This window comes from Schistosoma haematobium, chromosome 2 (genome assembly GCF_000699445.3).
Source record: "Schistosoma haematobium chromosome 2, whole genome shotgun sequence".
Lineage (NCBI taxonomy): Eukaryota > Metazoa > Platyhelminthes > Trematoda > Strigeidida > Schistosomatidae > Schistosoma > Schistosoma haematobium.
The window spans coordinates 11,467,979-11,528,926 of record NC_067197.1 but is presented as its reverse complement, the minus strand read 5'-3'; the positions used below and the strand labels follow the sequence as shown (position 1 = coordinate 11,528,926).

General features: G+C 33.4%; 1 protein-coding gene across 1 annotated transcript; it reads right to left on the bottom strand.

The window, feature by feature from the left end:
* Positions 1–1,878: 1,878 nt before the first annotated feature.
* Positions 1,879–54,383, bottom strand: MS3_00010746 (uncharacterized protein). Its single transcript, XM_051219142.1, has 25 exons — positions 54,224–54,383; positions 53,884–54,179; positions 53,733–53,847; positions 53,567–53,699; positions 53,348–53,531; positions 50,534–50,783; positions 47,742–47,850; positions 45,237–45,307; positions 43,418–43,550; positions 42,626–42,703; positions 41,337–41,543; positions 37,791–38,053; positions 34,511–34,615; positions 33,076–33,162; positions 29,817–30,073; positions 27,359–27,840; positions 23,865–24,050; positions 23,161–23,209; positions 18,390–18,559; positions 15,871–16,071; positions 10,215–10,319; positions 8,511–8,614; positions 5,809–5,899; positions 4,362–4,424; positions 1,879–2,161 (listed from the first exon to the last, which is right to left on the bottom strand). Exons 1-25 carry the CDS (start codon positions 54,346–54,348, stop codon positions 2,024–2,026), a joined length of 4,002 nt encoding a protein of 1,333 aa, XP_051067486.1. The 5' UTR covers positions 54,349–54,383; the 3' UTR covers positions 1,879–2,023.
* Positions 54,384–60,948: the final 6,565 nt, after the last annotated feature.

Here is a 60,948-nt window from a genome sequence, read left to right as displayed (position 1 = left end):
TTGTTATTACGTAACACTTGCCAGAAATTTTCATTTTTATATATCAGATACTTGTTTCATTATTTTACGAAATTTCCACATTTAGTGACATAAACATTTATCCGATTTAACATTCTATAATTCTTCCTTATACATGTGCCCATAAACTCCTTGTGACACCTATGTGGTATATTCTGATCTTTTCGAGTTATTATGCACACCCATATTTGCCCCAGTCCATCATTCACTAGTAACTTTAATTGTTTCACGCGAGTATATGTGTACGCATGTTTGTTTATCACTTACTCTAACCGTTACCTGTTTTTAGTTTGCTGTCTGAATGTAAATATTGATTTAAAGACACGTTTTATAAAACTGAGTAGATAGAGAAATCCTTCTCCAAGCTGTACGTCTTATAGCCTGCCTGAATAAATGAGTGTCTGAAATAAATCCTTTGAACTCAGCTCGCATTCAGCTTTCTAATGACCAACATTGTCCACCGATGTTAGCCTGAGTATAAAATAAGAAATTAGCAGAGTATTTAAATCTCATGGCTCATTCATCCCTCGTTCATAACGAAGTCAATTGGTTGTCAAAAATTAATCTTCAATAATATGATATAAGGTATGTACATTGATTGTAAATGGTCATTACGATTGTTTGTAGGTCGTAAAGAGCTGAAGAGAGATCATGATTTAAAAGAATTTAGAACTAAAGTCTTCACTGTAACACTTTCCGGGATAATTATTTAATATTCCCTTAAGTTGTTACATTCACACTTGTATAGTTTATTACTATCATCAAATCATTTATTCTCAGAAACTATAAACTTAATTGAATCAAATACCAAATTGGAACTCGTTTACAATGCTCTATCTCATAAACCTTTTCATTTACTTTAGTTTTCGTTTTAAATATATCTTAGCCATAAACTTTGTACACTAATTGATTGCTCAGTAACCATTGGTGGTAGCTGAACTATATTTATCCATTTTCAATGTGATCACTGATTTAATTGACTCAACTTCACATTTCACAGTTGTGTATCCAAGGTAGTTAAGATTAACCAACATAAAGCCGTGAAACAATTGTGTATAAATTGTAGCTCAAGAGAAGGATTTTAGAGGTGATGAGGTCTCTGGGTTCAGAGGACACAACAACAAAGAAAATCTAAATTTAGAGTTTCTTGTTTAATACAAATAAAAATGGAGACAGTTCAAACAAATGAAATCTAGCAACTAATTGATGCGATCATAACATAAGATTTTACTTTCCTTCAGGGATAGACGTTAATAATTCTGGATCTTGTGCAACTGTGTATTAATTCAAGTTGTCATAGTTTATTCATATCAAAATAACAAGTGAGAACCTTATGGTGCAAAGGGAAGTTCATAAAAATAATAAAAATTGTAGCGTATGGCTGGATTGTTTAAAATATATTATGATATACACTGCTTCCAACTTCATATCCTTGTTTGATTATATTTGTACTCGATTTTGTAAAAAGATTACTTATTTAATATTAACGCCTGGAGTTCCTCCGGCGGCTACTGCCGGTCCTGAGCCCAGATAAAGGAGGAAGGTTGGGCATGAGGTTAGCGACACCATCCCGTAGAAAACTAACTCGCTAAAAAAACGCTGACCAGAAAAAATTATTCAAACCGTTTAAACTCTGACCTGGGAGTCAGAAGGTCTTCATTGAGAAGAGTTATGACGCTTCATGGTGAAAGCCGAGTTCCTTCGGATGTCACAAGGCCGATGCCCTTTCTGACAACCAGAGAAACTATTTATTTAGGTACATGGAATACTCATACAATGTGGGAGACCGGGAGAGTCTTCCGAATCGCTGCAGATTGCCTCATATCCTATTGGTTGATTTATTAATGAAAAAGGGAAATATTTATTGTTTTATTCATTTAATTTTTATAGAAAATATACTCGGTAAAGAATGAATTGTTATTGATTTTATTGATTCCATATAACATAACTTTCATCTTTTGTTCTCTTCTTCTATTTCTTCTTTGAAATTAGATCATATTTTGTTTTAAACAAGATCAGGTTTGGCATACATTGATAATAAATTATAATTAAACATAATAAATTTAATGAAACGTTGTTCTACTTCTTTCTTATATTCACTATTATATAATCGGTTTAATTCTTGAAAATCATTCAGTGAAACCTATTGAAATATGTATGTAAATTATAAATTTTTTTTCAGTAAATATGAATATGAAAGATTATACAAACAAAATTGAGCAGAAAATTCAAACAATAAGTAATGAAAGGAAATGTTTAATGGGAATCTGGTGTAAACTAGTAAGCACTGAATATTCTGTTTTAGCTTACTTTGTAATTATTTATTATTTAGTACCGATTTAAGGTTTCCTGTAGACTAACTCAAAGCATTTAGTATTTCAAAATGGTACACTCGATGTCAATTCAGTTAAGCTAGTGTTAACATTGTGATTTGATCGACAAAATTCAATTAACATCCAAAAAGAATAAATAAACATGAAGTTGGGTATTACTCTATAACCAATCAATTGTAAATATATCACAGTTTTACAAGAGATCAGTTATGTGTTAGGATATTCGGAAAAACATACCAATAATTATCATGTTAAGTCTAATGGTGTCCTTGGACTTTAAATGGACATTCCCTATTGGCCAATATTTATTCCACTTGTTGAATATTGTACAAATGTTGTTTTCTATTTTATGGTACGATGTGGTCTCTTTGGTTGATATATAAACAGAGTATGTCTGAAATATAATGATTCATATCTCAGAGGCTAAGACTTGCGTTCTGGACTCAACTGGCTGGGCTAGACAGGGAAGCAGGGCCAATCAGAACTCTAGGCCATTCTTACGTGTTATACGCGTCATTGATCCGATCGGTAAATACGCTTCGCTCCATATTCTGCAGTCACAAGCCACAACATTATGGCAAAAATAGCTCAATGTTAACAACTTAGATTATGTCAATAGATGACTCTTGTTAAGATCTCACGGGTAGCATCAACTGCTTTACGATTGTACATGTGCCTTATTGATGAGTGCTAATTAGCACGATGCCTAGGTCTAAGGTTTCCTCTCACCCACCTCCTAATATTGATTACTTTGGAGTAGTACGAACTCAAGACCTTCATGTATTGTAATGCACACAACATCTTTGAATCATTTGGTCGGAATAAACTCATTTTTATTCTCAACCTCAATTAATTTGTACGAAGTCGTAGGTGAGCACTAATCGAGAGTCCGAAAACTAAAATAGAATTGTTTACACGGTGATATGAAGTGTTTAGTGGTTGTCTAAGTAATATTTTATAGTAATGAAAGCTTAAATTAAGTCACGAAACGTCAAAAATACAATATCTGTACTCCTCATTGGAATATAACATAAATACATTGATTATTAATTCTTTGCCCCAATGCTCAGTTTATTTGAAACTATCGAGTCAAACCTTGGTATTGATACGTATCGGTAAGAAATTTGATACAGTAAAATTTGAACTGTTTTAGTCGATTTCAGGTTTGTTTTGTGATGACTATCAATCATGACTAATTGTCGTATTAAAAAACCCACAATGCATTCGTTGAATTTTCCCATATATATCCAGATTATGACTTGCCCTCAAATACCTTGGTATGGCCGAGAGTGGTCCATGGCCACACATATACAGCCATTTACAGAGAAGTCCTACTCACTTTCTTCTCTTGAACGGGGTGTTGTTCTCGAAATTGGGGGGACGAAAACTAAATGTCCAGTGCTTTAATCGGGTTAGTGGATATGAAGGATCCGTCTAGAGGAGTTGGGAAACCTTGATTCCAAACAAATGGTGCACATGGACTCCAGGATGCAGTGAGAACAAAAGGCGTATGAACCTATTGTTGGTCACCGGCTACTATGAGACTGTGTCTTTTAACGTTGCTCCATTGCCTTGTGAATTAGACCTCTAGGTCAAAGACTCGGAAAGTGACCTCGTAAGAAAACTACCTGCTTCATTTTGGGCGCTTGAGCAGTATCCCAGCTCTCACACAATTCGAATGACGAAGTGTAGCGCATCAATATTTGGTACCTCTTTGTACCGATGTTTATGTGTTTAAATAAATAGATAAATATAAAAAAAGGACTCAGAAGCTGGAAGGCCCTATTCAAAGGGAAATCGATTAATAAAAATGGTACTATTAATGTTAGAATGGTAAGTTGGAATTTTCTGACTTAAAACTTAGAAGTTACCATTAGATGGTTAAAGACTGAATTTGTTTTTCCAGCTAATAAAAATAAATGTGTGAAATATTTATATTCTCTCTATCGAAGTTAAGAATTAACTTAAAAACTGGATTCCCCAGGCAGTAATTTAAAAATTATTTCATACCTGATCTTTTTCTTTAATTATTGTTCGTAATTTTGCCTCTAGTGATTCGTCTGTCGTTGTAGGCTGTAAAATGTTGAATTAACATAAAACCGTACGAACATTTATGCATATATATATATATATAATTAGAAGATCAAAGGAGGTAGATTTTATCGATCGAGGTAGTATGGTAATTGCTGTTACAGTTAGCTTTTCATTATTTTGATTCGATATTTAGTTTAAGCAACAGTTACACTGAATTGTAAGAACAGATGAATGGTGATTAGCAGTGGAGTCCGGGAGGCACGCTTCAGCTTATTCGAAACTCATAAACTGAATCTACCTGAATCCCATAGTTGATATTCACTTCGGCATTCGAACATAGTACTGTTCACCCCATCGAGCTATTCATTCAGCTACTAAGTCCAGATGGCCATTGGCTTATATTTCAGCAGTAAATTATCTCCCTTTTCTATTCGTCATAAATGTCGACACAGAACTTTGTCAGTCAGTCACTCAGCCACAACGTAGGACCAGGTACATGTATGCATCGGTCCAAGTTCCCATACCACATTAGCACAACAAGATGAACACCGGATTCATAGGAGTAGTTCCTTCAAACTGTTTCTCATAGATATTTTCATTCAATTTCTAAAAATGAATCAAAATCTATCTCATTAGAAAAAGGAGTTTAATGATTGAAAATTGTAAGTACCGTTTTTTTTCAATGCTATAAGTCAATTACTAAGTTACATAGTTATATAAAAGGGTTTGACTCAATAATCTAAAGTATTTGGTAGTTATATTATCAGTAGTCTGAATCTTATTAATTGTGTCATAAATTTTAATGATATGTGTAACTATGCAGAAGCATTAATATCTGTTATAAAATACATTGTGATAATGAGATATTATTATGGCAAATATCATTAAATGAAATCGAATTTTGAAGTGAAGCTATAAATTTAAAACGCAAATTTCATGACTTTAGTATGACGTGTTATAGAGATTATTGAATTTTGTAGTTTTACATCATTGATCACATTAAAAAAGTCACTGAAAAACAGAAAGTACTGGAAATCAGCTATTCCTAAGTATAAGACTTCACCACATCAAATAACTAAAATCACTAGTGAAACTAATAGGTGCCAGCTTAATAGTTTAAAAGTTAAGCTCTCACCGTCAGTCCTGTAATTATTGATTTCACCTTTTAATAGGATCATGAATCCTCACAACTGATAAGTCACGTACTCGGAGGAAACAATGATCCAGTGCTTCCTGGTTTTAACTCAAACTCTATCTAAACTCATTCTGTCATTCAAGACTCCAAAATCCATAACTTTATTCCTATAGTTTTATTAAATAAGCAAAGACATACTAGACTCAGTCAAATTTGTAATCGAATGACAATAACAAAATGCTGTTTATCAGAAACTGGAGTACTCATTTAGTCTTTACTGTTTCTTACCGAACATGTATTGATCAGGTTACGTATTTCGGACTTGAAATCGGCAAAACGATCGTGATAAATCGCTAAAGACCATGTGTCATTAAAGTAACTGAAAATTAAAAGAAAATATATACATTTTTGATTATCGTGTAAAAACGCAATTATATGAACGAAGTACATTCTTTTCAATGAATTTCTCATCAGGTTCTACAATTATCTCATATCCAAATTAATAATCCATAAATTTGGCCAGATTTAAGACAGAGTACATCATTTGGAAATTGTAATATGTGAATCAAGAATTGTTGTTTGTCATATAAAATCAAATGAAATCGTTCATGTTTGGGCTGACTAATATGAAGTATTAACTTGAATCAGTTTATAAGTGAAATGAAATTATGATATGGTGTGCCGATGATGTCGTTCAGAAGAACGATGAAAGCTCCACGACCAAACCATCCAGCTCAGAGAATAAAACTCCATCAAAATGAAATTGTGAGATAAATGATCAGAATAAATATGGTCAACATGGGTTGAGAAAGAGAGAGAATAATGGAATAAAAATCAGAAATGACGTAATATGTAGAATAATCTGAATTAGGTCAGATATAATAGATTTAGGGGTGGATGTTGAAAAAAGCTTTCAAACAGGTTATCAAGTGTAATAATAATAATAATGATAAAGACAACAATATCAACGGTAAAGATAATAATAATAAGTTTGGGACATAAAAATGAACATTAATCAAATTACGTCACCATAATATGAAATTGGTCATTAACTAGTTGGCCACGAAGTTGCCCAGTGTATAAGGGGCGGCTGAACATATTTCTTTTGGATGCAAAGCTCGTGCATTCTGATCCGAATAGTAATTGCTTCAGACGTCTGCAAGATTCTCAGTTTGGCGGAATTAGGGAGACTGCTGTTAACATGATATATTATTGTGAAAGATTGCTCCATGATGACTGGATTAAATGGGCTAAAATGAAGCTGTTAACCGTTTTGACTACACCTTTGCTTAACCACACTAGGAGGTGCTCACGAGCCCGAATATACAACTTCCTATAACGTCTCCCAACATAACTTGCTCCATAGGAGAAGTTGAATTGATAGATACAGAAAGAGGTAGCTAGTCTAGGCAATTTGTCTTTCAACCTCGGAGTGATCATTGGACGTGTGGAAAACATTAAATGTAGTTTAACTGCATTAAAAGGTCTTTAGATTAATCTGCATAACTTTAGTCTTAGCATTTCACTCGGCGCATCGCCTCTCAATTGTAGGCATATATACAGAGGCTTTTTATTCATAGTTAGGCATTCTTATTGTTGTCTTTTATTGACTATATTTTTATTCATAAATTTCTCAGGATATCCATTTTCCTTCAGGGTTGTGTATAATGCCATCTTCGACCGTATCTAGAGAGCATATTGTCTTGATTCAATGTCTTAATATGGTTCCTTTTGAATTGCAGAGGAACAAAACTAAGTTTGTATATTAACCCGTTCAAGTAGTATATATTTGATACTAATATTTAGTAAACCTTTAATAGTATATATAAAACACCAAATTCTTAATTCTTTTTGCTTTCATGAAAGCTGCTAATTAATTAGTGTTCAACTATGATAGACAGAACTGTCTAGTTGAAATATTTCTCAAAACGGATCAAGTGTGAACTTAATATTTAAGTCATTTAATTTATCAATTCTATATATTTTCTTAAACTTCTATGATTATATAAAGGATAGTGTTCATTGTACTGAAATAATGAAATGGGTTTCTGTTTTTCAATAGTATGTTTACATAATATTACATCTTATTAACAAACTTAAGTGTATTATTCATTAACCTACAAATGTGACTAGAAGCATTTAATTAAGAATAATTTAAATAAAAGCAATACAATACAAAAATACCTTCATCAACATTTTAAGCATTATAACCCTGTTTTACATTATAACTGTTAAAAGACTGTTATCTGTTTATCTAAAACTGTAATGTAGGTTATATTTGGCATTGATTTTTTATATACCTTTCTAAAGTTAACATTTTAATACCATATCTTTACATATTTAAGCGTGACTGAATACCAAATCATTGGCCCAAAGATTCAGAGTTATTTGTGAGAATTAAATGTATTGTGTCCGATGCAGTTGTGATCGTAAATATAAAAATACTGAGAAACTGCATATCAGGATGAAATAGGTTTACAGTACTGTGTTGTTTTTAGTGGTTGTTTAGCTATATTAAGACTGTGATGGCAACCATAATTCGATCTTATTCTGTTTCATTAAACTTCTCCTTTACCATTGGTTTTTCTTGTAATTGATAATAGCGCTGTTCTGATTTCTATATCTATGTTGACACGAAGTGTGGGACCTTGGGTCAATGTATGTCTGTATAGTGTGCTTATTTGTTTATGGATATCTGACTTTGCAATAATAGGATTTGGAAGGCAAACGTTTCGTTCGGATCTATTTAATCCAACTACATTTCCAGGATTATACCGAACTACATAGTAGCAATTGAGCTGAGTGGTTACGGTTTCGAAATTTAAATTGATTATTCTTTCTAATGCGGAACTAATATGATGAAGAATAGTTACTTCTGTCTATCTTGTTATGAAGTAGGCTGGGCACAGAGTTGGGTGATTGAAGTAAACTAACCAAAAACGTAATTTAACCAACAGTTGGGAAAAAACAAGAAACTGTGAAGCACTTACTCATAAAAATCACGAATTAAACCTTCATCAAATCTTGACACTAGGTGGTTTAAAAGGAACTCATGTAAATTGAATAGTTGAATGTAGTTCTTAGCAGGGAATTCCTATGGGGAGATCAAAAGAGAATATTGCTTTGGAACAAATAGTCACTACGGCAAATTTTCACATTATATTTTTTATCAATCTAATAATTGTTATGTTAGGATGTCGTTTTATTCTTATATTAATAAACATATTTCCTATATATACACCCAGCATGTTAGGTAAGCGAGAAGACTAATAAAGAACACAGAATTGTATTAGGAAAACGCAAAAATATATATATCAACTAATTGATATATACATATACAGCCCTAGGACTGTTGAGTCAAATAAGTGATAAACAGTACAAGATATTATTTCACTGAAAAAAATGGTTGGGAAGAAAATGCTTATAACTAATTTAGAATCTTTGTTGGTCATATTAAAATAACACAAAAATTGGGTATAGGATTTCATTTGTGTGAACTTCAGGTTTTTATATATGTACCTAAAAAATTTCGGCCTGTAAAACCGGATTGTTCATACATGTCAAATTAATTTGATTCAGATCCACAGTCAGTCTCTTTCAATTATATAATTGTCTGGTAATCTAAACTTTAGAAACAAATATTGATACAAAATCAATGTCTACAAAAGTTTGGAAATCTTCCTACCTGCATCAGATGATCGAATTCAGTCATATGTTTATGTTACAATAACTATATGGCATTAATTATCACCAAAAACTCAAACCTGATCTATGTATTCAAAAAGAGACAGTAATAAACCTATTACTACCCTGGTGATTTCATTTTTTGTTAATGTTTCTTTCGTCATATTTCTTTTCCGTTACCGAATTCTTAAACCACTCCTTCGCTCATACATTTCCATACCCTCGATTCTCTTAAATTATGTAGACTCTTCAAATCCAATTATTTTATTACGTAATTCATCTTACGAGTTTTTGAATTCCATGAATTTTATGTAAATCCTTCATTACCTCTGAAATTATCATATAATTTATCTTATCTGTCTCTGAACTTTACTCAGCTACTGCATCACCCATTCCTAATGTTACCCTGATTGTAACACTGAGTAAACTCTTACCTGTTCTTGTACACATATATATGGTTATTATTGTTAACCTTTGTCATCTCAATCCTTTACATTCACCAATATTTGTTCTTGCTTTATTTACATTCGCTTATGTCAGTTATTCCACAATATAAAATTTTAATATATATTTGATTGTAAGCAGCTGATGAGAAACCACGAAATATAATGAATTCATATTATTCTGCATCAACATTCATTTTGGCTTTATTTAAATTCATATAGGGAACTAATTGCATAAAATTATCACAAAGTCTTAATGTCTATAATAAGAACTGTTAATATAATAGTTTCATTATTTCAGTGGTTAAGATCATGAGTCAGTTGAAGCTAGACCACCATGGAAAACCTGGAAGCACTGGATGCGCACTGCTGAGAAGTCCCACAATAAGACGAAACAGCCGTCCAGTGCTTCCAGGTTTTCCATGATGGTCTAGCTTCAACTGACTCATGATCTTAACCATTGAAATTACTATAATATCCACAAAACCCATCTGATATTAAGTTTCATTATTATTTTACACATATAAAAAGATAGTATTATAAGTAGTAAATAAAACCCTTTTTCACCTTCGTAGATAAGCAGGCTATGTCCTGAATTAAATTATACTTATTGATATAGATCGAAAAGTATCGTATTTCTTTATCATCTTCGCCAGTAACCAGTAGACGACCCTATGATGAAAATCAAAATACACAAAAAATATATATCGTTTACAAAGTTATTTTACTCATTAACATGTATGAATTTTCACTTCAGAAGTTATTTAGTTTTCCACTAAACATCCATGCAACATAAAATACCCAATAAAAATGATAGAGTAAGTGATAATTCTTTCATTTTAGCATAATAAAGCTTAAGAGTTTATATTTAACACATGAAGAATAAAGCCTGAGTCTTTTTAATGTTGTAGTGTATAAACTGTGATTGACCTTTTCAATCATGATTAAGTATCAGATACTACTGTAGGACAATGTAGTCAATAACAATACTCTTCAAAAGGATGGAAGATATACATGATAGATAATACTAATAATAGAATGAAACGTTTAATGATTGATAGAAAACATTTTAACTATTTAATACCAGTTTAAACAGTCGGCTGATGAGGTAAACTGTTCTGTATTTATAATTTTGTTTCATGATGCTGTGTAGTTTTTATAATCCAACCAAATAGTTAATTATTCTTGTGGGCTGATTAGTATAAATTATTCAACAACTTTTTTCTGCATAAAGCTTTTGATATTTGTCTAAACGTTAGATTCAGTGCTACCAAACACGAGTCCATAATGATACTAGGGTTTAAAGATCATGAGTATAGAAAATGCTATAATAATTCATTTATGTTATTTTCCGTGATGGTGATTTTTATCAATAGACGCCTAATTAGTTTCTATAATGGCATCCTCATCTTCCAACTAGAATCCTTGTAATATTTCATTGATTTTCTTGGCTATTTCTTCATGAACTATAAATTTTTATAAGAGCGGATTGTGAACAGGGAAACTAAGCACATTTTATTTAGTTGCATACTTTCACACTTACTAGGATATAATCAAGTAAACTTTATGATTTGTTAGAAACAATTCAAAGGTTTGAAAATGATGTACTTAATGCATGATTTTCACATTTTACTAAACCACTTTGTGATTTTGAATAATTAAATGGTTTCCTGATAAAGTGTTCGTCTACTAAATTTGATGTCACGGACTCTACTCAGGAAGAGGATTCCACGGCCTCTGAAGTTTAGGGAAGGAGATATGTTAGTCTTCCTGAAGGAGTTTGAGACTGTTGCAAAGCCGATGAGTGTGAAGAAGCTTAAGGCGAAGACGGTAATACCGCGGACGCTTACTAGAGGCAGTGCGAGGGTTGTTTATGACAGCTGTGAGGATGCTGGAGAGAGGCGGTAACAGAGCAACTGTTCGCAGAAATCGAAAGCCCCGTGAACAGGTGGGAGGTACTCCGGAAGTTCAAGCCAACGAAGCTGCCGGTGAGTGGTGACCCACTAGTGTTGACAATGGAGCTAACCAGCTTGTTAGGCTGTGGACTGCCGAATTAGGATGAAAAGTCAGAAGCCTAGTTGCTGGCATCGCAGTTCTTCGAAAGTGTACCTGTGACTGATCGGTACAGGTGTAGCAGTATCATTAACAGACAAAGAGCAATGTAAGAAAATTGAGCCCTGCTCATTGGTTATCCATACGATATGGGGCCATACGTTAGCAAATGTAGTAAACAAAGATTTTGTGGGGAAACCATTGAATCATTAAAAATCACACAGTGGTTTAGTAAAATGTGAAAATCATACATTAAGTACATCAGTTTCACATCTTTAAATTGTTTCTAACAAATTTCACTGTTCCTTTATTTCTGTTTTTATCTTGATTGCTTTCAGTTTTCTTCCCTCTTCTCTTCATTCCGATCATCTCACTCTCTTGCTCGCAGGTATTCCACTTTCGAATAACACTACATACTACTTATATCTGTTAAAATAAGTAGTATACACCACAATATTACTGATGGTAATAGGGATCAAAGATTACATCACAAAATTTACGTATTTTTCCTTTGCAAACAGTATATTATACCATTGTTTTGTGAATTTTTCTTAAAATGTTTTGTATACCTGGTTAGCAAATTCTATTCATTCGTTTCATTTACTTAACAATATCTTCATTTCGAATATGTTTCATGTGATTTCCGTGTTTGACAATAGGAGATGATCAAATGGAGCAAGTTTTCACTAGAAAAACGTGAGTTTTGTACTCATAGAGTAAATACATTATTTCTTTCACAGCATTTATTTGTTTCAGTCTAATTAGTAATGAAAGTAAAAATTCAAGGCAATACATTAAAAGTTTATACGAATATTCGTCAAGATTAGAACGAATAGTTTGACAGTAATTGAGCGCGGGGTATAGAGAAGTCATTATATGTGAAAATTATATTTGAAATATTCTCAGCGATTGAAATATAACTAATTCCAACGTTTCGTCCAGCTAACTTGTCTGGACTTCTTCAGGGTAATAATCAAAATCAAAATTATCAAAGACATATATAGCTTTTTAACAATCAGGATTATACTGGGTTAAACCAATCATATTTGGATGTTGATTTTTTGTAAAATAGGATAAAATGAGTCAGTTAACTAGAAATCATGTAAAGAAATCAACGACATGGAAATAATTAACTGAGTAACAAATCGTATGTGTGTGAGTGTACAGGTATGTATGTATGTGTAAGAGATTGATATGAAGGTATAAATAAATAAATAAAGTTCAAGTTCAAGGTCGAAAAATTTTTTGATAATGAAACATCGATGTACATGTCCAAACATAAATTGTATTGTTTCAAAAACTCATTGAATTCATTCCAAAAATAATAACGATGCATGTGATATTAAAAACATGTTTAAATAAGAGATAGGTTCCAAATTTACTTGTCAAACGAAATTTGCCATGTAGTTGCCAGTTGAATACCATCTTTTCGGTTCAGGCTGTTTTTGTTCGCCCATATATGCAGCGCTTCTGCTGTCAATCTTTCTTTATGGGTGTTAAAACCCTTCTGAAGTATTTTGGCCCCTTCAAAATTAATCTTGTGCCCTGTTTCTAACGCATGTAACGCTATCGCTGACTTATTTTCAAGTTTCTTTAAATCGACCGAGGATTTTGGAACATTTTTCAAGCATTGTTTGTGTTCCTTCAATCTTTCATTCAGTTGCCTGGATGTTTCTCCAACATAGGTAGCATTACAGTCATGACAGCGAATCTCATACACAATGTTCTGTTGTTCTTCCTTTGCTAATTTGTCCTTAACTTTCACTAATGTCGATCTTAATGTGTTATTCGCTCTAAAATACACTCTTATATCATGTTTGTTTAGAATCCGTTTGATTTCTTCTGATGTTTCACTACGGTAAGGTATGACTACGGTGTACTTCCATTCTTTTCGTATACTTTCTAGTTTAGTTTCTCTTTCATTTTTAATAATCTTCTTTAAAAACCTTTTTGGGTAGTTGTTATCCCTAAGAGTAGAAAATACTTTATTTAATTCGGTTTGTTGGTCTTCCTTGTCTGTAACAATCTTAGTACTTCTGTTCATTAGATTTTTCACTACATTAATTTTCGTGCTCTGTGAATGGGCTGAATTAAAATCCAAGTATCTCTCGGAATGTGTTGAGTTTCTGTAAACATTTATTTTTAACTTCTTATTATTGTGTCGACGTTCAACCAAACAATCTAGAAATGCTAGTTTGTGGTCAACTGATTCTAATTCCTTAGTTAGTTTAATGTTTTCAGAAATGCTGTTTGCATTGTTAAATAGTTCTTCCATACCATCCCGTTTATTGATAATAAAAATATCGTCTACATACCTTAACCATAACTTTGATTAAAAGCATTGTTCGAACTCTTAGAAAATAGCCAGTTTTTGGAGATCCATCACAGATCAAAGAGAGATATAAGAGTAATCATTATTCATATCAAAATCTTATGTAATTCTATTTTTCAGTAAATTATAATCGTTTTGTTACATTTCGTTTGGAATAACTAGTTATTTCATCTTAATAACTTTAACTTTCTGATGATGCTCTGAAATCCGTTTGGAATTATGTGTTGGTACTTTTCATGCATAATATTTCCATATTCTAGCATCATTTAACTAAATGTGCTGGTTTGCTCAACAAAATGGAAAAGTCATCTAGACATTTATGGTCTCAGTAACCGTTCAATTCAGAATTTATTAAGTTATTCAAAAACATGAGATAACACAGCTATGTTATCAGTAAAGATCAGTGAGGCAAATCAAGAAAAAAAACAATAGCATTTTTATTCCTCGAAAGATAATCCGTTTGAAGTTCACACGATAAAATGTATTGAAACTGGCTATTTCATAGTGGCTGGTCGTATGCCGAGGCTACATAGCTTATTCTAGGCTATGGATAGATCGTTCTATTCATTCTTATGAGTCAAATGTTTACCCTGCCACTTATTCGCTTATCAACCTTGACTGTTCTTATGAAAGCGTATGTGTGCGCATTTCTTATCCTATTCATCACATATCTGTAACTTACTTTTGTGTGATTATAAACATATCTGCGCAGTATCATTGATGAACACGATGGATCTGATGCAGATGTGAAGGCGCGGATCGGAAAAGCAAGAGCAGCATATTTACAACTGAAGAACATCTGGAACGTAAAGCAACTCTCAACCAACACCAAGGTCAGGATTTTCAATACAAATGTCAAGACAATTCTACTGTATGGGGCAGAAACCTGGAGAACTACGAAAGCCATCATCCAGAAGATACAGGTGTTTATTAACAGTTGTCTACGCAAAATACTTCGGATCCGTTGTCCGGACACTATTAACAACAACCTACTGTGGGAGAGAGCAAACCAGATCCCAGTGGAGGAAGAAATCAGGAAGAAGCGCTGGAAGTGGATAGGACACACATTGAGGAAAGCATCGAACTGCGTTACAAGACAAGCCCCCACATGGAATCCTCAAGGCTAAAGTAGGTGAGGAAGACCAAAGAACACATTACGCCGGGAAATGGAGATAGACATGAGAAAAATGAACAAGAACTGGATGGAATTAGAAAAGAAGGCCCAGTACAGAGTGGGTTGGAGAATGCTGGTCGGCGGCCTATGCTTCATTGAGAGTAAGAAGCGTAAGTAAGTAAATAGAGTTGGCTCATTTGCCTTCTCCACCGCACGCCATTTCGTTCACTCTCTTCTCTTCGTTTCATTCCTCTGATTGCCTGCCCAGATCAATGAGTGTACAAAATATATGTATTCAAAAATCCATTCTCGCACTTGACTTATTTAATTCCGTTATTAACTGACGCGATTTAAGTCGATAATGATATACGAGGATTGACGATAGATATATTTCACTAGCAATTAGGAATGATCCAAATGGGGTCAGATCTCGAACCACTAAAATTTATTAGGAATTCATGAGTTTTATTAAGAAATATCTGGTATTAGTAATGACAAATTCCAGTCTGCTTGTTATTACAATTATATTTGATCATGTTTTAAGTTTAACGAATTAATTGAAAAAAGTGAATACTTTAAAAGGTGGCTTCATTAAACAAAGTCACTATTATATTGGGTGCACAACTGTATCACAATCAAAAGTGATACTTTTCAATTATTTATTGAAAATTGAAAACTCATAAATATACATCTTATTCTTCAGATAAAAATTGAAAACAACTTACAAATTCAAAATTATTCATTCTAGTATCCATGGTTTCCCATAATGATGGTTGTGTACAATGAAGATAAAAAAGATTACCCGGCAGTAATGCACCAACAGTTTTAGATTGTTTAAATGTTGGCAAAATAAATGAATCATCTACTGGAGGTGCTTTTACGTTTTCAATATTCGGATCAAATAAATTTAAAAGTTGGTCTCCTAACTATGAGAAAAAAATACAAAACATAATAATGTAGGAAAGCAATACAATTATGAAGGTCAAAAATGTTGGCATCAGAAAGATAAATTACAATCAATTTCGATCCCATAAAGAATAAAAGTTCGAGTCATAGACATCATGTGAAATCTATCGAAGTGATAAATATTTCGTGATTTGGATGACATGAACAGATGATCCAATCAGTAGACCAATAAAGCATATGCTTCTTTTAGGAATAAAAAGGATAAATAATTTTCGGTAGATACTGCTAACAGATGCTTTAAATTGAGACAAAACAGCAGATCGGCGTTTTCTGGTTTTTAGTGATTCTGCAGTCAACATCAATTTGTAGAATAAAAGCCGATTGAAAAGTCTACAAGAAGTTTAATTACATCACCCGAATTTCTAAAGATTGAAATCTCACTAGTAACTAGCTTTCTGATGGGTTTTCCATGGGCGTCACCTTTTCCTGTATGATTGAATAAGTCCTGAACCAGTTGTAACCCTCAAATGACATTGTTTGTGAATAATAATATAAAATAATTTGACTCAGTTAAAAAATATAAATTACTGGAATTGGCAGATAATCAAAATCATTGCAATCAGGACCAGTCAAAAACTGGTTGGCTTGATAAGTTATTGTGAGGCAGGAATAATAAATATTGAAAGATACGGTGAGTTTATTTTATTTAACTTGCCGTAAACACTCCATATAAACAGTAGTATTCCTTATAAATAAATTTTTTATACATTTATTTCAGTGATAAATCTGGAGAAATAATAGAGGTTACTGGCAACTATAGGATCTTGAGTGATCAAACAGAAGACAAAAAATGACTATGTCTAAACACAGCTTGCTAATCACCTGTGTCTGCTTTGGTCATATGATATTAACCTTTGATCTTCTTCAATAGCTTTTGAAATTAAGAGATATTTTTTCATCTTTCATACCGTCTAATCACCTAATCATCTATATGAGTGAAGTTTTCATGTCAAAGTAACAAATGCTTCGATTTATTTGCTATATCTTAATTTCTTCCGATTTCTTGTTGTCCTCTAAAGTTAAAGTAACACCATGTTGATAATATGAAATCGATGACATTTTTCTATCACTTTTAGTTTTCTCTAGAGAGTAAATAACCATAAGATTGATTGTTTTATAGTAAAATATACATATCTACGCTGTATTTATTCATTTTTAGCTTGTGATTTTCCGTATGTATAATACTCATCAGTAGAAACAGCGTATCTATAGTAACTATATTAGTGCATGGTGAACTACTGTTAAGGAAATATATTACTTTCGAGATAGATCTTAATACTGAGTGATATCTAAGTTATTTAAAAATAACTTCATACTACATAGTTTGTTAATATTATGTATGAATCAGATCTAATCAACTCAACATATGAAAATATGTGTTCTAAATAATATAATGTAGATTCATAGAGTAAAGTAACTTTGTATGGACATTCGTAAAAATACGAATGAATAGTTTAGGAGATATTGACTGACGACTGTACAGACAACAATAAATAAATAAGGGTGTTTGAAATAATCTTATTGATTAGATTCTAGATAATTACAACGTTCTGCCCAATAAACTGGTCCAAGTTTCTTCAGTGTAATTAAATTACTATATCATTCCAGTTAGTGAGAAGCCGTGACCAATGGAGTTCAAGCGTATCATATATGAGGCAGTTACTGACCGAAGACAATGGAAAATAGTTGTGTAATATTTTGGATTGGTTAAAGTTAGACATTAACACCGTTGGATGACAGTATAGTGATCTAGAAATGAAGCTTTCAAGCACGAGACTAGATCGCCTGAGTTCGATTCTCAGATGTGGAGTCGTGAACGCATAGTAATGAATGGTCGTCCAGTTCTTCCAAGTATTCAGTAGTGATCTGACATTGATCGGTTCATGATTTCAAACAAATCTATTTTACTTACAGACTAAATTAAAATACATCTATTCTTTTGAAAATAAATAAAGAAAAATTGACGATAAACATTATTATCAGAAGGGGTTTTGTGGAGAACTTAATAATTTCAATAGTTGAAATCATGAGTCAATTGAAGCTAGATCACTATGGATAACCTGGAAGCACTGGACAACCGTTTCGTCCTATCGTGGATGCGTACTGCTGAGAAGTCCCACAATAGAACGAAACGGCCGTCGAGTCCTTCTAGGTTTACTATGGTGGTCTAGCTTCAATTGACTCATGATCTCAACTACTGAAATAAACATTATTATTAATTTGATAAATATATATAAAAGTAACAAAAGTATAAATCTGAATTTTCTTGAAGTCTTACACAATGACCAATTTCCACACTGTTTGCAATTTCATGTCTCCAATAATCATTATAATAAATTCGTTTTAATTTGGTTATTGGACCAGCAGCAAATATTGATGAATCGTTTGTACGAAAATGAACATCAATTACTAATCTTGAATCAAATACTATGCATGAATCATTTAAAGCTATTTGAATTAAGGAAAAATAATTTTGAAAATAATTTCGATAATGTAATTAGAAGACGAAGATTATCAGAACTATGTGATATATTAGCGTAATACATTTCGAACAATCTGATCACACATATATAAAAATAAAAGGTCAACTAGACTGGAAACGGGGTAAGAAGAGACAAGGATAATGATAAGAGTAATAATAATAATAATAATAATAATAATAATAATAATAATGTGAACACAATTTGAAACCTAATCACTCTGGATAATAAGTCAATATTACCAGGGTAGTTTTAAGGTAAGAACAGACTGTTTTTGAACACACAAAGGGGGTTTGAATTTTCGTATGGCTAAGGCTTCAATAAACCTTAGTATACGCCCTTTTACACTCTTATACAACACTACAAAAGCTGAATTTAGATCAATCTTATGGCCTGTTTCAATTATATGTTTAGCAATAGAGGATGATGGATGTTTATCCTCTGGGTCACCCGATTGTATTTGTTTCTGAAGCCATTTGGGTATATGTTCACTCACCCTAATGTTGAGATCACGATTACTCCTCCCTATGTATGTGTGACTACACACACATTTAAATTAGTAAACACAGTGGGATGTGACACAATCGTTTTCATGTCTTTTAGGTTTTGAATGAAGCATGCACCTTGTTCTTTCTTTGATGATTACCTTTGCTGCGCAATACTTTTTATTGATGACTGATTTAAGTCTTTGTTTCAATATAAGGCTATTTGAATCACCTCTAAACGGTAAGGTGATGTAGACAGGCTTTTTCTCTACCAAGGCTACAGTAGATCCCGCTGTACCATCTATTTATGAATTTCAGAGGATAGCCATTTTCTATTAACGTTTTATTTAACAACTTAACATCATCATCAATGGCGTCGTTTGTACAAATACGATCGAGTCTGTTGAGAAGACACCTTATCAAACCACGTGTGTATTGCACAGAGCAATAGCTATAATAACTAAGATATTGACCTGTCCACGTTGGTTTTCTAAAAACAGATCGCTTGACTGAGCCATCTTCTCGTCTACTCAGAAGTATATCTAGGGAGGGAAGCTGATCGTTCTTCTCCTCTTCACATGAGAGATTAATATGGTTTTGGAGAGTGTTAAGTTTATTTAATAAACAGTACATATCCTCTTTTCTCTCACAAACAACTAAGATATCGTCCACCTATCTCTTATAAAGTGGCATGTTTTCGATTAAGTCATTAGTCAGATTTTCAACATGTGCCATGAACACATCTGCTAATAATGGTCATAGCGGAAAATAATTGTCATGGCAACCTTTTTTTGTTTTTGAATAAATATTTGAATATACATGGTAGTAACAATAATATCAACAATACAGTCAATATAATAGGGGGGATTATTTTTGTCGTCTATTTTTCTTAAGTGAAAAAAACACAACTAATTCCGTACAATGTAAAATTAAATATTACCAATTAAGCTTCATTACAAATAGATTGTAAAAAAAATTAAACAAATTAATCATTAGTCAGTCAGTCAGTAACAACGTAGAACTTCGTACGTACGTACATCAGTTCGAGTTGCCACACCACATTAGCACAGAGATGCAGTTGTCGATTCAAATCCCGTAGTGGTAGAGATAATAAGAGTATAAGCAGTAATCGGGAAGATTAGGGTTTGGAGATGTTATTTAAAGAGTATAATCCAGTGAAATAAATTTGGAAAGAGGAAAAAAGGGACATGAAGAATACAGAAGATTAGAATTCGGGAGAACACAAAGAGTGGATGAACCTGCACCATTGCAAACGATTTTGAGCCATGTCATTCAGGGTCTCTAACCATCGATTGCTATCATCTCGTGGTCCCCAACCAGGTAGTCTACACCTACCAACATGGCTCAGTCCACTTGTCAGTGACTTCATGGATTTGTGCCATGATTTGGTCTGGCCACCCCTAGCTTTCTTCCAACCTACTCCTATACCATTGAACATCGCTCGTCGAGGCAGTCGGTCGTTGGGCATACGTAACACGTGTCCAAGCCATCTCAACTGATGAAGTTTCACTACTTCATCAATTGATTTGCCATGTTTACCTAGTACCCGTTTCCTAACAACTGTGTTACTTACTCGATGGTCCCATGATATACGAGCAATGTTTCGAAGACACCTATGATCGAATACTAGTAACCTACGAATATCCTCTACTCTTACCGGCCATGTTTCACTGCCATAAAGTAGGACGGAACGAACTGCTGCGCAGTATTTTGATCTTATTTCAAGATATAGGTGTTTAGTATTAAAGATTTTCAAACTATGATAAAGTGGTTTGTAGTAACATCATGTATACTTGGAACATAATAAGCGTTTGATGAAATTTATAGTCATATCATACAGTGATATGACAGATTGATAATAAGATCTTACCAAAACTGATACAAAGTAGAATAATTACGTGAGTTTTCGATAAATCATAGTAGTCTTATTGGTTATATATTAGTAGTTATTATATTAGTAAGCAGCCGAACTCCAGTCTTCTGAAGTTTGCTGAAGCCATTGCCATCAGGCGTCAAAAACCTGACCTATGTGTTCAAAAGTAGACGGTTATTAATCTTTCCCTGCCTTGGTGACAAATATCCTTCTGCTCCACCTTAATTTTTTTTCTTTTTTCTTTTGTGTTTATTACATCATTGATTTTATTTTTTTCAACTATCAAATTAATAATCTTTCAACTGAACTCTACTACAAAGAAAGGAGGGTAGCTGAGGCGTTCCATATAATGCTTAATCCTACTTCTCTCAATAGAAAGGAAGGTCTTACTATACATCCATCTATCCTAGCCATTCAGTCTGATCGTATTTACAATTTCACACTATCATATTACAAATTTAAACTCTATCCTTTCTTAGCATAAAGGTCACACAAGTTTTCATTCTTAAACAATGCACATATACATACACACAAATTTACATACATATCACTTATGAATCACCTTGACAGAAATGACAAGACATCAACTTGTTCAGACCTGATTTTTGGTTGATCCAATATTATTCTTGCATTGTTCCGTTGTACTATTTAAACTTGGATTAATTTTAATTTGGTTATTTATTCTCTGAAGAAGTGATTTACACTAAGTCACGAAACGTCAGAAAATCCAATTTTCTGCTCATTGGGATATTACAAATATATTATTTTTATTTATAACAATCAACCCAATGCTCAATTTATTCGAAATTATCAAATCAAACCTTGGTAATGACACCTATTCCTATCAATGTTTATTCATCACGTAATGAATTGTTTCTAACCCCTTTTTGAACTGTTGTCACAATTAGTGCTGTAGAATATTCTTTCACATTAGGTATATATTTATAATATTCAGTAAGCAATTTAAACCCATTATGTAATTATGATTTTTAAATATCACAGGTTGTAAGCAGCTGACGAGAACCTATGAAATAAAATGAATTCATGCTATTCTGCTAGAATCTTTGTTCTTGCTCTTTTCAAAATGATAAAGGGAACTATGTGTATGAAATATATTGTATATGTCTATATTCAATAGATCATGATCTTTCATGGATATATATTTATGTACGCCTTATTTATATATGTATTTGTATTTACCATGATAAATTCATTACTATGTATTAACTGAGATATAAATTTATTTAAGGAGTTGGGGCATGACCTATTCTCAAGCTTCATCTATTCATTTAATTTACGGATTGTCTGCATATACGACTGCATGAAATGACATTTTCCAGAAACATTTCACATTCGACTTTTACATACCACCACTACATAAATGAAGTGATCCGACGCATTATATACGGCGTTAATAGGATCTACTGTTCATTGATTATCGTCATCATTAGAAACAATGGATTCGACAGTGACTAAAAGCTCTTTATTCCTGGTTAATGCACACTTCTACAACAGAAATGAAAGAAAATTTCCAGGATGACTTCTATAATTAACTAAAATCAACTAAAGTACCCATAAAAATTGTGGAGTAATAGATGACCATTTTATCTTATGACGAAACTAACCAGAACAATCCACACTTTAGATGCCGTAATTGGATTAACTTCATAACATAGTAAGTGGTGAGAATTTTTCGAATTCAATCACTTCTCTGTAACCGTAATCTTGCTTATATATCTACTAATCATGAAGGCTATGTTCAAAGAACAACTAAATCGTACAATTTACATAGCAACAAAGTTTGTTCATATGCTTGGTACTACACTGAACATAAATATGCTTTCACAGATTGAAATCATGAGTCAGTTGAAGCTAGACCACCATTGAAAACCTGGAAGCACTGGACGGCCGTTTCGTTCTAGTATGGGACTCCTCAGCAGTGCGCATCCACGATCCCGCACCACGCGGGGCTCGAAACCCAGGACCTACTGGCTTCGCTCGCGAGCACTTAACCACTAGACCACTGAGCCGGCATCCAACGGTGTTAATGTCTAATAATTGACCAAATAATAGGTCTCATGTGTTCATTGGATTTTGATAAATTTTACATGATCATTTAGTAAGTAAACAAAAATCATTTAAATTTCTAGAAAAAAATGATGATCAGGTGAACAGGGTAAAAAGCATTACCTTTGAATACATCCACGTCTACCGTCTTCATATGAAAATAGAATAATCCCTTTTAAGTGAGAAAAAAAAGAATAAAAAAGTTGGAAAATTGTTTATCATGATTATTGATTACTCTTGGTTCATTTAAGGGCAAAATAGAAAAAAAGGTGTTTACAGAACATTATTCAGGGAAAAGGTCAACCATTATTTCAATGAAGAAAGTATATCTATATTCTTCATTGAATGTTACATTAAAATTTAAGCATAAAATAGTGAGTTATCTGTTCATTTTTTATGATTAATAGGCAGTTTATTCCCAATATCACACATAGAACTGAATTAAAGATACCTAATATACATGTGGAGCACCATACTTACAGATCATTGAGAAATAGTGAAGTGATTCGTAATGATTATCAAGGATTATTTTATGTATGATTCACTCAGTGAATTGGAATCTCTAACTTGAACAAAATATCTGTCAAATACGTACTGATTTTCAAAGATTCAGTAGAACAAATCAGTTCTTGACAAAAGTGTTTTCTTTAAAAATGTAAACACACCCTTACATAATCATCTCACTGAATACATATATTTAGCTCTAGAATTTATGTGACCGTTTAAAGCGTAAATATACAGATACGATACAAAATATCATACATTATCATGTCATTTATTCTCAATAATTTTAAAGAATACTAAGAAGATAAACATTATTGACTTACTAAACATGGTATAGTTAAAAGTTTTCCATTTGAATTAAACGTAACTGTTTTAATGTCAGATGAACTGGATTCCATGTTACTATTACACCAATGGTCTAATATAAAATCGTATCCAATACGAATTTTCAGTTTGTTCATATGCTTGTGTATTTTTTGTTGAATAACAGAGCTATTGAAAGCTGGTGGCTTATTAGCAGAAATTTGGAATAAATATACATTTTAAAATAAATGATGGAGTGAATATGAAAAGCAGAACGAAACTTAATGGTAAAAAATATAACATTTAATGCATAAATTACTGAAATTAGGCATTTAAATAGTATCGTGAGACAATACTACCCTAATATGAAAAAATCACGCAGTCAGTGGCTTTTTCTAATAGCCTCGGATATTTTTATATGAATGTGTATGTGTTTATCATCTACTTTTTAGCTTGTTTTTCTAAATAACCATAGATAATGAGTTACGCCTAATCTAATTGAGTAGGCACGTTCACCTTCATTTCGCAACTCTCATTGTCTGTCTGTATAAGAGTATGTCTGTAATAAATTGATCCAACTCAATGTGTATTTATCTTTTAATAGCCTCCATCCCCAAATGGGGTTAGCCTGAGTACATGAAACCATATGAAAAACTTATGTTCATGGTTTATTCATCGTTCGTGCATTATAGAGTCAGGTTATATGCCTAGAATTCTAGTGATTATTTTTAAACTAAATATTTGCAAAAAAGCATATACGTTCTATTCGAGGTGAGCTATTGAGATTGATTACTTTTACTGTACAGTAAACCTTTGATTCACCTTCAGTAATATAATACATCAAAGTAAAATAAATCAATGGAACAAAAATATTTGATGGATATGTAACTAGATAACATAGAAGAAACTAGCTGAAATCTCTCAATATAACCGATTTAACCAAAATACTAATAACAGAGGGTAACAAAGACGAGCTTTTCTCTGTATATAAAATATACGTTTCTTTTTATGATGTTCAGTGTCATATCTTGTAGCTTCTACCTCTTACCATAACTTTCTGTTCCGTTTAGGACATCTATGTCAACTACATTGACTTAAGTTTATCAAAGTTTGCTTCAAATCATTCTCTTCCTTTTGGACTTGTGTTGTTTTCAGCTGATGAAAAGCCCTGAGATACAGTGAGCTCATTTTACTATGTAAGTCTTCATGATTTTATCCTTTAAGAGTGCTCTGATGAAAATTGCCAATCACATAGATAGTCTCATAAAGCCCACATGAATAATGCCTGTTTGAGTTATTTCAAAATTATCAACTAGAAAGCTGATTCATAACCTTCAAGTTTGATGGAAATGCATCAACACAAATAAGAAATGACGGACTATTCGGTTATTTGAATGGAAACATCTTTTGACTTATTTTCATTAAATAACTTATGTTTTAAAAATGTTCAAAATCCAAGGTTACTCAATCAGCTGTTTATCTATCAGTTCACTTGTTGTTATGAGTTAAGACAAATTTCTCTTTGTTATATCCTAGCGAAGATTAAATTATGAGTGACGTCTGAGACCTATTAATGGAGTAATATTATTCATATGTTCTTATGGTATAACTATTCGGTAACTAGATTATGTATATCTATATTATTGTACGATTTACTGTTCTTAAATTATACGCAGTTTATTAATTACTATCTTCCACGTTCACAGCCACCTTTGTACGAGTGTTATTTCCTATTTTATGGTGCACTGCGGTCTGCTTGGTTGATATATTAACCAGTATGTCTGGAATAGATGATTCGCATAGTGGAAGCTGTATTGGTATTCTGGACTTAACTGGACAGGTTAGGCGAGCAACGGACCGTTAAGACGCTAGGCTGATCAGACCGGTCGAATGTCATTGGTTTAGTACAGTACGAAAGTGAATAAGTAGTATTTTGATTGGCGAATAAATAACGTGATAACTGTTCATTTTCCTAAACTTATCTCTGGACACATATCAGTTACATTAATGAAATGTACTAGAAAACATCACATAGATTCATTCCAGACTAGGCGATTGTTTCTAGATATTCAACTAATATAGTTTATATATGTAATATTAGTTAAATGAGCCCAAGAATGATAAGATATTGTACGTTTTGTTTTTATTTTATACTTCCAGTTCATTCAATCAAATTTATAACTTAATAGTATATTTATATTGTTACTTATTGAACCTACCATTTAGATCATATGACTATTATAGTATACTGAAATTTCAGCTCATGACCCTTTTCTTTAATCACGTGTCCATAACCATTTCAAAACCGTTTTTGTATTAGAAATTAAGTTTCAGTAAATATACATGTATATATTTAGCAGAGTGAAAGATGAACACTGTTAGGGAGTTTCATAATAACATAGAAATGCCATTCGTTAGTAGATTTTACTTGGTGGTCTAGTTTCAATGGATTCATGATCTCAACTATTGAAATTAATACAATCTCCACAAAATCCCTTCTGATATTAATCAATATATGCTCACTAGTGGCTGGCTTCAAAATGTATATCCTGGAGTTCTAGTGAGAAGCAGTGACCAGTGGATTTCGACCTGATCTGTTGTGAGATAGTAACTCAATGATGACAGTGGTGGATGTGTCGCTCAATTTCATGGATTACTTGAAGTCAGACACTAACACCGTTGGATGCCGGTCGTCTCAGTGGTTTAGTGGTTAAGCATTCGTGCGCAAGACTTATAGGTCCTGGGTCCTAATTCCGCGAGGCGGGGTCGTGGATACTAACTGCTGAGTAGTCTCACAATACGACGAAACGGCCGTCCAGTGCTTCCAGGTTTCTCATGATGGTCTAGCTTCATTTGACTTATGATCTCAACTATTGAAATAAATAATAAAACCAATATGCATTGTATTGATAGAACATTCAAAAGACGGAGTCGATGTGATGTATTTGTAATATACATTTAGAAAACTCTGGTCACACACATACTTATCAAGGCATTTATATGAAAATAATAATGGCTTGAAAGCGAATAGTGTCCAATGCTCCTATTAGCGCATAAAGTACAGAACCATTTCCATCGATGGCGAAGCACACAACTGAAATGAGTCATATAATCGACATCAAAACAGCTTTTGAAAAGTTGTATAGAAATTGTAAGGACCAAATTCCTAGGTCTATGGAAGCATTATGTATTTGCAAATTCAAACCGTCCTTATGTGTACAAAAACAATTTGTTATAATCGAATCTATAAGTCATTCTATGGTCTAGGGTAATCCGAAGATTTCTTATTCGTTCCACATTATGTTAGTTTTCTTTCTCTTTTATTTGCAATTATCTTTTTGTTTATTTGAACTTTCATATAAAATGCCTTGATAAGTATACGTGTGATCAAATTGTTCGAAATATTTAACGCAGATACATCCAGTTTTTAGATTAACTCTGTTTTCCCATTGTTCTATTAAAATTTATGAACGGGATTCATTGCATTAAATATAAATTACGTCAGAACTCTTACACAATGTTTCATTTTTGGTGGTTGTATCATAATAATATAATTTCCATCAATACCAGCATTTAATAAACCTGTGATACATGTATATGCATCAATTGTATAACCATAAATAATAAATAATTTGTTAACTATCCTTTCATTATCCAACACATTTAGGTCGTTAAATGTGTCGTATAATAATTGATTTGATTGAGATTTCAATTGCTCTTCAGTCTCACTATGTCCACATTGTTTTTGATTTTTCATTGAATTTTGTTGGCTTATTCGTTTTTCTTCACTTATTTGATCATTTTCATTGCTCAATTGTTTGTCAGCATTGGAACTTTCAATTTCAAATGAAGGTGTTCTATTTTCTGAAGTAATAAACTGTACTTCATGAAATAACGGTAAATAAATATTATTGATCCGGTCTATTATTGGTAAGACATCATGTACATCATTGATCACGAACAAGTTACTTGGTCGGGATGTTTTTGATTGCAAAACTAGATTATAAATAAGTAAATAATCAACAATATACGATTGTGGAGACTTTTGAATTTACTTATTGAAACCATCGACTTATCTTTGTTAGGAAACAACTGAAAACTCAAAAACAGTGGACGACCGTTTTGTCCTAGTATGAGACTCTTCAGTAGTGCTCATTCACGACTCGGCAACTGTGCGTCAAACCGAGGGTCTTTAGTATCAAGCACAAACACTTAATCTCTGGACTGTTGAATCGGGATCAAATGGTGTACACTTTTAACTCCAATCAATCCATGAGATTCTCCCCTACTGCCTTCGCTGGGAAACTTCCTCAAACTCAATAGGGTTTAGCCACACTGATCATAGGTTCTCATTAGAGGCCTGGAAACTTCCTCTCAAAGTTAGTCACTTGAGCATATGACAGCTATCTGTATGAGGTTGGGGGAGATCGAAGGTACTGGGTTCTGTTCCTGATTTCAGAGTTGGGGATGCTCACTGCTATGAGTTCTCATTTCGGGACGAAACAGGCGTCCAGTACTTTTATGTTTTCAGTGATTGTCTAACTTAAATTGTTTCATGATTTCAATGAAATAAATGGTCGTAAATATGTAGAAGGCATACGTTAAGTAATATGAATGTCAGAATATCTTATCAACCTTTGACCCAACTTAATAGTTTGTTGAAGATTACGTGCATATATATATATATATATAGATAGATAGATAGATAGATAGATAGATAGATAGATAGATAGTGGCACAAGTTATTTTCCCTGGAATTTAAATAAACATATAGCGTCTATCATGTGATTGACCTTATTTGCTAATATTTAGCTTACATTAGTTGTTATATGTACCATTTTATTCTAAGAGTACGAAAAAATTGGAAATCAGAAAGATTCCTTTATCAATCACAGATGTATTCAACAAAATAAGCACATAATTAAAATAACATACAACGTACAACTCTACTGAAGTACCCTACGTCAAGAAGATCAAGATAAGAACAGTTAAAATATACCCAAATCAAGACCATAACAGAATCACTTATAAGTCGTCGTGATGTTGCAATAACCTTATATGGTATACTTACATATATATTCAATAATTATTTTAACTTATATAGGGTACTAGTTTTTCTGATGGGTTTTGTTGATGAATGTTGTTCATTATAGATTATTGATTGAAGTTGGAAAGGTATACAACGGAACGCCAACCTACAAGTCCAACTGTTAATTTCTCGTATCAATAACTACTTATGATTAACAGAGTTTTCAATGAAAACTAGTGAACATTTTCTATGGTGGTCTAGCTTAAATTGACTCATGAATTCAACTATTAAAGAAGGTTTATTAGTTACTAAACCACAAAAAAACAGACTGAACTCTGAAAAGTGACAAATCTTTCTGTAGTTCAGTCATCTACTAACTTAAAAACAATCACGTTATTCTTCAAAGAGATGATATTGAGTAAATTATTATCAGAAGGGGTTTTGTGGAGATTTTAGAAATTTCACTAATTGAACTCATGAGTCAATTGAAGCTAGACCACCGTGGAAAACCTGGAAGCACTGGTTGGTTAAGCGCCTGGAGCGAGACTGATAGGTCCTGGGTTCGAATCTCGCGGGGTGTGGGATAGTGGATGTGCACTGCTAAGGAGTCCCATACTAGGACGAAACGGCCGTCCAGTGCTTCCAGGTTTTCCGTAGTGGTCTAGCTTCAATCGACTCATGATTTCAATCAGTGATATTAGTTAAAGTAAGGAAAAATTTTCTGGTTGATAATAATGATGCTGATTGACTGTTTCGTTATTCTTTCTCTCTTCTGCTTCTTCTTCTACTTCTTCCCTGGTTTAGTTCTAATATTTACGTAGAAACTGCCAAAATATTTTACAGCTCCAAAAAAATACTGTCAGTTGTAAATTATACTTTTATTATGAACAAACCTAATAATAACCAAAAGTAATAATAATACGTATTAAGATATAAATCTTACTTGAAAATCGATGCTTCATATTACAGATACCATTATTAGTATCATAACGATTGCCATTAATATTATCACAATTGTTGTTATCTTTATCATGTTTATAATCAAAATTCACTGATATGAAATGATTGACAGTTTCTTCTTTGGTAAGATTTTCTAGTTTAGACATTAGACAACTTACATGATATTGTAATCCAGTTGTTATAATTAAATAATCATAGGATAATTTATGTTTAGAAGATATTGTTATCCTTTTAAATTTCCTAATTCATGAAATAGAATTATACAGCATAACAAAATAAGAAGAAATCAAAATGTTTAATCAGTGAAATTTGTTTAATATATACCCAAATCGATTGTATTATTCACTTAGTCTGTTATAAATAACAGAACAGTTCAAATTGAAACATGTAATATCTTGAGAAAGGGAGGAATTCTCGGAGTTCTAGTGAGAAGCCGTGACCAGTGGAGCTAATCCATATCGGGTAGAGACAGGTATGTACCTCAGTACAATGGAAGATGGTCGCGCAATTTCGTGGATTGGTTGATGTTAGACACTATCACCATCGGATGCCGGCTCAGTGGTCAAGTAGGTTAAGCGTTCGTGTGCCAGACCGAAGGCCCTGGGTTTGAATCCCGCGAGCGGGACTGTGGATGCGCACTGTTGAGGAGTCCCACAATAGGACGAAACAGCCGTCCACTGCTTCCAGGTTTCCAAAGGTGGTCTAACATCAATCGGTTCATGATTTCAACCGAAAACCTAACAATCTCCACAACCCCTATACTAGGAATATAATCAGTTTGAAATAAAGATAGTGAGAACAATAATAAGCATGGAAGTAATACATTAACTACATGAAAAATGGTTTATTGTGGCTGTCTGGAGTCAGTAACTAAGTGGATAATGCGATGGTGTTTGAAGCAAACGATACTGGGTTCAAGTCATAGAGTGACTCGTCAGATGCATCTTCTCATTGATTTCTTGTAGTGAGCATCAACTCCAAGGTGCAGTTACGTCCAGCTGACGAGTCCTAAACATGAAGAAATTCGTATCTTGCATTCTACTGATGACCACCATCTACCACTGATTAAAATAGTTATGATTTAATGACAAACATTAGGGCAATCTGTACAAGATGCACATGTGTCGAAAGAGATTCATCAAATGCAGTCCTAAACACAAAAGGAAGATCCAAACAATCAATATATATGAATGGTTTGTGGTAAAGTGGTTAAGTTATGGAAATAAAGAACATTCCTTTTTATTTACTTTTCTTTTTTTCATTTCAAAGTAATATTATTTAAAAACATTAACCATATACTACGAAGAAATGCTAATTGGTTCAAAAAGATTTCCGATAATAATAATGTAGTTTGATTTTGCTTCATCAATATGTGACACTAAATAAATCTAATTATAACGGTTTATCATTGAATATGTGCTGAAAATTAACAAGATCATGTTAGCCTTTGAATCAGTCAGAATTAAACGAAATCGAACCTGGTAGATATTTGCATCAGTTCAAGTCTCATACATCATAACAATACAGACAGATGAAATTATTAAGAAGAATACCAAAGTAGGTAGTAGTATCAGTGATAGCAGACAAAAGAATGTGATTTGAGAAAATGTAATAAATTCGCAGAATTAAAGGTATAAAATAATTTTAAAAACTCAGGATTTAAGGGAAGACATAGAGTGAACGCATGTGGGCAATAGTTATAGATTTTGAGCCAATTCAACTAATGTCTTTAACTAATGTTCATGATAACTGAGTAGAATTCAACCAAACAGTAGGCATCTATCACTGTTACTCCTACCGACAGTCGATAAGTTTGTCGACTAGTGCCAACTCCTTGTTTGACTAAACGTAGCTATATTTCAACATGTTACTGTTGATGTCACTCATAGAATTTAGGGGTTACTGAGGACACGTAACACATTTCCTAATCTCTTCAGTCTATTAAAATTTATGTCCTTTTCAAATAAATTACCACGTTTGTTTCTAGTGAACAGTAACAGAAATCGTACTATTCTGAAGATATACAGTTTATTAACAAGTAGAATTATTTGTACTCATTTTTATAAAATGACACAGTGAACTGATAAGTTTATCTTAACAAAGAAGGTAATCAAACTCATAACTTCATAACAAAATATCAAAAGAAATCTACTGAGCAACTGATTCCAGTAGGTGTAATAGAAAGATAAGACTATTATTATTATTATTATAACAAATATGATTTAAGCACGCAAGTATGACTTGTCAGATAGTGATTAGTCAATTGAGAATGAAAGTAGATGTTAAAGTTCAAGCAAAAATATTGCAATTCTGGTCATCACATCGTCTTGCCTTTGAAATAATATAGCCTATTTAAAGACCAAAGTCACATTCTTAAAAATCACTAAATAACTTCTTTTGATTCTGGTTATCCTGCCTATTTTGCATCTGTGATACTTGTGATTTTCGAAGAACCGATGTTTGTCATACACGATTCACTTTTTCTTAATTCAATGTGAATATGTTTAATAAATTGAAACATAAAAACAAGATCGGTTTTAGTGACCTATTCTTGTGGTATTTGCCCAACTGAATTGATAACACGATCTGTTCTTAAAAGGTATCTTCATACTTGATGATGATAGCATTTTCGCTGTAGCAGTCACTGAAACTTCAAGGTTCAAACTATCAGCTTGATGTGATAACTGGAGATCCTGGTGTATGAAAGAGTTACTATGACTAACGCTAACTCTTTTTATGATTGAAATAGTCAGAAGATAAAGTTATTTTAATCGTCTGACTGGTTTGATCAATACGTACCAAGAAATTTACTAAACTTCAAATGAAAAGTTATTTCATTCGTACTATTCTATTAGAATTAAACTAATACAATTCGTTGGTTACTTGAAGTTATCTTTGGTACTTATTTGTTCTACCTGTGATCCATTGGATACGTTTACCGAGGGATGGTTTTTTTCCCTTATTTATACTTGAAATACATCGTTTAGATAGTCGAACTATTACTTTGTAGACTTTTATATATTCGTAAGTTTCCACCTCTTTCGTTCAAATCTTTAAGTTGGTTTAGACTATTAAAATGGCTAACATTCGTCATGAAGTTAACATTCTGGGGACATAACTGACTAGAATAAAAGTTGGTTCGACTGATTCGTGTGAAAATCCGACAAATAATACACAAACAAAATTCCATTGAAAAAGTCTAAACCACTTAATTCAATTAAGTATATACAGATATTTCCTACCTGTCGATAGCAGTAAGTTTACCGCATATAACATTAACACAAACTTTGAATCCAAGTTGACTTAAATAATCAACAGGATAAGCATAACTAAATCGTAGGGAAGAAAAAAAAGAAAAGAAAAATCCATCTATCTGAAATTTTGTTAAACATTAAGCGATTTCCAAGAAAATACTGAGGTTGGTTAGAAATTGAAACCAGTGAATACAAAATTATGTGTAAAATTCGGAAATTCAATAGTTCAATATTATGTGTGTACATAGAGTTTAGAAATTTGTTCCTATAAGTAGTATATATATATATATATATATATATTCATTTGCTGTTGTTTACTTGTATTTTCCGATTGTTATTCAGGACTGCAATTGATCAGTCTCTTGTTGGCATATGTGCATCCTCTGAGGGCTGCTTCGATATTGCATTAGGTCACAAGCTTTATAAGCAAAAATGGATAGTGGCTAGCAGTGGAATCCAGGACGCGCGTTTCGTCCTATTTAGTATTTGAAGCGAACGGTACTGGGTTCAAGTCTCAGAGTGAACATCAACTCTGAGATGCAGGTACGTCCAGCTGATGGGTCCCAAATAGAACGAAAAGCGCGTCCTGAATTCCGCTGCCGGCCAGTATGAATCTTTGAATATATACATGTTTATAATACTCTAAAGAGTAGAAATAACATATTGTGATATTTCGCAGTTTAGTTACAGTCGCTTCTTCAGGGTAAATATATTGTGTTTATGTATTACGATAAGGTAATCTGTTATTTTAAGATTTTTAACTCAAAATTAATGATCTAACAAATGTCTGGTTCTTCGAATGTAGTAGAAAATATATGTATATTCTCAAATGCATATAAAACCAAGTTAATTTAGAGGTGTATACACTTTAAAAATGAAAATGTAACCTGACTGAAAGTTATTATTAATAAGTACTGTATATGTTTTCTATCAACACCTGAGTAGATGTAGAATGCTAAAAGTTCCGAGTGATATTTGCTTAGCCTTTTTCCCGAGGGGTTAGCTAATTTTACAAATTATTGTCTAGAAGAATCGTTTACATATACAGACTTTTTAGCAATCAGGAAATCATTATCCTGTGGGATTTATATACTTAAAAAATCAGTATGCGTAAATAACAGATTTGATGATTTTCATTATCTTTGTTAAACATTCAGATATGTAAACGACATTAAAGTAAGCAGAAGGTTTAAGTGACTATGTCCCAGTATTATTCCAGCTGTATCTTGTAGCAAAAATAAAGTATTCGTAGATCTAATTGACAAATATGAAATTACTCAGAATGAATATTTACCTAAAAAATTAACACTACTGATTATATTCTAAATAACATAAATTTATTAATTAAAAAATGTCAACCATAGTTTTAGAATCTCTGATAAGAAACAACTTTGTGAATAAAAGATTCATTAATTACGCTTACTCTGTTGATAGAAATTTGTGGGCGAGAGGATTTATTCTTTCTAAGGTATCTCCAGGCAAACCATTTGGAGACAATAATACAAGATTAGTAAATCGAATATATGGACTGAAATTAAAAATCGAAATTAGAATTTTTAATGAGAATATTTTGTTACAGAAAAAAATACACAGGAAATCAAACCATATGATCACCAAAAAAAACTTAATTAACAGAATCATCGTCAGATATTTACCCAAAATTCCTCTGGGATCATTTGTTCAAGTCAGTTTAAGAAGACGTTTCACTGTTAGTAAACCGTTTTGAGAATGGATACATTCACCTTGCTAAAAAATAATCTTAGAAACGTTATTTTCAGAATTACTACAACCTGAGATCGTTCAGTTTAGTTACAGATCTACAAGTGTCTTTTACATCACTAAAAGCTATATAACCGAGAATAAATAGAAAGCTATAATTATTAACGGAATAAAAGCATACACAACTCTTTCATATGATATATCTATCTTTCAGATATGTAAGCCAAAACACGAGCAAAGTACACTATTAACTTCACTCAGTTGCCTGCTGTTTTGATCAATCCTACATCGGGAATTCGGTTTTAAAAAAAAGTATGTGAACTTGGAAGCCGAATACGTTTAGATTTACTTAGCTTGTCAAGCATAACTCCAAAACCACAAACAAGTGTAGTCCCAACTTTTTAAAAACATTTTTGTCATAAATGCTTGAAAAAGACATGCTCATCTCAGTCCTCACGTATCAAGGCAGTTTTTCGTTATATGAAATAGAACATATTTCTACTATTTGTGGACAAGTGATAACATCTACTGTAAAATGTTGATTTGCGTAGTGTAAGTAAGTAAGCAAGTAAATAAGTAAGTAAAGTAAGTAAGTAAATAAGTAAGAAGGATCATTTCAGTTAGTATCAACTAAGTATGGTGATTACTGACATTTGTCACTCATGTAAATATCTATCATATGATCTGAAAAAAAATAGACAGTGTGCAATGAAATTGTATCTAGGGTTAGTTATAAAAGTTTAACCTCAGTTACCATTTCTTAGTCTCGATTTCTTATACGTTCAGTAGTAAATATTTAATTACCTTAATCACATTTAATATTCCTGTATTTAAATTATGTATGCAACAGTTCTGATGTACGTATTTTTTAAAAATCTTGGAAAAGTATCATAATAATTAAATAATCAAAACCAACTAAAGTAATTTACCACGGGTTATGTGGTTTCGGTCATAATTAAACAGGTTGTCATCTTCAATAATGTAATTCAGCGTAGACATTAAAAATATATATAATACGCACATGACGAAAATTCTTGTATGTATGGTACGTTAGTAGCCTAGTTTTTTTAAGCTACCATAAGTATCGAACAAATTATCTATGTGTTTAGCTTTCTGTGGTTACTTACTGATATGATTATATATTGTAATGATATGAAGTAAGATACAAGAAAGTATAATTGATAGCTTGAGTTTACCTAGGGACGTCTTACACCTCCAATCAACATAAAAAGGGACAAGACAGAAATATTGCTAACAAAAAGTGACTGTGGAGAAAATAAAGGACAATAAACGTATTTAAATGACGTCAGTTTTGAGGTGTGCTATAAACAACTTTTGATGCTTGGTTCTCACTTGCTTTTGAAAGTTTTGGTTAGTAAATTTACATTACACCGTCTACTTTGACTACTCTTAAACCCTATTCATATTTTATTCTGACCGCGAGGTGTGACTTCGAAGTTAGTTGTTGGTCATACCACCGCCGTTTAACTCGAGTAGAATCCCAGTCATTCGACATGTATCATCTACGTTGGTGATCTACAACAGTTTCTATTTATAAAGCTGGGTGTGAAGCTAACCGCCCATATTTTACCTCGCTAATGCATCAGATATTTTAGGTTTGAATATTTGAGATGTCATATGTTTCGTAATTGCGCTTATTTTCTAAGTTCGAAGAAAAGTTGAGCAGAAATAAGCCGGTTTTTAGATGACAACGAGATGGGATATGAATTGTCAGTTTATAGGGTTTATCTACATATATTATGCAGGACAAGTGCAGTTTTAAAGCCATGACCAAACATTATGTAGCTAATAATTTAAATCTTGGATAAAGCTAATATCGACGGCATCCAAAACTACATTATAATTGTCTTGTCAACAAAACTAAAAAGATTAAATCCTTCTTAGTGATAGATTTGTAAAGTAAAAAATGTCCATTCAACTGTTTTCAAAATTTACACTGATTTTGGTTTTTGACAATAAGCGATATAAAGAACACAATGTCCCTAGAATTTCCACCTTATTTTAAATATACATATGCTATCTATTGTAATAACCTAAGAATTATCAGAATGGGGATTTGTGAAGATTTTATCAATTTTAACAGTTTAATTCATGAGTTGATCTACGCTAGACCACCATTGAAAACATGGAAGCATTGGACAACCGTTTCCTCCTAGTATGGGACTCCTCAACAGTGTGCATCTACGATCCCACATACAGGACTCAAACCCAGGATCTTCGGTCTCACGCGTGAACGCTTAACCTCTAGACCGCTGAGCCCATATCCAACGGTATCAATCTTTAACTTCAATCGATCCATGATCTTACACAAATCTTCACCCATTGTCTGAGGTAGACAACTGTCTCCATCCGACACGAATCGGACTCCACTGGTCACGATTTCTCACTAGCACTTCAAGAAATGCATCTTGAAGCTAATTACTAGTTGGGACTGTTTATTAGAGAGAGAACAAAATAGTGAGAAAAGTATTTGTTACAAGTTTAAAGCGAAAAAAAATTATGCCGACAAAAATAATAGTCGAAACATACTTACACCTGTTACTCCTCGTGGAGGAGCATAGGCCGCCCACAAACTAGCTCGCTAAAAAACGCTAACCAGAAAAAAAATCGAAACATAACTGAGCATATATTCAATTCGAACAACACACACCCTGTTGTTAGATTCTCTTGACAATTTCATCCTTATTTTGTGATCATATTTGTAGTGATGTTTAACTATCTCAACAAAATTTCTAATTAGTATCAAAAAGGGATTTTGTGGATATTATAATAATTTCAATAGTTGAGATCATAAGTCAATTGAAGTTAGATCTCCATGGAAAATCTGGAATCACCGGAGTTCCACAACAATAGAACGAAACGACCATCCAGTGATTCTAGGTCTTCCATAATGATCTCATTTAACAGATTATAAATATTTTTATAATAATGAATTTATACTTGGAAATTTTATTTCAATTTACCATGTGATTAATTTTTCAAGTATAGCTAATCCAGTAGTTGATGCACCAACAATAATAATTCTAGCATTGATCAATTCTTTTGGTTCCATTAATAATTTTTTTGTTGTCATAAATAATGATGGCATTGAATTGAATTTTTCTAATATTCTTTCCTCTGGTCCTTTTATATTATTTAATAAAGATTCTGGATAGATAATTTGTTTTCTTGGTTTCACAAGAGATAATTTTGATAGACAAGTTATCAGGGTACATCGATTAAATTTCTATTTGATTGAGGATTGAATTTTTTTGACAAAAAAAGAATATAGAAGATTTAGGGGTGGATATTGAATAAATTCCTCTAAAAGGTTATCAAGTGTAATGATTCAATATTCAATATCCACTCCTAAATCTATTATATCTGACCTAATTCAGATTATTCTACATATTACGTCATTTCTGATTTTTATTCCATTATTCTCTCTCTTTCTCAACCCATGTTGACTATATTTATTCTGATCATTTATCTCACAATTTCATTTTGATGGAGTTTTATTCTCTGAGCTGGATGGTTTGGTCGTGGAGCTTTCATCGTTCTTCTGAACGACATCATCGGCACACCATATCATAATTTCATTTCACTTATAAACTGATTCAAGTTAATACTTCATATTAGTCAGCCCAAACATGAACGATTTCATTTGATTTTATATGACAAACAACAATTCTTGATTCACATATTACAATTTCCAAATGATGTACTCTGTCTTAAATCTGGCCAATTTTATGGATTATTAATTTGGATATGAGATAATTGTAGAACCTGATGAAAAATTCATTGAAAAGAATATACTTCATTCATATTAATTGTGTTTTAATATAATGGGAATTTTTCAGCGAAAAAAAATATTGTGATGAAAGGTGTACTAGTTTTTGATAAGAACAATAAAAAGGCTTAAATCAATGTTACATAATCGGAAATACATCAATGATTCTAGATGTCTTATCAATGATGATGTATATCTTTCATGGACAGAATAAACCTTATATAGGCGTAATAAAACATTACCGTATATATATAATATGCAAATACAGTCTAAAATCTCATTGAAAAGGGCATATAAACTATTTGTTCCACAGAAGTTTTTTAGAACAGGTAGTTGTTTTTAATAACTTTGAAATAAGTAAATTAACTTTACTATTTAGTATTGAAAGCTTTATTGTCCTTGAAATTACAGTATAATTACAGTACAGATTCACTCATTTTATATGAAAGGACTTCATTTTGAAAAGTAACTGTGTATTATGAAATTAACTACATCATTTTTGAATATATATATCCAGTACTTTGATTATGTTCTTGTGTATAGTTTTTCTGATACTGCAATGATTTCTCATGGATGCAAATGATAGATTATTTAGAAAGTAGAATGAAAATTTTATACTTTTCTGAATGAAAAAGTGTTACAGCTTGTGCTCTGTATCGTTATCAATGTATAACGTAATAATACCGCCAATTAGAGAACAGTGAATTATTAACCGGACTAATGACGTATAAGACAATTACGAGCAGTCTAGAGTCCTTATCGGTCTTGCTTCCTGCCTAGCCCTGCCTGTTAAGTTCAGAACACAAATCTCAGTCTCTGTGACATGAATGATTTATTTCAAACATAATGGGTTTATATACCAACCAAACAGACCATATCATACCATAAAATATAAAATAACATTTGCACAAGATTTAGCCAAATGTGGCTGTGAATAAGGGAGATAGTAATTGATCGACAGGGCATAACTGAAGAATGGTAAATCGTATAATAATAATAATTCATAAGTCAAAATAAAGCTTATGACAAGAGGAACACGAATATGAATAGCTTAATTATTTATCAATTATACGATAAAAATATACGCATAGTATTGGTCTATCAATAGATCCAAAAAGTTACCATTCATCGTTCTCGTCGAGATATAACACAAAGATGGACAACTGGACAACTTTTTAACGATTGCTTTACAAAAAATATACTATTAAACACTATATTTACAATTTTCTTAAAAACTCGGCTGTTATGACATACAGTTAGAAACATCTCATTTGTTAATACTTTATTAATGACGTTGTGATGTGTGATTGGAATAAGTTGTATGTAAAACTGTTAGCTAAACATTTATCCAATACTAATGATAATGAAAATTAAAGACATTCGAATCAGTGATTGTTAGCAACTAAAATCTTATCAAGTATGAAAAATCCCTTTCATTCGATCAGAGCAAAACAGCATAAATTCCTGCATATCATATTATTCATTTGATGCCCCCAAATGCTCTGGTACGGCCGAGGGTGGGAAGAGTCAGCTGCTGTTGAAATGCTCTCAAATGGCCACGTGTATATAGCTACTGACCGGGAAGTCCTACTCACTGCTTTCCTGCGCCACGGGTGTTGTTTACGAAATTGAGAGGACGAAAAGCGAATGTCCGGCGCTTTAACCGAGTTGGTGGATACGGAGAATCCGCCTTAGGGAGTTCATAAACCCCACTTCCAAACCAATGCTGCACATGGGCTCCAGGATCTTGAGGGAACAAACGGCGTATGAAGCTATTGTTGGTCACTGGATATCATGGGACTGCATCTCCTGACGTTCCTCCATTGCCTTGTGGATCAGACCTTTAGATCGAAGGCTCCGGGTGTGACCGTCTGAGAAAACCACACGCTTCGGTTTGGGAACCTGGACAGTATCATAGCCCACACACAAATTAAGTGACCTGTGTGGCGCATATGTATCTGGTACCCCCTTGTACCAGTATTTATGTGTTCAAACAAGTCAAATAAATAAAAATTATTCATTTGATATATGGATGTACATCTTACTTGTACAAATCTGAAGCAGTATTTAGTGCTTATAAACTACAATGACTTTTTATGTTATTCTGTAATTAAGAATTTCTTTAATCATTACGTAATCAATTCTACTGTTTCATGTATAAATACTGTGTTACTTCAATAGCTGTTTTCATTAGAACTAGGCAAAAGTGATTAGAATAAGTATCTTTTTTCAGGTTTCTAGACTCTATTTGTCTATGAATAATGTGAAATACAAACTAAAGATTTAAGGTTTAAAATCATTTTTTCAGTTGTGGAAAAACTGTAAAAGCTTTCGGTTATTGTCAAGATAATGGGTTTCTACAAATTATCACTTCAAAGTAATATTTTCAATACAAATTGATATTACTAGAGACCATCTGTTAGCTATCCGATTCAGGTTAAAGATTTTTTGACAGTGTTCAACTAAGATTAGATTTTGAACTTGCAAGTTTCGTGGTGATTATGGTATAACTAAACAACAAAGTAGATATTCAGTAGTTGTTATTCAATGATTATCCAATTAATATCAATCCACATTAAGAACTACCAATAAGTTGGACGAAATATACGGACTCGTTATCTTAATAATGACAAGTTGATCATAAAGTAATTGATTTTAGAAGACATTTCCATACTGCTAAATATTCTAAAAATTTGTGGATGATGAAGACTGAATAATTTATATTTCTCATCAGACTTACTGATTCCTCTGCATATGGTGGAAGTACACGATAATAAATACATGTTTTCTTAGATAGACGCAGAATTTCTCGAAGAAATAACTCTGTTCTTGACTGAAAATTAGCTGCTAGTAAGAAATGATACAATGAAACATGCTCATTTCGGGCATGATGTGTAAAGTATATAAAATCTTCAATGTTATAATGAGCTCGAAGCCATTCAATATGCTGTAATTTTGTAAAATTAAAAATGGATAGGAATGTAACAAATATTCTTTTATGTAAATTCGAAATAAAGTTATGGGAGAACCAAACTGATATGAGTAACTTTCGATAATGTATAGCGAAATCTAAGTACTCGAATCATAGCCAGGAATGTAAAATACGTTCAACACATTACGTACATTAGGAATTAAACTTAATAAACGGATATACATAAAATGTATTAGACACGTTTTTGTTAAGAATTAGTTTTTAGTTTTTTCCTCCAGTGATTCTGACACTATTTCAATAGAATGGATAGATCTATGGTTAACAATGTAATCCAAGAAACGCGTTTCGTTCCATTCCAGAACCATCAGCTGCATGTATCTGAATCCCAGTGTTAATCTTGTCAGTGGGATATGGACCCGGTACTCTCAGCTTCTAACGCTCAAAGCATTACTTACTGAACTACTAAGTTCACGTAGACAATCACTTCTGCCGCGGGTATTATGTTAATATCAGTTCATTGATAGCTACAAACTAATCTATTCAATGAAAACTTATGAAAACGGCTACATTGAGGCAATCTGTACAAGAAGCGTATTTACGAAAAAAGGTTAATCAGAATTCAACCAAGACTATCAACAACGGGATAATTCAACTACTTCCTACTGGTAGTTAGCTATTTTAATGTTGAATTACTACTTTTAAAACAGTGTGTTTATAAATGAAGAGGGCCATCTATGAGATTTTAGTCAAGGCACATCTACACTACATTACTAGGAAGTGGCTAACTTAAAAATCCACTATCTGAGTCATTTTTCCATATGGTAGAAATTTTGATGGAGTTTTGTTCTCTGAGATAAATGGTTTGTTCATAGAGCTTTCGTCGTTCTTCTGAACAACATCATCAGCACAAACTTTAGATAGAAAACTTCTATGTGGTAGAAATTTTCTTACGCAACTTCAACTTGTTTCATAGATTTATGAAATAAGAGTAATTAGATATACAGTAATTATTACAAATTGTGTTTTTTTATGTTTAGCGAAAAATCTCAAAGATTGATTATTAAAATAATTTTTATAGAGATTATCTAAACACTCACATGTTCATCGCGTAAAATTGCTACACCAACTAATTTACCCAGTGCAATAGCAACATAACTAAAAATTATTGTCCCATCCTGAAGATAAGAAGGAGTAATACAGAAGAATCTTGAACAACTAGACTAAAACTATAACAAATGAATGATGATATCATTTTGTAGATTAACATATGTAATATACAATGTACATTAATTTCATTTCAAATATTTAATAGGATCAAATTAAATATAAATGAAGTATCTTTTTAAGACTGCAGTTAACTTAAATTAATGAAATGAAACATCAGAAACTTTACTATATTCTATAGCACTATTTGTTTAAACCACAAATTTCCGCTCTAGTTCTTTCATGGTATCATATTTGCTGTAGTACGTAAAGCTCCTGGATCCGTTGTTTGTAAATTCGTAAATACATTAAGCCATGATTAGGAAGTAACCATTCTCATATCTATTGAGTCCACAATATTGGTCGAATTCTATTAATCTAGTTTCAGTGTACTCACTAGACTTGACAACACTAGTACTACGTTTAATGTTAGTTGGTTGGAGGTAGTCAATAAGAAACCCTTTTCGATCTAGATTTCGTGCTAATTTGTACTCGTTAGTAGAGAATACTTGTAATCGTGAAGGAAATGATGCACTAAGTGAGTTTCCTACAGATTAAATTCAGTACGAAACAGCTGTATAAATCTTTGATAATGAAGATTATTATTAATTTGCAAAGTTGTAATAAGAATATTTGATTTTAGTCTGTTGTTAATCAGTCTGTATTCTAAATTCCAATTAGCTTACTTCATCTCGACCATTACTTATGAATGATTGTAAGTCGGAAAGAAACAAAGAACGGTCAAATGCATTCATATTTCTGATGAGTAATTTGATATCTTCTTCATCAGCATGGCGTGTACGTCTTACGGTAAAATCTCTACAATAGGAATAATTAACAATAATAGTTAAAAAAAGAAAATAATTCGTTCATAGGCACCTATTTATTTTCAGTAGTATATTACAAAACGTAACTAGTATGGAAATTTTGTAAAACTTTGTCTTATATAGAAATTCAAAGGTTTAAAGCTTAATTCTAAACTTTAAAGCAAGTTAATGTAAAAAAGCTTGTTATGTATTGCATTTAGATCACGAATCGCTCTAACTTAAACAACTACTAAAAATCTGGAAGCGCTGAGTGGACGTTTTATCCTAGTAAGAGACTCCTGAGGAATGCGCCTGCATGGTCCTTCATACGAGGATAGAACCCAGGACCTTCGGTCTCGCGTGATTACTTAACCTCTGGATTACGAAGTCGATATCCAACGATACTGACACTTAATTTCAATCACTTCACGATAGTAACTTGTCTTATCTATAATTTTATATTCTACATAGCTGAATGATCTTAGCAACCAATGGAGGCCAGGAAACGCTGGATAATTGATTCGTCTTAATATTGGGATTAGTAGCAGTACGCATCTACGACATATTAGGGAATGTGATGCTATGTTATGTTATGTAATTCAACAATAACCATTACTTTTATTTCTATAATTACTTGCACCAATTTATTCTACTAATAACAGCTAACATCACTAAATGTCACCTCCATCTTCCAATTATTTTATCCATCATTCAGCATTATTCTCATAAATCCTTCTGGAATATAACGTTTTGTTATATAACACACTGTTAATTTATTAGCACTAATTTATTATTATTATTATTATAAAGCACAAACTATTACAGCGTCATCAAAAGATCTAGTTGAGAAGATATATTTTCCCTCCCTTTCAGTCCTTTTCTCATTGTCGAAATAGAGAGATTTCATCTGACTAGAAAGATTTTTTAATTAAACCTAAAAGAAACTTCTGGGATATAGAAGAAACTAGAAAAAGGGTTATTAATCGAACAAATTTGAATAAGATTATTTGGAAGATTCAATTTTGTAAATCATGATAAAAATGGATTGTGAAAGAAAAATAGAAGCAAGCATAACAATAACTGACTGAAGAAGAATTGAAACCTAGTTTACAGTTAGGCCTTGAATACTAATCTATATACTAGTGTTTTAAATTCTGTCAGAATATCGATGATTTAGAATGTTATGCATAATCCACCCATCGGCACTATATATCTGATAATCAGTATTTTAAATCTATAAAAATTTATGTTCATGAGCCTATTTTAGAGCTCTATACTATTATATTCTTAAATTCACTTAGTATTGTTTACTTGAATCTTCCCATTGATGTTTGGGACTGCGAGTGATCAGTCTCTTATTGGCAATTCGCACAGGATGTATATATGCCAACAAGAGACTGATCAGTCATGGTCCTAAATAACAACGGGAAACTTCACCTCATTGCACAAGCAAGTGGCTATCAGGACTCAGTAGCTAAATGGATAAAGCGATGACGTTTGAGGCGAACGGTACTGGGTTCGGGTCCTAGAGTGACCATCAACTCTGAGATTCAGGTACGTCTAGCTGACGAGTCCCAAATAGGACGGAACGCGCGTCCTGGATTCCGCTGCTATCCACTATCCATCTTTGCTTATTATATCTTTAGTTTCACTTACGTATTCCAACTATTAAAATGAATTTTATCATCAACAATCTTACCTATGAAGTTCACAGCGATGAAATACATATAATTCATGTTCAGGATCTTTATTTTGTCTTATTCTACAATGCTAAAATAAAAAGAGCCGCAAAAATTACGTAAGATGTATGCTAAAATAAATCATGAACCCAACATTTGGTTGAAAAGATATTTGTTTAATTTGTTATCAAAAGTTGTTTACGAAGAACAGAAAAAGTATTTTTGGTTGGACTATAATTCATGAATGGATCAATCAGATTTAAGGCAATGACTCCTGGATTTTGGCGCGCATTTTAGTATCACTCAGAAGTTGTTCATAAATTATAATCTTACCAAATTTATTTAACTCTCATGTGAATATCTAGTTTGAAAATACATATCGCTTTTACATTTCAATTACTTTTAGTTATAAACATTATTTTACTTAGTAGTACGATTACTATTCAAAACATCACTATTTTTAACAGAGTTAATATAAATTAACATTAGATGTAGAATATATTAGTTGGTTAAATTCATGAGTCGATCTAGGCTAGACCAATATTGATAGAGCAGATATTTGAAAGATCCGTCGCCGACACAAGGACTATTGCGATCAGCAGAACTATCCAGAGTCATTACATAATGTAGTGGAGACAGCCCGGTTGGTTCTATCCTAGTAAACGCACCCGACACTTAGCGGGTCAGGGATTCAAGGCATATATATAAGCACTAGAAGTACTACAGTTATCCATGTAGCATTTACGATCTAAGTAACTATCTCTGATTTAATAAGTCCTTCGCGGTTTTACCGTTTTAAGGTATGTACTTAGGCATATATGGCTTAATCTCTGAGACAAGTATATGACTACTGACAGGATCAATCAGTTTATTCACAGTTATATAATATGCCATTTTGAACCAGGGTAATTTTACATTGGTTTTCAGGAGAACAAGACACCATCCAAACTTTTACGTTACAACCCAAACACTACAGTTCAATCGCGTTTTATAGGAGAACCAGATACCATCTGTGCTTTAACAATCCGAACAGTTCAGCTCAAACCTGCGGTGCAACCACAAAGGTGTTCATCACCATGGTGGACGATTTGCATCATTCATGTATGCATAAAAATGTTACTAAATGTACATCATTTACGATCAATGATCGCGTCAATCAACTATCCATAGTATGAGTAGGCCAGTTTTAAACTATCCTGCTCATGTGAGAGTCAAACTCATTGATGTTGATAATAGTGATATGCATTACCACGTCCTAATGACAATAGCGCTTTGGAATACTGGAAAGCAACCTTCAGTATCAATGTTTTTAGAATCAATATACTCATATATATAGCATATATGAGTATATGCTATATGCTATAACCCTAACCCTAACCGAGGCTCTTACCATCCATGATCTTAGGCCAGAACAATGAGTACAGAAGAAGTAAGTCCTATCGTCATCATTACCTTCCCCTTAGTTTATTATTTTTATTACATTTCTCTCTACTTTTCGTCTCATATTCTCATTATTCTATTCATAATTTTTCATGATATCACTTCATTTATTTCGCACCTCTATTACCTTTAATTATCATAACAAAAACATTTCAATCTTGCTACATTCACGTTATAATTCGTCAGTAACTTATTGAGTCTATTGTTATGATTCGTATTGCGTAATCTAGTATTATAATCTTTCTATTACATCATCATGGTTGTCTCTTGTTCACATGTTCTCACGGAACTAGTACTTTAATATCAGAAGGGGTTTTTGTGGATATTATAGTAATTTCTATAGTTGAGATCATAGGCCAATTGAATCTAGACCACCAAGGAAAACCTGGAAACACTGAAAGACCGTTTCATCCTACTATGGGATTCCTCAGCAGTGCGCATCCACGATCCCGCCTCGCGACATTCGAACACAGGATCTAGTACTTTAAGAAAAAGATTTCATATATATATACGATTGAACAGCTTGATAATAAGTTCGTTGAAAAGAGACCCCTTCGCTGAACTTCGTGTTTTTAACATACAAACAATCTAGGAATTGCAATCACGGCAAACGTTTTTTTGATATTAAGTGTTTAAAGGCAATAAGCGGTAAGACCTCAGCTTAAGTTTTGTTGTGAGTGACATTTACTGCCAAACCATCTCTACATTGCTGCAGAAAATTCTCCAGATAACTATTTGCTAACTTCTCTATCAAAGCAAGAACTGAGATAAAAGGAATTCCGTTATTTAATAAATGCAATAATGTCTTACTCTTAACTACCAGGTAGCTCACTCACTCTCAACATCTATGATATATAATTGTGTTTTGATAAAACTATTTGACTATGAATATATTTATTTTAAAATTCAATTAGTTTTAAAGGTAAAATGTTCGTACATACTGGGAGAAATAGCAGTTAGAGAGAATTAAATTATGTAATAAAGTTTAACAAACTTAAGGAGTGAGAATATCTGAGTTAATGAAAATATACAATCATAAATTCTGAATGCCTTAAGAAATTCTATTTTTATTTAAGAACACTTACTACAAAACTTTTCAACATCGGGAAACATTTAACCAATCTCGGAACTGTAATTACAGCATACTCTAAATCAGAAAATTGACTAAACAACAATGGTAGCATATCCATAAATCTGAAAAATATTAGAGAAAATACAGTCTAAGTTACAGGAAGCTATTGTCTTCGGTTTTAAAATTTCCGAAAGTATTTACGTCTAAAAATAAATCAAATTTTATTTGAAACGGTATTTAATAAATGCTGTTGTATTTATTAATATTATTCCTTACTTACTTACGTCTGTTATCGCTCGTCGTGTAGCATAGGCTGTTCATCAACACTTTCCATCTAACCCCGTCTTGGTCAATCCTTTTCAGTTGCTGTTCATCCTTTTCATGTCTGCTTCTGATTTCCGACGTAGTGTATTCTTCGGCCTTCTTCATTTCCGTTTCCCTTCAGGACTTCAAGTTAGCACTTGCCTCGTGATGCAGTTTGATGTTTTCCTCAATGTGTGTTGTATCCACTTCCAACGTTCTTTCTTAATTTCCTCCCTAGCTAGAAGCTGGTTTGTTCTCTTCTACAGTGGGCTTTTTCTGATGGTATCCAGTCAACGGACATTGAGTATCTTGCGTAGACAATTGTTTATAAATACTTACGCCTTTTCGATGATGGTTGTAGTAGTTCTCCACGTTTCAGGTCCGTACATTAGAACTGTCTTGACGTTCATACTCAAGATTATAATTATGATATTGGTTGACAGTTGTTTCCACTTCCGTATGTTGTTCAACTGTAGGAATTCTATCCTTGCTTTGCCAATCCTCACATTTGTGTCTCAATCCGATTCTCCTCGTTCATCAACGGTGCTGTCCAGGTACGTGAAACTGTCCACCTCTTCCAGAGTTTCTCCACCAAGTGTGATTGGATTGGTGTTCTTCGTGTTGTATTTGAGGATCCTGCTTTTTCCCTTGTGTTTGTCGAGGCCTACTGATGCAGAGGCTACTGTTAAACAGGTTGTCATCATCTGGATTCGTTCGTGTGTACGGGATAGAAGGACCAGGTCATCTGCGAAGTCTAAATCTTCTAACTGATTCTGAGCTGTCCATTGTACTCCGTGCTTTCCTTCACATGTCGAGATCTTCATAATCCAGTCAACCATCAGAAGAAAGAGAAAGAGAGAAAGCAGGCAGCATTGTCTGACTCCGGTCCTCACTCGGAATGAGTCTGTCAGCTGTCCTCCATGAACTGCTTTGCAGTGTGGTCCGTCATATGAATTTCGGATGACGTTGGCGATCTTCTCAAGTAGTTCATAGTGTCGGACAAGGTTCCATAAGGTCCTACTATCCACACTGTTAAACGCCTTCTCAAAGCCACAGAGGTTGATGTATAGTGGTGATTTCGATTCAATTGATTGTTCAACAATGATCCATAGCGGTCTGTGCACGACCAATCCTTATGGAATTCAGCCTGTTGATCTCAAAGTTGGGCGTCTACTGAATGTCCCACCTGATTCGGCAACACAACCTTTCCTGGTACCGATAGTAGTATGGTGCTTCATTAGTTCTTACATTTTCTCAGATCTCCTTTCTTTGTAACTTCATGAAATATTCTTCTCTGCAGTCAGTCGTCACTTGTTCTTCCTCCCAAATCTTCCTGAATAGGACGTGAATCATGCTTTCAGTTGCTTCTCTGATTGACTTTAGAGCTTCAGCTGGTATATTGTCAAGTCCTGGTGCTTTGCCGCTCTTTATTTATCTGATGGCCATCCTGATTTCTTCCATTGTTGGTGAAGTGACGTCGATAAGAAGGTTCGTAAGCACTGCTGTAGTGAACAAGAACACAAGTGAGAGACAAACTTATAGAACGTCTTAGTAAAATCTGAGAACCATACAATATATATTTCATTCGCGAAATGTTGAGTAATTGTCTCAGAGTTCATTGTTCTTGCATTTCCATACCAATTACTTTGTGTTCCCGTTCTTTCCTCCTTGATCTTCTCAACCTTCTGCTGCCAGATATTATATTCCTGACTAGCGTTATATACCGCTTATGTCGACATAAGTAGCACACCCCACACTACTTCTATGTCTGTTAGATTCAATGGAGATAGTCTATTCAAGAGTTCCTAGAAGTGTTCCTATGTATACGAAGTGTTTTTCTGATCTCAACTAACTCGGTGGTTTGGATTTTTAACAGTAGATTTATCATTTTATCGGTCAAGCTACAAATTGATTTTATGAAACACATAGTCGAATATCCAACAAACCTGAAATATCCTCAGTAGTTCAATTAAACAGTTATGTTTAGAATTAGTTGAAAATTTGTTATTTAGTAATGAAAATTTAAATAGTATGAGTAAAGTTCAATAAAAATAACCCATGACAAAAAATGTACCCAATTTTACTAAATTTTCGGTCATCCTTAACCATGACAGAGATACATTTTCTGAAGTACATCTCATCTTCTCTTACATTGCCGATAAGTTAAATTTTTGTAGGAAGGTAAAGTGTCCATTTCAATAGGTTGATTGTCCTACAATACTTAAAGTTTAGTAAATTAAACTGGAACCGAATTATCTCTACTCATTTTTAATTGCCGATGTGGTTAAAAAGTGATATCACTTTATTTCTATCTTAGTTCATTACGCTATTTAAGTCAACGTTGGGTACATATGAGTACGTAATCACATATTGTCTTATATATAAGAATTATAATCAGTTATCTTGATAGGACAAAGTAGAAAAAAATCGTACCTGTCATGTAATCTCAGCAAAACATGAAGTAAATAATAATAGTAAAATATGAGTATTTTCAAATCTCACCTCGATTCATATTCCGGTTTCATAGTAAAAAGTTGTATAGCAAATGCATTTAATTTTGTATTATCCGTCAATTTAATCTTATTGCTATTTTGCGCATCATAATCTTTATGGAAAAGTCGTTTTGTCCAGTGATATACTTGACTATTGTCTTCATTATTTAATAGATAACTTGACTGATTAAGATCTGATGGATTGATTTGTTCTTTGATTTTTATATAACTTGATATGGTTAAAGTGTTTTCTGTTTTATCTGTAAGTACATATATGTATACGTTTGTAAGAAAAATATCACTATATCATGAGAAGTTAAACATGTTTAGATATAGTTGTTATATCCCAGTGAAGATTAAATTACGAGTAACGTCTGAGGCCTATTAATGGACAAATATTATTTATATATTCTTATGGCATAGACATTCAATAACTAGGTTATATATATCTGTACTCTCCCTGTTATAAGCTTTATCTTGATCTATATATTATTATTGTACGATTTACTGTTCTTGAGCTATGTTCAGTTTATTGACTACTGCCTCCCACGTTCACAGCCACCTTTTGGCTTTATTGTGTATGAATGTTATTTCCTATTTTATGCTGCGTTGCGGTCTGTGTGTGTGGTATATAAACCCAGTATATCTGAAATAAATTATTCGCATAGTGGAGGCTGTTATTGGCATTCTGGACGGGCTGGGCTAGCAACGGACCGTTAAGACGCTAGGCTGATCAGACCGGTCGAACGTCATTGATTAGTACAGTATAAGAGCGAATAAGTGCTATTTTGATTGGCAAATAGATTACATGATAACAAGCGGCTGAAAAAGTCACAACAGTAGTAAAACATAAAATTAGATCAACCTATGTAACTGAGATTTACAGTCCAATAAATAAAACGATTAATAAAAAGCAGAAGTTATCAGAACAACCAAAACAACATATGTTAATTAAGAAAAATTAGCGATCCACACAATAATCTTAAAAATTTACCAAAAAACTGCAAAATGTGTTCAGATACACGTTAGAAATCAATTTAGAATTAGATCACCGTCTGTGCACAGTCCAACCCAAAGAGGATATGAATCAGCACGTATAAATAAGACCAGTCAGTTAGTAGGTAAATAGTTAATGTAGTCGGCCGTATTCCGTAGATGCGTCATTAGTTGCCCTGTTCTATTGTTTATCATCCAGCTTGAAGTCAATCTTAACTTATGGGATTTAAAAGTCAGTAATTTAATAACGATTAACCGTCAAAATCAACGTTACCAGCGTTCTCAGTTGAAACGTCTAATGATGAGACCAAAATAGACTAAATGACCTATTTTTGTCCAAACAATAAAATTCAACAGATTGTAGAACAATGAGCAGAAACATTTTACCTGAAAGGTTAATTTTTATAGTTTTATTTGATATCACCAACTTTAATTCCATGAACGTGTCTTAACTGTGTTAAGGCGTTCGGAAATAAAACATTTTAAGATGATCACAGCCTAGCCCTTTAACCGAGTCTTTGTACTCAAAATCTTTATGAAACCCTGGATACGTACCAGTTTTATTTACTGTTTATCAGATGTAAAGTCTGTTTTTCATGACATCAGTAGACCTAATCCTATTGGATACGTTTCTTTGTGTACTAATTAAGGCTTTAATGGCAGAAATATTTAAAACTTTGACTTCATTTGCCTTAAACGAACTTCTAAAACAATATGGATATGCCATATATTTATCATCAAAAGGAGCAAACTTTCGTCTATTTTAACCTCATTTGCCCATCTATTCAACATGATAAATAATGAATAGATAGAAACTTCAGTAGTTGATTTATTTCTTTGTCAACAAATAACTGAAATCACTGGTACCCATATGAAGGATGGTACAGTACAAATTCCTAAACAATCTAGGAGGGGGAAAGACAACCGAGAGATATTTTGCGGAGCTATTTTTAGAGGGCATCACATTTCAAATAATCGTATCGCTTTGGAGGATTTTGACTACTAAATGTTCGTCATCGAATTACATTGTTCTTTTGCTAAAACCTTCTCAAGCTTTTATAAAGTTCGTACAGACTAACAAAGACTTGAAATACTTTTCCCGACTTTGTTTGTGTTCAGTAAGATATATCATGTTTTCACGGGTCCGTCTAGTTGTGGCTACCAAAGTAACTTTTGGGTAGACTTGACAATATATGATCTGTTAATTATTAAAAGTGCTGTTAGTTATTCTAGTTCATAAGACAAACTCAACATGAAGACATGTTCGAAGAGTCTGGGAGCTTTTCAATATCTATAAAAATTTATAACTTCGTTAAATGTAAATGTGAACTTCTTATCCACGAAATGTAATTGGATGTTGTCTTAACATTACATTACCAGTGAGTCGCTTGATTGACCACAAGAGCAAAACACGAAATTTGAAAAGAGTAAACAGATAAGAAATTTCTCAAGAGGGATTATTAATTGAACGAAGTGAATGAACTGTCATCAAATATTCCAGAATAAAAAAAAGTAAGTTCGGCAATGTGAGTTGAATTACTGCAAGTTCACCTACAAACTATCCATCTTTTAAGCAGTTAGTCTTGAATGGACCATTACAGTAACAATGCTACTGGCCACTATAACTGATAGTGGCCGAAGTGGAAGAGTTTGTTTTTCGTCCCTCTGGGATCATGGCCAAAATACCAAATATTTTGGATATATCAAGGAGGAATGTAACTTTGTATAACTAGCATACGAAACTACCAAATAAGGCAAAAGAATATTTAAATATAGCCACCAACTTTGAAGTATTTTATAAAATTGGTTCACTAAAGAAGGATTCTACCTGTTACTTCCAAAGTATTTTCAGTTACTTTAATCGGAAATTCATTTTGTTCTTCTGCTTCCTTTTTTACTGATTTATCGAACTTGGCCAATCCATTGAACAAATCTAAGTCGTAATGTGCGTTCAAGTCCCTGAGATTTAGATCTCTTGTTGCACTGACGAAACCTACTGCTCTGCGATCGTACTGTTATCGAGATTGAAAATATAACACCAACATACCTCCACAACGACACATTTGAGATTATCGTTTTGAGCTTCAACTAGTTCTGAGACGTAGTAATCCCCGTATGTTTTTTGAAGAAGCTTAGACTGATCATTTATCAAAGGTGTAAGATCATCTGTATCCTCAACTCTGAAAGTAATGATAGGTTATAACGTAACTTACGCTGCTGGACGACAGAAGAGGACTGGAAAAATTTCATGCCTATAAGCGCAGAAAACGTCGTTTCCTTCGGCAACCCTCTTTGATAATGTATGAAAAGGAAAAGAGTTCAAACACTCTTTGATAAAAACTTAGCAAGCAAATCACAACTTACTGATGCTACAAGCATCTCCCAACACAAAAAAGATATAATGGACAGAGCAAGCAACGGTAAACGCCATCTTTAGTAGCTGAGTTATCGCAAATTTGTCGTGAACTGGACTAACCGCGAGAAGATGAATGAATAACGAATTTGTGGTTGTTATGTTATCGGTACAATATATATGTCTAAAATGTGTGTCCCAATCATTTTCTGGAAACTTCAAGCTATTTGGATATTCATAGAAGCATGCATGGCCAACCAGATTTTTATCACTGTCAGTAACACAAAGTGACAGAACTGATCTCTCACTATATAAAATGGTTAAATCACTGACCGTAAAATCATTGATTACATCAACTTCACTAGACTAATTTTTCCAAACTCCGTTGAATTAAAAATAATTCTTAAGTTTTCAATTTGTTTCACGTCTGTAAGGCTACTTCTCCTTATTTCAAAAAGACCTTCAGCACTTTCCATGGTTAAATGTGTACGATGGTGTTTCCAAAGCAACCAAAACCTTCCAAACAGAAAACTATACAAGATCCAATCTCTTTGTCATGAGCATGTATATGTTGACTGATTTATTTGCGTTCTTTTCTTCTTGTTTAGGTTTAGTTCTACGTATTTGTTTATGTCCAAAAAGTGCTAGTCTGGCCACTCAATTGCACTAATTTCCGTCAGTGTTCTAGTTATTTATGGATTTGTACATCTCGTAGTTGAGTAAATGCGTTTATCTCATAACAGTAGGATTTCTGGATACCAGCATCCTCTGCATTGCCGGATAGGAAGTTAAATGATTGCAATGTGAAGATAATAAGGTGAGCTGGTGTATAGGCTCTCTGGGGTTACAAAGTATAGAACGCACTCTGAAGAGACAATGGAAAATGGATTTCCGTGAGTTATGTGGGCACACTGTGTCAAGTGAGGCAAAATATTCATGGCATGACGTCTAACGGGCTAACGGCTAACCCATTATCAGTTGGCCTTTCATGTATTGCTGTAAGGTTCTAATGAAGCGCAAGTGAATCCGTCTCACTTTTTATGGATCTTCAAATCTTTGTGTCGTCTGCATAGATCGGTACAATTGAGTTCATTTTATCCAGTAGATAGTCAGTAAAGTCAGGAAAGGCAGTGGATCTAAGACTGTTCCCAAAAAACTTCTGGCACTGAAACCTTCCAACTTCCGCGTAGTTTATTTACCTTGGTACGATACATCCTGTTCTTTAGGTAGCTTCAAAGGTAGGGTGAAGATATGTCATTGAGACTCATCTTTTAAAACTTTTTCCTATAAGAACTACAGGAGTTACTGTGTCAAAGGCTTTAAAGAAATGAAGGAATATTACTTAAATCTGTATCTTATGGTTCTACGTGTTAGTTCAGCTTTCCCATGATATGAGAAGATTATATGCACATGACTTATCATTCTTTTAACTCTTGTTGAGCTTCTTATTTGCCCATTGATCAATCCTCCATTTATCTTCGACAGTATTGGGAGTAGTCAGACTGATTTTTAAAGTGACAGTCTATTTCTACATCCCCGTTTGAAGATTGGGAGGCGTGTGACCTACTTCCTTTCTCTTGGAATTTGATACGAATCTGGTGGGTGCATGAACAGGCCACACAATGGTGTGCTGATAACTTATGGGAACTGGTTCAGGATTATAGATTGGAATTTGGCACATCCCGCGAGAACGTGAACTTAGGTTATAAAACCTAAATCTTGCGATAGTAGAAGTAGACCTGGACATAAAGTTTCAAACACTAAAGGCAAAATTATATGAAATATAGTGACTACAAAAATTAAGGAGGTAGGTGATTACCTATATCCTGACAACTCTTAACCAGTCACCCTAAGTTACTTCAGACTTACGTTGGTGAACCTACGTTAAGTTCCTCGAAAAAGACGGTTGCAGACGATTCATTTTGTACAGCGGCGTGGAAAACTGCATTTAACTATAATTTCTTCAAAAGGTACAAACACAGTCACAACAATACACGCGAAGGATCGATGATAAGCAACAACGCAATGAAAGTTGTGCAGTTGTCTCTCGGAAAAGAGTAAAGGGGGTCTTGAAAACCAGAAATTCGAGAATATCATCGGTTGATAGTTATTTAAAACAAAAATTTTAGGAACTGGAGTAACCAAAGATCTATCGATCAGGCAATAAATTTATTCGACTGAACCAGATGAATCAACTAAAGAACAGTCACCCAATGTGGTAGGCGCAAGACCCAAAAATATCAAATTTGACCAAGATGATTAGCGAGTTTATTTTGAACTGTTCCATTCTGGCAAGAACCTCGTCATCAGTCCACATCGATGACACTGCAGTCGGGGGTCGGGCGAGATTCTAATTTATGGACGACCCTTGAACGAATCTTAAGTGACTTTGAGAAATATTAGCCAGTCAGCAAACAGTCAGTGTAGAGTAAAAATATATTATACAAAACCAAGGAAATAAGGTGGATGCACACCTTATACGTAGGATCTTTGGCCTACATGCTGATGGTTATCATGATCACACTAGTAACTAGCTTTGGGTGAAAATTTCCAGAGTTCCAGTGATGAGCCGTAATCAGTGAAGTTAAACCATGTTGTGCTTGAGGAAGGCACATACAGAAGGTAATGAAGGATGATTGCAAAATACCGTGTTTTGATTAAAGTAAGATATGTACACCACTAAATCCAATAGGAGATGGAAATTATTTCATTATGATATATCTGTAGTGGTATTGGATCATAACCACACGATCTTCAAAGCTGAATGCGAGACTACTCTGAAAACAGATATTCAATATTGAGTTGAATGAATTAGGGTTGATCGTATGGTATGCCTCGAAATAAGTTTGTTCCCTATCATGTATTGTTACGATGTAGTGAGTTGGTGTAGACGATGATGTGACTTCCACGTAAGATCTTATAAATTAGGCAGTTATATCATGACAAATCTACAATTATAGGATTAGGTCTATTGTTAGAGCAGTACTAATATCATAGTAGACCATAATTCTACACATCCACCGAAATCGAGACATTATAATGAATTTCGGCAAACTAAATATTTATCGCACAATTTGCTAGAAAGTGAAATTCACCATTGACTTGCGTTTTCGTTCCTTTACGAAATAGCTAAGCACTGTGCGCCTCAACCGTACTACCTAAAACGAACTTAAAACCTCCAGTCTTGTGAGTGTAAACCTTAATCTCTAAAGTTCTGATCCATAATTAAAAAGTGTACAATCCTAACTTGAATCAGTTTACTATGCGTTAAGTAAACTAAAATGAAAAGATGATCAAATTGTCGTCTAACAGCATTCAAAAAATGATCACACTTCAAAACTTTTAAACATTAGAATGACAGTAACAAATAATCAAAAAAGAAACGAAATATACGAAGATGCCTACCACAATCGATGAGGCGATACCTATAAAAAGGCGAGTGAATGACTGTAGGTAAAACATATATGAAAGGATCTTACTACGTTTTGTCCCGAAAATTTGACAGTTAGATTCAATAATGACAAGTTAAAATGCTCCTCAGTCATCGCCAACCCATAATCTGATTGCGACACACTTCGTAGTTTTGTCTCATTATCTTGCGAATCGCCCTTTCATAAGCATAAAAAGAGCCGTCAACCAATGATATATTTCTATTTATGAGAATGTCGTAGTAACTCGGGCTTATTAATAAATATTCATGGATGTGTGTAATCGAAAATTCATTCTTTCAGATGGACATTTGTTGCAATAGAGTACACCACGAAGTCTTTATCTTTGCGAGAGATGGTTTTCTACCATATGTGCTCAGATAAACCTACTTACAAATGGCATCCAGCACTTGTTTGTTGCTGTTGTTGTTGTTATCGATATAGATAACCCACCAATAATTGGAAAAGTACCTACTGTGAAGAATGTTCTGATCCACAAAAGGTCGCTGATAACAGGAATATTTGCCAAGCTTGAGTCAGTACATACCGTGACAAATTGCTAATCATCCTCATCCAGCTGGTGTACACGAGCCGAAAGAAACGAGTAAAGATGTTCTTCTGCCTCCTGGCTGCTATATTAGCGTAGTAAATGTTCAAAAAACGTTTATAAACATTTGATAAGTACATGCTACTGACTGTATTGTCTATTACATAAACTATGGCGAAGGTGGAGTGTGAGTCCTCCATTTCGAACACACGAAAGTTTCCTCATTCAGTATGGAAAAATAGGAACTGTAATGCTCACAAAAATAGTGAAAAGAGCAGTCGTTTTACCTACAATCATTTATCCTTATGAGAGGTTATGAACTAGCTTTCAACCATCTAGAGTTGACTTTCGAATCAACGTATCCCAAAATCAATGACCAGGAAAATGTTGATTTAATCAATTTGTTAGACTGAAATATACTAGTGCAGCAACTGTGAGAAACTAGTACCACCCAGAGTAGTGTTGTAACTCACCCTGTATTTGACCCAAGTATATCTGTTACAGACAACGTGTGACTCCACCCTATATATAGAATTAATCTGTGGCTACACATAAAGTGTGTTATTTCCTCTCTTCCTACCACAAATTACAGCATGTGACTTGTTGGGCACGTATTATAAATGGGGATCAGGACTGATAAAAGGATGGAAAAGAACACAATCGAACAACAGTATTATGTTGGTGAGGTACTAAATATCTATGCTCTGTTCATCCATCAGAAGTTTGATGCTCTCCCACTTAGGCCGTTTTAATGTTATAATCAAGTATAGGGACTATAGATCAGATGAGAATAAAAATGGAAAAATCAGTTATGCCTGAAGTTTTTCCACTACTTTCATGAAACAGTTAAGTGCTGAAAGGACACATAGTAATATGCGCTAAATGTCCTGTCGAAAGCCAAAATATCACACTTTTTCCACGGTTGATCTTCGCGGCTTACCAGATCCGTGAGGAAATGGCAGGATGTGTCATTTACTGGATCCTTGTAAGCCAATGCTGTGTTTTCTTTTTTGGTGTTGTTATTGTCTGAATCTACTTGAACCGACCTCTTCTTACAATATTTGTATTGTTAGTTGCATTCCATATGGGCTGGACTAAATTCCTTATCGTATTGCACAGTGGGAGAATGTAGCGAGTCGATAGTGTTGTGGATTTTTATTTCCTGAATATCAAAGAATAAGTTTTCCGTCCCAAACTATGACTTTCCAAGTCTCGTTCCATGTTGTGACCTTTTTCGGTTGCAGCAATAAACTGAACTGCTTCACGACTGAAATTTTCCCTGTTCATTGTGCCTTGTCATCTAATCAACATCATTTGTTGTGCCAGTATGCCTTGAGTACAAACTGAATACCTGGATTAGCAGGCTTGTGAAACATATTTAAGAAATTGCATCAATGCTGTTTCGGTACGTTTGGACTATTCCTACCTGTAGGCGTGTCACATATCAAAGTTTCTTTACCTGTTTGCATGCGTTTGATTCGTAGTTTCAGGGTTGTTGCGGATAACTTGTGTTGACAGTCTATGCTTCCTTTCTGAAGCTGAGAGAGTCCCTTGAAATCCGTTGAAGAAGGTTATACGGAACAAGACGTTTGCAGCTTCAATGTTTGTCACAGAAATATGTTGTACGTCCGAATTAAATTGCATTATGTAGTCCATTTATTAAGACTGTCTGAAGATGAGTTAACGGAAATGTTAAGGGGTCTATTATTGTTAAACAGAGTGAGTTCGCGGCCTTCCACAGAGTGATAAAGGCGCCGTACAGCACAATACACGGTTAGGAGTTCCCTAGCAAAAGTGTTGTACCTTTATTCATTAAATTGCAACTTTCTCAAGAAGAATGCGTAAGGTTGACAGGTGTAGTTACTTTTATGATCATTCCCCAAACTATAAACAGATAATGCTTTTTACGTGTTCTTGTCCGAATTGATTATTTTTGCACTGTCGTGAAGTTAACCTGTTGAGAGCATCATGGGAGACGCGCAGTTTGGCGCGAACCATCGATAAAATCTTAGCGGGTCGCCGAAGGTACGTATTTGCTTAGTTATGGTCTGCTCTGGGTAGTCCGGAACCACTAACACTTCGGTTTTCAGAGGGCAGATATCTTGAGCATCAATTGTGTTTCCGAGAAAATCCATGTAGTCTGATCCGACTTGACATTTCCGGATGTTCGCAATCTTTCAAATAAAGGTCCGAATGCTAGAAATGCAATTCTCTGTCAAATAGTCACCTGCATATGCATGTACGAAGTTGAAACCTACAAAGATGTCATCAACGAATCTCCGAAAAGTTTTGCAGCATTTTCAAAACGGACAGAGGAACTTCGTAAAGTCCGAAGGGAGAGATGATAATCGTTTTGGTAGTATCGATTAAAACTATTGAAATTTGGTTCTATGCTTTAATCAGAATAGTTTTCAGAAAAGTGTCACATCATTCAAGGTGGCTGTCAAATCGTGATTCTGCGGCAGGGAGTAACGATCGGGGGAAATTTTCGCGCCAACAGTGCTCGGAAACATAAATGTCTATTTTTCGTCAAAATCATTATAATTCCTTTATATTTTTATGGTTTTGTAGAGTCATGTGTGGAATCCTATTTAGAGCATTTGTCTAGTTTTGCTTGTAGTAGGATTTCTCGACAGGAATTGAAACCGATTCAAGGTTGCAGACATCAGTCAAAGAGGTTTTTGGGATAAAATATTAGCACCATTAACATTGATTAGTTGCATTGAGCTAGACCATAAAGAGAGGTAATTTGATAGAATATTCCGGCCGACAGACAAGGGTGGACTGAGGTAATTTCCACACCAACATGATTGCTGGTCAGTAAAACCAACCTCCTTCCTTTTGTGATGTAAGGTTATCTTACGTCAGTTCTATGTATGAATATATATAGCTATATATATGGCTATATGTCGCACATCTTGTTGGAATACGAGGAAATCAGACAGTTAAAGCAATTGTATTGTGGATTAGATATCCATATAACATATAACACTATTATGAATTTGGCTAATCATATAAGTTATAATGTAATATATGTCTACGAGGGCAGGCATACACCATTTTTACAGGCACGATCTGTGTGTTCAACAATGGTTTGTTTA

Coding starts and splice junctions, on each gene's coding strand:
- MS3_00010746 (XM_051219142.1), bottom strand. CDS start 54,348: ATGGAAAGTGCTGAAGGTCTTTTTGAAATAAGGAGAAGTAGCCTTACA. Junction 53,700..53,732: donor CTCTTCTGTCGTCCAGCAGC/GTAAGTTACGTT, acceptor CATTACTTTCAG/AGTTGAGGATACAGATGATC. Junction 42,704..43,417: donor TAAGTAATGGTCGAGATGAA/GTAAGCTAATTG, acceptor TCTTATCTTCAG/GATGGGACAATAATTTTTAG.